This window comes from Homo sapiens, chromosome 16 (genome assembly GCF_000001405.40).
Source record: "Homo sapiens chromosome 16, GRCh38.p14 Primary Assembly".
NCBI lineage: Eukaryota > Metazoa > Chordata > Mammalia > Primates > Hominidae > Homo > Homo sapiens.
This window is the reverse complement of record NC_000016.10, coordinates 77,590,146-77,643,520: the sequence shown is the minus strand read 5'-3', so window position 1 is coordinate 77,643,520 and position 53,375 is coordinate 77,590,146. Positions and strand designations below refer to the sequence as shown.

Genomic DNA, 53,375 nt, shown 5'->3' with positions numbered 1-53,375 from the left:
CTGACTGCTAACCAACTGTTCTTGGTCATTATCGGTCTTCTTGGAGGTAAAGGAAAGGAGCTGTATTTTTCCCACTTTGATAAGTATTTTCTCTCCTTGTCAGCTCTTTAAGGCCAGATTGCCTAGACGCCCCCCATCCCTGCCACCCCCGCCCCACATCCCCCGCCCAACTGGGCTCCCTGCCTCTGTGAAAGCAGAGGCATCTCTCATAAGATTTCAAGCGTAAATGCTCCCCATCCACATGCCAGAAGTGTGTACAATTCAAATATAGGGAAAATCAAATATACCAAAATAGGGTTTCTTGAAAATCCTTCTGCTAAGAGTAACCAGAAAATGCTTACCTGCCTGCTTGATATCAACTAATAATTTAAGAAAAACACACATATGAAAGTTGCTTTTTATAATTTCAGAGTTTGGAAATTAAAGGGGGGGAAAAGTTGCCGAGAAAAATGTGTTAAGTTTACTGATCCTCAACTATCTGGAAAACAGTTTGAGATCCTCAGCCAAACATAAAAATCTCTGGCTAGGTTTTTATAACCCTGCTATCGACAGCTAATTTCTTGAGCAAATTTATTCACTGTTTTTTTTTTTTTTTTTAAATTGGTAGCGCGAGCCACCTCAGATGTGCATCCTGTTGAGAAATTCCTGAGTTCAACTTTCTTAAGCATTTCTGTTTCCTTCTTAGGTCTGAAAGAAAATTCTGGCAACATGACATAGTGTTTTTGTTTTTTTTGTTTTGTTTTGTTTTGTTTTGTTTTGTTTTGTTTTTTTTTGAGACAGAATTTTGCTCTTGTTGCCCAGGCTGGAGTGCAATGGTGTGATCTCGGCTCACTGCAACCTCTGCCTCCCATGTTCAAGCGATTCTCCTGCCTCAGCCTCCCTAGTAACTGGGATTATGGCACGCGCCACGTGCCCCCTCGCTCAGCTCATTTTGTATTTTTAGTAGAGGTAGGGTTTCACCATGTTGGCCAGGCTGGTCCTGAACTCCTGACCTCAAGTGATCCCACCTCGGCCTCCCAAAGTGCTGAGATTACAGGCAAGAGCCACCGCGCCAAGCCATGACATTTTTTGACTGTGACCTTTCACCAAAGGGCACACGGTGGAGAAGCCCTTCTTACCTTCTGAAGATAAGGCAAAACGTCTTGTCTCTAACACAGCCTTCTTTCTTTGTTTTTTTTTAGGGGTTAGAAGGAAGAAAAAGCTGAAACTCTGGATTTTGACAGTAGAATTCAGCTCTTTGTCTCAGGAGGAAATGTCTATGGCTGTTTAAAACTTGGAATCTTAAGCTAGAATCTGATTTCATTTATAAAAACCAAATCATTTATTTAGTGTCTGAACAGGGCCTTACATCTAGGTCACTGTTCTTAACTTGGATTGTAAGTAACTCTTTGTTTAGGTTTCCTCCCAAAGCAGGCCTTGAGACAAGGACTCGTGTGTGGTTAATTTATTAGGAAGTGGATCCAGAAAAAACAGGTGAGGAAGTAGAGTTAGGGGCAGGAAAAGGAGGAAAAGGAGGAAAGCCAATCAGTGAGGCACTCATGAGCAGACTTTCTGCAGTGGACAACCAGGACTCACTCCCACTGGAGACCCTCTGAGAATCTACGTAGGGCACAGCCACCATGAGGATGGGAAAACCAGTGCGTTTATGCACCAACTCTAATCGTTCCCCTTTCCCACAGCAAGTATCCAGGGAACCCGAGGAAATTCTGACAGTGACTGGAAATATAGGCATTGGAGGGGAAAGCTGCCAGCATGCTGGAGACAATCAGGGCCTGGGGAGCTTCCACGGGCCAAGGAGATGCACGAGGCGTTGGCAGACTGTGATTCAGTGCTTGTAGACAAATTATGTCCCCTCTAAACCCTCATTTCTCATCTTTAAAAGAAGGAATTGGAATTTCCAAACTGGGTCTCCTGAATGACAGATGCTCCTTACAAAAATTGTTTCTTGGTGAAATAACTGCATTCACAGCAACCTGGATAGAAGTGGAGACCATTATTCTAAGCAAAGTAACTCAGGAATGGAAAATAATACGTTGTATGTTCTCCCTCATAAGTGGGAGCTAAGCTATGAGGATGCAAAGGATTAAGAATGATATAATGGACTTTGGGGACTTAAGGAAAGGGCGGGAGGGGGATGAAGGATAAAAGACCACACATTCTGTACAGTGTATACTGCTCGGGTGATAGGTTCACCAGAATCTCAGAAATCACCCCTAAATAACAGTAATGTAACCAAATACCACCTGTTCCACAAAAACCCATTGAAATTTAAAAAAGGTTACTTGGTCAAATAGCTTTAGGAAGTATTAGATTTAACATTTTTTAAAACTGCAGGGCATCTTAGAGCCTCTAGCCAAGAGTGGGAGAGCAGGGATGGTGTATTTGACCATGGGATCCTCACTCTTGTTGTTTTTCCAGACAACACCTGTGAATGTCTTGAGGCTGTGGTGGTTTGTGGCATATGGTTTGGGACAAGCTACATTAGGTTACTCAACTCCAGCCCAGCTCTCTGGTTGACAGAGTCAATAATTGCAACTCTTTAACTTGGTTCAGAGGAGATGTGGAATGCATCAGACGGGTTCTAGGCTTTCAAATCCCATTTTCATCTCTTATCTGTTGGACTTGTGACTCCGCTTTCTTTTGATAAGAGCTTTCTGCAATGAGAAACAAAATTAAAAAACCAGTGTATCTAGGAGAAGGACCTGGGAAGCCACGTTGTGGGCTTGATAGAGATAACTGTAGGGTCAGAAGAAAGGGAGACTGGACTCTGGTCTCGGCTAGACTGAGGCATTCCCACCTGTGCTGTCAAAGGACTCTTTAGCAGCTTTCCTGTGGGTGTTTCCAATCCTTATCACACCTTAGAATTACCTGAGGTGCGTTTTTTTGTTTTTATTATTGAGACAGTTTCGCTCTGTCACCCAGGCTAGAGTGCAGTGGTGCTGTCTCAGCTCACTGCAAGCTCTGCTTCCCGTGTTCACGCTATTCTCCTTCCTCAGCCTCCTGAGTAACTGGGACTACAGGTGCCCGCCACCTGCGCCCGGCTAATTTTTTTGTATTTTTAGTAGAGACAGGGTTTCACCATGTTAGCCAGGATGGTCTCAATCTCCTGACCACCTGAGGAGCTTTTAAAATAAGACCTGTGCTTGAGACTTCCTCCCAAAAAGACAGTTTATTGTTTTTAGTGTTTCTGAATGTTGTCAGAGAATAGGACAGACCACAAATGACTTAAACTGTGATTTTATTTTTAAGGCTCCCAGGATGTGATATTTCCAAGGGAAGGGATAAGTTAGCTAGCATTGGTGGCTACTCTGTTAGAAAGTAGCTAGCATTGGTGGGAGACCCTGTGCATAGTCTCTTACTTAATACGTGCACTTGGTGAAAAAGGATATTTTGAAACTGATTTGCTCACAAAGACCCTGTATTAGATTCCTATTGATTGCAGCTGTAATAAATTGCCACAAATTTAGTGGCTTAAAACAAAATATATTTATTATTTTACAATTTTGGGGGTCAGAAGTCCAAAATGAGACTGACAGGGTGAAAATCAAGGTGTTGGCAGGGCTGCCTCCTCCTGGAGGCTCTAGGGGAGAATGTATTTATTTGCATTTTCGGTTTTTAGGGGCTGCCTGCATTCCTTAGCTGTGGCCCCTTCTTCCATCTTCAAAGCCAGCAGTGTCCAGCTGAGTTCTCATGCTGTCATCTCTCATTCTTTTCTGCCTGCCCCCTCCCCATTTAAGGGCTCTGGTGATAATACTGGATCCACCTGAAAAACCCAGGCTACAGTTCCATCTTAAGGTCAGCCGACTTGTAAGCCATCTGCGACGTTATTTCTCCTTTGCCATAAAACCTCACATATTTTCAGCTTGCAGGGATAAGAATGTGGACATTGCTGTGGGGGCTGTTATGCAGCCTGCCATAGACACTGAGACTAACGCTCTGTGTTTAAAGCTCAGATGATTCTCAAAGGCCAGACTTCAGGCCACAGCGCTATGCAAAAGATTTCTTCATTTGCTTCACGGTTACTTTCAGAAACATTTCTCAATTTATTTGTCAAAACACACCACAGTGGGGCTGTGGGCAAGTCTTTTAACCTTTGAATGTCATGATCTCAGTTTGCTTTTCTGCCTTCCTCACTGGGATGATGTTAGAATAGGATGTGTACGGAAACCTATTTCAGAAGCCATGCAAGACCAACCTCCTGTAAAGGATGATCATTAGCATAGATCCCACCCATAGGGAGCAAGAATATAGTTTTTTATGTTATTCATTCAATAGTCTACTAGGCCATGAGTTAATTGAAGGTATGGTAAGGGTTTTGTTTATGCCTGTCTTCCAGAGCCTAGCTAGTTTCAACACAAAGTGTTCGTCTTAGTCCATTTGGGCTACCACAACAAAATACCTTAGAATGGGTAATTTGTAAACAATAGAAATTTGTTTCTCACAGTTCTGAAGGCTTGGAAGTCTAAAATCAAGGCACTAGCAAACTTGGTATATGGTAAGGGCCTGTTCGTCATAGATGGCACCTTCTGTGTCCTCACATGGCAGAAGGGGCCAGGGAGCTCCCTTGAGCCTCCTTTATGAGGACACTGATCCCATTAATAAGGGTGGATCCCTCGTGACTTAATCTTCCTAAAGACCCCACCTCTTACTATCACGTCAGGTATTGGTTTCCAATGAACAGATTTTCGGGAGACATCAACATTCCACCAATAGCAGTGTTTGACATTGGTTGCTGAATTCTGCAATAAGTAAAAGTCTAGACAGAAGGGCATATATACTAGGATCTGAGAGAAATGCAATAATAAAATGTAGTTGCCTGCCTTGACGAATTAATGGTCTAGAAGGGGGAAACAGAAACATGTAAATGATAAAGAGTAGAAAATAGTGTCAGAAGCAGAAGGCAACAACTCTGGAGTTTCCAAGGATGGAGAATTTAACACAGAGTTGAAGAAGTCAGGCAATGCTTAATTGACATGGTGACACCAGATAACAGGGTCTGCAAATCCATGGCAATTGTACTGCTCCTCTTCACTTCCATTGCCATGGTAGACATAACTAATCAATCTTGTGTTCTTTCCCAGTAAGCCAGTGATTAGGATTTAGTGCAGATCTCCGGTCACCTGTTGCTAGAAATTGGCAAGCAAGGAGCTTAAGTCCAATTTATCCTACTGCATTCTAGGTAGGATTTCTCTACTGGTATTTTAGCAGATTAATTTTGCCTGAAACTCACTTACGGCAAAGTGTTATCTTAAGGTCCCCTTGGGCATCCACAGTAAAATAGCTCACTATTTTTAGATTTCCCTAGATGAACATTCCCAGCAGTACAGCGTTCTCTGGATGTCTCAGCACAATTTTTGTTCTGATTGAGAGCCAAGATTGGGAGGCTTTGTCTATACTCTCAGCTATGTGATTTAAGGGTCTGTTGCCAACCCTGCTGGTAAGGGATATGCACTTGAAAGCATGCTGACATGAGTAACCGCAGCCTAAAACAAGGACCCAGTTGTGTATCTGTTTATACATCATTGCTCAGTGCTGCGTCTTCAAATCTTTCACAGTACGGTGAGTTGCGTCTCTAAGTTTGCTTGGAGGACACCTTGTGTTTCCACCCTCGGCATGGCAAGAGATTCCCCAGACAGAAGCTTTAGGGACAAACAAAAAAGGCAGGAAAGGAGAACAGCCCAGAAGGGTGACAGAGTCTTATTCCCACTTCAGGAAAGGACTTATTCCTCACCAGGAGCAAGGACTTCTTTCTTTAAGCACAATTCACTTGGTCCTGAGCCCGTGACAGCATGAAGGATTAGATTACGCAGATTGATTTGGAAATGTCTATTTCTGTTCTTAAAACATGAAATGATAAAAAAATTTTCAGTAAAAGTGTACAGAAACATGTGGTCTCAAATAGTCACCTGGAAAAAAAAACAAATCCCTCTTTAGTTATGGGTGTTCAATCTCTTAAAAGTGGAAAGTGATTTTAAGCATTTTCACCATCATTACTGATAAGAATATTTGTGTATGTATATGATATTATATATGATACTGTGATCAGATTGATGGGTAGTTATCTGGGAGGAGAATCTATACTCTGAGTGAGAGGAGAACAACATTCTAGGCTGTTTCCCTATTCTCCCAAACCAAAGAGTACTCTGGGTTTTTTTCTAATCCATTTTTTCTGCTTATCCGCAGGAATTAGATCAACAACAGTCAAATGATTGCCTCACATTTATGGTCATCAACTAACTTTTGGGAACTTGGAGCTAGTGCTCCATATAAAGAAAATGTGGTGAGAACTCTTAGCTGGAAACTTCAGGCACTGATTTTGGCTAATTTAAACAGAGAAGAAGTTTTATTAAAAAGTGTATTGTTGAAAGAGCTGAAAACCAGGCCCAGATTTATACAGCCAGAAATAAAGATAAAAATCATACCCTAGAACTGGTCTGGGGCAGTGGGAGGAAACACTCAAAGCCTGAACACTTTGACTTGTACTCTAAGGCTCTAAGATGCCCTGCAGTTTTAAAAAATGTGAAAGAGATAGTCTGCTGCAACCTCAACTGCTGCCAGAGGTGGCCCTGATTCCTGGCACCTCTTTTTCCTGTTTTTGTTTTTTTGAGATGGGATCTCACTGTGTTGCCCAGACTGGAGTTCAGTGGCATGATCGTGGCTCACTGCAGCCTCAACCTTCCAGGATAAAGGGATCTTCCCACTTCAGCCTCCCAAGTAGCTGGGACCACAGGTGCATGCATACCGCCACAACTGGCTAATTTTTAAATTATTTATAGAGATGGGGTCTCACTATGTTGCCCAGGCTAGTGTTGAACTCCTGGCCTCAAGTGATCCTCCTTCCTTGGCCTCCCAGAGTGTAGGGATTACAGGTGTGAGCCGTTGCACCTGGGCCCTCTGGGTCCTGTTTGAAAGTCCATTGTGGGTGGGTCTGAATGACACCCTGGGTCCTGTGTTCACACCCTGGCTGCAAGGGAATCTGGGAAATCAAGATTCTGACATTCTCAGCATCTGTAGTAGAATACAGGTAGAGTTCTCCAAATGTAGAAGAAAGTTGAGATGCTGGGAAGCAAAGTTGAAAAGTGTTTGCCATAAGCAATTAAAGGCAGAGTAACCAGCAGGTGCAAACTCACAGCTGCACAGAACCTAATTCAAACACAGCCTGGGTCCTCCCAGAGTTTATAGTTCATTAAAGGACATGGGATACAGCACATGCTGCCTTGTATTAGAGTTATTGTTACACCAACTGGGTGAAATAAAGCTTTTTGGAGCCTAGGGAAATGAGATGTGAAACAGCTTTACAATGATTATGAAATTATGAAATGGAATGTTATATGATTGTGGCTATTAAAGCAACATCTGTATTTTAAAGACTGTAAGATGGGAGGAGGTTTATGGGTGTTAGATATACAAATGCCATCTTCTGTGGCACAAATCTGAGTACTGAGAAAGATTAGAAAAATTCTTTTCCTCCTATGTATTGAGAAAGCTGGAATTTGGAGAATGAAATATTTGTAAGGAAATGAGACTTCTGCTGTTATATGCATGGAGCTTGTGTTTCTAGATCGGTTTTGAGACAGAGTAAACTGTTGGGGCCCATTAAAGTACAGCCTTAGCCTATGGAGGCAAAGGAGATGAGTTTCATATGAATTTCATTCTTGTTGTCAGTCAACCAACGAAGAGATGGGTTTTAGGTGAACAATAAAGATGTGGGTCTCTCTGTTGGACTCAGTGTTTCCACTATGGTGTACAAGATTTAGTATAGCTAGGAATGGACTCTTAGATATTGAGAGTTAGAGAAAGATGAAAAATCAGGAATTATCTTCAGCCACATGGAGCCACAAGCAGGAAGTGCATAGGGTCATACTTGGTAAATCAGATTATCTACATTCACGGTCCTCTTTATTTTGGTGTTGATATCCCATTTAGCAAAGCTGAATGTGACCATTCTAGCATTGTCTTCATCATGCTAGGGTTATAAAGAAAAGACTCTTTCATCCACACTTAGGCTAAAGTTTGAAAAAATATTGAGTAATTACCCCTCCAACACTACCCAAGGCCGATGAGGCAGTGGCACCAGAAATGCTACAAGGAAAGTGCATCTTAGGGACAAAGTCAGAGCTGTACCTTCTAGCTCCCCTTCTGAATCAAAAGTGGGGGAACTTGAAGGTTCTCAATTTTATACTTGGTAAAGAAGAGAAAGGGGGATTTCTTAGCACCGTTTCCTAAAAGTCAGGGAATATGCATAAGTAAAGATGAGAAATCAATGAAACATAGCAGTTCCTCACCTCATGGGCAAAAAGTACTCAGTTGTACCAAATAAAGTTTGGGAAGAATAATGTTAAATGGGTTGCCCTGTGCTCTCTATAAAAGGAGAGTTTTAATGGTACTTTCTGAAAGAAGGACTTATTCTTTTTTAAAGATACTGTCCCAAATCACTGTGGCTTGTAATTAGTACTGGTGGCATCTGGCAGATCCCCTGGTTTGACCACTTTTGCAGGGTTTGATTTCACAGTTGTGGTTTTTATGCAGGACAACATTATTTGATCTAGCAATTTCCATGCAAATTAAAGGCTGAAAATGTGTGCTACATAGTGAGATACATTGTTCTACATTTTATGCGGACATCGATTTAAAGGAAGACTAAAACCCCAGTGGATGAGACTGTTGACTAGACATTTCTTAAAATAAATAACAGTTGATAAAACTGCAAGACTAATGTCTGAACACTGACCACAACCCAGACATATTACATAGCTTTTTCATAGGATCCTGAGTATACAGCTTCACAGGGAAGAAGTTATTCACAGGTTATGGATGAATTCTGGTAAAATCTTTTTGGTGGAAATCTTTAGAGAGATCTTGCGTTCTTCCTCCCTGCCCGCCTCTTCAGAATCGTCTCGCACCAACTTTTACCTTATTTTTTGTATTCCTTGATTTTTTTTGTCCTGTCCTTTTCCTCCACAGAACATTGGGACATGCTGTCCTCTGGGTCTGGAATAATTTCTCTGCATCCTTTGACCACACCCCTCACCTAGCTAATGCCAGTATGCCAGTTCCTCCTCCTGGTATGTGTCCCAGCAGGACTTAGAATGGCTGTTTCAATTATCCAGCAGGTTTCTATGTTACAAGCTCTTGGATAATCATGCTCCTCTCTTTCAGGGCACTCTTGTTGGTTTATAATATATCCTCAAGGAAATCACGGCCTCGTTCCATCCACCAGGTTCATCACACCCATTGAACTGTAGGCTCCAGGAGAACAGAGTCCTCACTGGGTTTTGCTCCGTGTACCCCCTGCCCCTGGCATGCTAAGCAGTGTAACTGTTAGTCCTCGGCTTTTGTTAGAGTAGCAAATGAGGTATGCTTACAGCAACATTCTCAGAGGCTCACAGAGAATTCAGTGGCAGAGCTGAAATTCAAACAAAGTCTCTTTGATTCCAAAGTCAGTAAGTATTGTTTTGTTTTGTTTTGTTTCCAACCTCCACCTCCTGGATTCCTGGGTTCAAGTAATTCTCCTGCCTTAGCCTCCCAAGTAGCTGGGACTGCAGGTGTGTGCCTCCATGCCTGGCTAATTTTTAAAAAATAAGTAGTGGTTTAAGAGTGTAGATTCTGGGGTGAGGACACCTGTGTTGAAATCCTGACTTTATCACTTCCTAGCTTTGTGATCTTGGGTAGGTTACTTAGCCTTCTATAACTTTGCTTCTTTATTTTAAAAATGTGATTAGTAACTACCTCAGAGTTTTTGTGCCAGGTACAGCATCATATCATTCTCCTGTCCCAGGATATATGTACCTAGTGATTGTATCACATGCTAAGAGAAGTAGATACCAAATGCTTGGAATGAGGAAGCATTTACTTAGCATTTGAGAGTAACAGACAAAGGAAAAACTAAGAAGGGTGACATTGAAACTTGGTCTTGATTTAGACTCAGAGAAGGGCATAAAAGACAACATAGAACCTCTGCTTCTGACATTCTGACAGATGGAATTGGAAGGGTGCCTGTTAAGGGCTGAATTGTGCCTCCTTGCCAACCTGTATGTTGATTTGTATGTTGAAGTCCTAACCCCAGTACCTCAAAATGTGACTGCACTTGGGGAAAAGGGAAAGGGTGATTGATTGATTCATTTTATTTATTATTTAAAGAAAGAGTCTCACTCATCACTCTGTTACTCAGGCCAGAGTATAGTGTCATGGTGCTGGCTCACTGCAGCCTCAAATTCCTAGCCTCAACTGATCCTCCTGCCTTGGCCTCCCACGTAGCTGGGACCAAAGGTGTGTGCCACCACACCTGGCTATTTTTTAATTTTTCTGTTGAGACAGAGTCTTACTATGTTGCCCAGGCTGGTCTCAAACCCCTGGCCTCAAATGATCTTCCCAAGTCAGCCTCCCAAAGTGCTTGGAATATAGGTGTGAGCCACCATTCACAGACAGGAAGGAATCTTTAAATACATATTTGTAGCTGGGCATGGTGGCTCAGGGCTGTATCCCAACACTTGGGAAGCCGAGGCAGGCAGATCACTTCAGGTCAGGAGTTTGAGATGTGTCTGGCCAACATGGTGAAACCCTGTCTCTACTAAAAATAAAAAAAATTAGCTGGGTGTGGTGGCACACAACTGTAGTCCAAGCTACATGGGAGGCTGAGGCAGGAGAATTGCTTGAACCCGGGAAGCGGAGGTTGCAGTAAGCGGAGATTGCTCCACTGCACTCCAGCCTGGGTGACAGTGCAAGACCCTGTCTCAAAGTAAATAAATACTTGCTATAGTCTGAATGTTTGTGCCCCCACCCCCAAATTCATATTTTGAAACCTGATCACCAATGTGATATTAGGAGGTATTAGATTATGAGGGTGCATCCCTAATGAATGGGGTTAGTGCCCTTATAAAACAGGCACCAGAGAGGTGCCTTGCCTTTTCACAGATAGAAGTTACTATCTGGGAACCAGAAAACAGGGCCTCACCAGACACTGAGTCTGCTAGTTCCTTGATCATGGACTGCCCAAACTCCAGAACTGTGAAAAATAAATTTCTGTTGTTTATAAGCTATCTAGCTTATGCTATTTTATTACAGCCACTTGAACAGATGAAGACAGTATTTAATTTAAAATGAGGTCACTCGGGTGGGCAGTAATCCAGTAAGACTGGAATCCTTCAAAGCAGAGGAGATTTCGACAGAGATATGCACAGAGGGAAGACCATGTGAAGACATAGGGTGAAGACAGCCATTGACAAACCAAGAGGAGGGCCTCAGAGGAAGTCAGTCCTAGTGACATCTTGATCTCTGACTTCTAGCCTCCAGAATTGTAAGAAAATAAGTTTCTGTGTGGCAGCTGTATTAGTCTGTTTTCATGCTGCTGATAAAGACGTACCGAAGACTGGGCAATTTATGAAACAAAGGGGTTTAATGGACTCACAGTTCCATGTGGCTGGGGAGGCCTCACAATCGTGGCAGAAGGAAAGGAGGGGCAAGTCATGTCTTACATGGATGGTGGCAGGCAAAGGGAGAGAGCTTGTGCATGGCAATTCCTGTTTATAAACCCATCAAGATCTCGTGAGACTTACTCACTATCACGAGAACAGCACGGGAAAGACCTGCCCCCGTGATTCCATTACCTCCCACTGAGTCCCTCCTACCACACATGGGAATTGTGGGAGCTACAGTTCAAGATGAGATTTGGGTGTGGACACAGTCAAACCATATCAGCAACCCCAGCAAACTATGTAGTGTTTCACATGAAGTCAAATATGTAGACATTCTAGATAAAATATAAACATGTATCCTCAAATGAAATACGCAGCCAAGATCAAAAGAAAGAGTAGATCTCCATATATTAGAAATAAAGATGGAATTCAAAGGCAAAATTTGAGGGTGTGAACTGATATTTTGCATCCCAGAAAGCATTGCTCAAATGGCAGGTGACTGAAGTTTTAATTCTTCCTTGAAGACTGATGCCTGCAAGGCGAGAATTTGGAACTGAGACCCTCGCACAAAACCAGGAAATGCTGCCTCAATGTTGAAGAGGAATTAGAAAAACTGCTCATTAGTCACAGAACCAACAAGGAGCTTGGCTCTATTTGTTGTTCTGGATAAGGGGAAAACCTTCCTAGGAGTGAACAAAGTAAGAAGTTTGGCCATGCTTGTGTGTTTAATCTGAATTTTCACTATCATGTCACTGGAATTAATGTAAAAACTAGTCCAAAAATAAAGATGGGAGAATTAAAATATATCAGTAATTGCAAATCAAATAAATTGATTTAATTTACATATTAAAAGGCAGTGATTCTCATACTGGGGAAAAATCTGTTTTACTTACAAGAGATAGTTGAATTCATAATGCAGAAAAACTGAAAGTTAAAAGGTGGAAAATATACATTAGGTAAAACTGATAGTCATATTAATGTCAGTTAGAATGAACTATAAGGTAAAATATATTATTAGGACTTATAGAATTCTAACAGAAGGAAATAACCAGAAAGATACTGGAAACTTGACCCTGAATGCACATATAAAAAGATAATCACAAAAATATGTAAAGCAAAAATGGACAGAATTGCAAGGAGAAATGGTCAAATGTAGAAGTATAGTAGGAAACTGAAACGTGTCTCCTGTGGATACCAATAGATTAATCAAATATCAGTGAGGCTACAAAATATATGATCAATACAGGGTACATATGGGACCCTGTTCCAGAAGTTAAAAAGTTCTCACTTTTTTAAAAAAGTACACATTGAAACTTTGTAAAAATCATACACCAGGTGACAGTAACTCACAGCACACATCAACGAATTGGTACTATACATACCAGCATACATTAATCTTGTCCACCATACATTAATCTTAGAAGTCAGTAATCAACCCCCCCCAGAAACCATGTTTGATGATTTTACTAATTCAAGCAGCCCCTTACTCACCTAAAAAATTTTAATGGCATTTGGAAAATACTCAGAATTCCAAATAACAATACAAACACTACATGTTAAAAACTTGAATCGGCTAAAACAGCGTGTTGACTGAAACTGATCTTATTAATAGATTCAAAATTAATAACCGAAGGATATGAGATTATTCACTTGCATGAGCCATCCGGTACTTCAGCTTCCCTGTCTTTGACCTCCTTGTCTCCAGTGATGTAATTTCTTCACCTACATCTGCTATCTTCACCCACTGTTGTATCTTAGCTCTTGTGATTTCCAAAATCTGTTTATTAAATCTTTCAAGTTTCTTGGTACCTCAGGGCCTTTTCACTTAGCCCTTTATCTGGAATACTCTTCCTCACTTGATTAAGGATTTTTCCCAAATGCATCTTTCTCAAAAATGCTTTTGCCGATCCTTTTATCTAAGTTCATCTCTGACCATCATTGTCTATCCTCTGACTGTGGAACTTATACACAGTATAATAAAAACTGGTGTAGTTAATTCATTTGTTTATTTTATCAGAAAATATTTGTAAGCACTTGTCACCTGCCATACTGAGTTCTGGATGATGAAGCTACCACTGTGAATATAGCAGACAACAACCATTGACTCACAGAGCCTGTGGTCCAGTTAGGATCACAAACTGAAACAGACATAAATGTGTGTTTGCATACATTATATATTAGTGCTTATATTAATGTATATATGCACGTATTAGTGTATATTAATGTGTGTATATATGTATATTAGTGCTACGTACATGTGAGTTCTGTGAGTCAATGGTTGTTGTTTGCCATGTTGACAGTGGTAGCATCATCATCCAGATCTGAGCCTGGCAGGTGGTAAGTGCTTACAAATATTTTCTGATAAAATAAATGAATGAATTAACTACAGCAGTCCTAACAACACTAAATATCTTATTTGAAGGGGAAATGCACTGTTAATAATCTCTGTCCTATAATTGAATGTCTCATTTGGAATGTCCTGTAAAAGTCAATCTTTTAAGTGCCACATGCGGTTATAAAATATATTTCTAGGACTTTATAACTTTATAAAACCATAACTGAACATGTAATTTTGAAGGAAATTTTACTGTGAAAGGACAATATTTTTATGTGAGTTGACATGTTATTTTCAACTTTTTCCCAAATGTATCCTTGAAAAAAACAGGCAGTAAGAAAGTACTTTTGGTGGAGCTGATTGGCAATTAATCATATTTGGCATTATTAAAAATAACAGCTTACTTTACCCAAGAAAACATATGTTTTCTATTATATAAACAATTTTATTATTTGACATTGTATGAACTTTTAGAAATTGGATTTGTAGCTTATGGTTCTTGAATGGCACCTCTTAAATTTTGAAATTGTTGAAAAATATTTCGTAGCTTAAAAATACCATGTATTGTGAAAACTAGACAGGAAAAAAAAATACTGTCTTTTCTGGCACCAAACGCTCTTTCAATCAGTTACTTGAATTTTTTCCTGTCATAGAAGAGACATATAAGCAGTAAAAAAATTAAATGTTTGCCTGGAAAGTGAGGGTTGGTAACATTTAACTAATCCTGCTCCAGTCTTGCTTTTTCGATGATAGTCCTGGGACCAATACACTCACTGTGGTTCAATATGTCTTATTCCAACAGGTTGGCTTGGGTCCCTGTCTGGTCATGCTGGGGAAGTCAAAAGTCAGGGATCAGCACAGGATTGCATGAACACCAGTGAATTGTTCCCCTATACATTTCTCCATTTCTTCTTCCTCCACTTCCCTATTGTATTCAGACCTGCTCTTTGGTCCTTTTTAGACGCCTCATGTTAAAAAAATCTCGCCATACCAATATAGTTTATTTTTTATCTGCTTATATGTTTATAATTTGCCAAAATTGAATGGACCTTGATGAGACCAAAAGCAGTTTTGTTTCTTCTCTTGACAGCTTCCGCAAATATTTTACAAGGATTGCATAAAGACTTTCCCTTAAATGATGTATCAGTTAGAATAGACCAGGTCGTGCTGCAGGAACAAACAACCGCCACATCCTGATGGAACCAAAGAGCAAAGGTTTATTTCTTGCTCACTCCACATGCCTATAATGGGTAGGTTGGGGGTTCTGTCTCACATTATTCTGAGTCCAGAGCATTCATTCACCTACCATGAAGAATGATGAAGGTCACTGTGGCAGAAGGAAAGAGAGTATGTTGAATCACATACTGTATCCTAAAGCTTGGCATATACCTTCAACTCCAACACTGTGGCCAAATCAAGTCACCTAGTCATACTTGCCTTAAGGTGGCTGGGCAAATGTCAATTCAGTGTCATTCTACTATGCTTGGAGGAAGAGAGAATTGAACAACTCTAATGATTCCACAATATACTACATTTAATTGGTTGGGAGGTGCCTTCTAGGGCATCTTCTTGGGAGGTGTTGGGTCTGTCCTCAACTAATCAAAGAAGACTGTGATAGCTCAGTGTTATTTGTAGTGGTAGAGACAAGACAGTTGAACTGTAGGGGCCAGGTTGTTTCTTTGCCAGAGTGGCCAGCAGTTCACAACTTCGCTACTTTAAACAGTCTCAACCAGGCGTAGTGGCTATGCCTGTAATCCCAGCACTTTGGGAGGCTGAGACGGGTGGATCACTTGAGGTCAGGAGTTCAAGACCAGCCTGGCCAGCATGGTGAAACCCCGTCTTCTACAAAAAGTACAAAAATTAGTCGGCATGGTGGCGGGTGCCTGTAATCCCACCTACTTGGGAGGCTGAGGCACGAGAATCATTTGAACCCGGGGGGCGGAAATTGCGGCGAGCTGGGAGCACACCACTGCACTCCAACCTGGGTTACAGAGTGAGACTCTGTCTCAAAAAAAAACAAACAAATGAAAACCCCCAAAAGCTCCATGGAGATCTCTAAAAATACAGTTGCTCAAGTACCATCTCTAGAGTTTTTTTCCCCAAAGTTCAACTTTGCTCTCTATCTCTAACTGTATCTGTAAGATAAGCTCCCCCAGGACAAAAGGAGAAGAATCTTGCAATAATTGTCTGGTTAAGCTAGTACAAGAGCGCTACTAAATCTGCTACAAATAGAAATTCTGATAACTAGTGAAGGGTTTTGTTTTATGGCAGAAAAAGAGAATCCATGGCTCGGATGAATCATCCCTCTTGGCCAGATATGGCATATAAGAGTTCATCTTATATAATAATACTGATTGGATGGGGTTGCTTAGAGCACTGTATGGAATGGGTGCTGAGGCTGCATTAGGGTTCAGTATCAAACATGTGCAGTGATTAACACTGTCTGCCATGGGTGCAAGAGGGGTGTATTAGACTTTTCTAATGCTGCTCATAAAGACATAGCTGAGACTGGGTAATTTATAAAAGAGGTTTAATGGACTCACAGTTGCACATGGTTGGGGAGGTCTCACAATCATGGTGGAAGGCAAAGGGGAAGGAAGACATGTCTTACATGGCAGCAGGCAAGAGAGCTTGTGCAGGGGAACTCTCATTTATAAAACCATCAGATCTTGTGAAACTTACGACCATGAGAACAGTATGGGGGAAGCTGCTCTGGTGACTCAATTATCTCCACCTGGCCCTGCCCTTGACACGTGGGGATTATTGAAATTCATGGTGAGATTTGGGGTAATGGTGGAACACAAGCCACATGTTTGTCTGTCTTATTCTAGTCACTTCTACCCCACCTCTCCCTTTTAGGGCATTACATTCTAATCTAACAATCTGATTACTACTTTTTCTTCATAGATTCCTTGCTATTTGTGTAGGTGTGACTTGAGAGACAGGGCTCCATTGTTTCAGTTACTCATTTATTCCTCTAGAATAAATTAAACCTAAAACCAAAAGCTAGACATTTTAATTTATATCAACTTTTTAGGAATCTGATTAAATTGAGTCAGTCCCAGAGATCATGGTCAACTTACTAATAATGTAAACGACTTAATGTTAAAATCTGAACTTGAGTGTGATCTTCCCAGAAGACGCTCTCTGTTGGAAAACTGGTCAGCTTTCCCGTCTGACATCACTATACTCGTTCTTTCTGATTTCAATAATTATCAACTGGATGGCATCAGAGATGGAACCAATGTGGAATAACTCATGTGTCCAGAATAAAAGAAGAAACACATGAAAACTTCGAGGGAAAATAAAAGCCAATGTTAAGATAAGTGATACTCTGCTAATTCATCAAGAGTGAGCGGAGTATCTCTAAGGTGAATAAAGAATGGAAGCCTGGAGTATTCCAAAGAGCTGCTTGATTTTTTTTTTTTTCTTTTTTACCATCAGTGTATTATTTAGGGACTGAGAAAATACATGCCTTCTTGGCTCCAGTGTAGACGTTCAGGCTTCTTTCTCCACTTTTAAAGATAAGATGAGGCTGAGATCTTTTTTGTAATGTGATCATTGATCATTGAAAATAAGTACTAGACAGGTGTTGCAGTTACAGACACTCTTATATGCTGTTGAGAGATGGGATGCACGTCGAGAAATTAGAACATTTCAATATGCCTTCAGGACTATAAAAAAACTATTTCACCTTTTCATATTCTTCATGACTAGAAATAATTTTTATAATCCCATAAATCTTCAAGGCCAGAGTGTATACCAGTAACTTTGACATAAACATATTTCTAGGGTGTAATGATATTTATCTAATGGGACTGAGTCTCTGGCCAGCTGCCTGTGTGTACTAGACAGGGAAGCCTTTTCCAAATCCTTAGATTTAACCCATTTTTCTCCTAAATGGTGAACAGCATAATTTATAAAAGATAAGCAGTTCCACTCACAATTTATTATTGTTCTAGACAAGGTCTCAATCTGTTGCCCAAGCTAAAGTACGGCAGCATGATCGCAGTTCAGTGCAGTGGTGAACTCCTGGGTTCAAGTAATCTTCCTGCCCTGCCTCCTGAGCAGCTGAGATTACAGGTGCATGCCATCATGCCCAACTAATTTTTTTTTTTTTGAAATGGGGTCTTAATATGTTGCTCAGGCTGGTCTCAAACTCCTGGCTTTAACCTCCTGCCTTGGCCTTCCGAAGTGCTGAGATTACAGGCTGAAGCACCACCCCCAGCCTAAGGGAATGGCTTTTTACTCAAGTTCCAGCCCCATTTTCCCTGGCCTGTTATACAGGCCTCCTAGAGTTCTCAGTGTCCTGCTATATTTACCAAAAGGAAGTCATTATAGCTTCCAATGCCCTGGCTAGTTTTTTTTTTTTTTTTGCAGATATAGGTTGCAGGGGATAGGGGGTGGGGTCTTACTGTGTTGCCCAGGCTGGTCTTGAACTCCTGGCCTCAAGTGATCCTCCCACCTCGGCCTCCCAAAGTACTGGGATTATAGGTGTGAGCCATCACGCCCTGGTTCCACTGGTAATTTTAGTTCGTATCTTATGTAATATAGTTAAATAGGAAATCTTAAAGGCCATATGATCTATACAGATTTAGAATATTAGAGATCAATTGATTTATCATAGACATTCTCAACATGGATAATACTGCTAGCAAGGGGGTAAAAATTGGTTCTTGGGAGTGGCTAAAAAAAATAAATATTAACTATTACAATGGTTTGTGGCTCTCCGAAGGGCTATGGCACATAAAAAGATCTACAGCATATCTGTGGCATTAAAATTTCATGGAGAGGAGGAATGCTTAGCAAAAAATGTAAAAGAAAAACTCACTTGGAAGACAATAAGTTTGAGAGATACTGCTCTGTCTCTCCAGTTTTAGAGATAATCGTTTTAAAAATCAGTAACATTTGTTGTATGTCTCTCCTGTACCAGGTACTGCTTTTCAAGTATAGTAGTAAGATTGTCTCAATTCCCCTGACGACCCTGAAGGATAGGTGCTTTTGTGTAATTTTACATTTGGATGAGACAATGCAGCATAGAGGCAAAGAGAGACATAAAGAAGTCAAAGCATTTGGGCTGGTTGCGGTGGCTCATGCCTGTAATCTCAGCACTCTGGGAGGTTGAGGTGGGCAGATCACCTGAGGTCAGGAGCTCGAAACCAGCCTGGCCAACATGGTTGAAACCTCGTCTCTACTAAAAATACAAAAATAAGCCAGGCATGCTGGCCTGTAATCCCAGCTACTTGGAAGGCTGAGGCAGGAGTATCGCTTGAACCCAGGAGGCCGAGGTTGCCGTGAGCCGAGGTCGCGCCATTGCTCTCCAGACTGGGTGACAGTGAGATCCTGACAAAATAATAATACAGATGTCAAAGCATTTGACTAGTCTTTCAACTGGTAAGAAGCAGAGCTGAAATTTTAACCCACACTGTTTTCAGTTTCTTAACCACTTCCCGGCTTTGTACGGCAGCTGCCTGTGATACAGGTAAGAAGAAAGAAGCCCAGAGAAGGCTCTTTGCTTTCTTATCTCTACCACACGTTAATCCTGGATTTAAGACACCTGCTGTCCATCGCCTCACGACTTTAGCATTTTGTCTAATACAGTTTCTCTGCCACTAGGGCTCTTCCCTGTAGTGTCTTCATTTTGGTGATGAAACCATTGACAAAACTGTGAAATATAATGGGAGCTGACCCTACTTACAACTAACTGATCTTCAACAAGGCAGACAAAAATATACACTGGGGGAGGACACCCTATTTGATAAATGGTGCTGGGAAAATTGGTTGGCCACATGCAGAAGAATGAAACGATCTTTATCTCTCACCACATAGAAAAATTAATTCAACGTAGATTAAAGCTTAAATCTAAGAAACCATAAAAATTCTAGAATAAAACCTAGAAAACACTCTTCTGGACATTGGCCTAGGTAAAGAATGTATGGCAAAGCAAATGTAACAGAAGCAAAAATAGAGCTGGGTGCGGTGGCTCATGCCTGTAATCCCAGCACTTTGGGAGGCCGAGGCGGGCAGATCACAAGGTCAGGAATTTGCGACCATCCTGGTCAATATGGTGAAACCCCGTCTCTCCTAAAACTGTAAAAATTAGCCGGGCGTGGTGGCAGGTGCCCTGTAGTCCCAGGTACTTGGGAGGCTGAGGCAGGAGAATCGCTTGAACCTGGGAGGCGTAGGTTGCAGTGAGCCGAGATCACGCCACTGCACTCCAGCCTGGGCGACAGAGCGAGGCTCTGTCTCAGGGGGAAGAAAAAAAAAAGGCAAAAATAAATGAGAGCTAACTAAAAAGCTTCTGCACACGAAAAGAAATAGAGTAAACAGCCAACCTAAAGAATAAGAAAATATTTGCAGACTGTATCTCCAGTAAAGTGCTCATATCCAGAATCTACAGGAAACTCAAATCAGCAAGAAAAAAAAAATCCCATTAAAAAGGGGACAAGTGACATTTACAGACATTTCTCAAAAGAAGATACACAAATGGCCAATAAACATATTAAAAATGTTCAGCATCACTAATCAGGGAAACGCAAATTAAAACCGCAATATGATGCCAACTTTACCCCAGCCAGAATGGCCATTATTAAAAAGTAAAAAAAAAAAACAAAACCAAACAAACAGTAGATGTTGGTGTACATGTGGTAAAAAGGGAATCCTTATATATTGCTGGTGGGAATGTAAATTAATACAACCACCATAGAAAACAGTATAGAGATTTCACAAAGAACTAAAAGGAGATCTACCATTTGATCCAGCGATCATACTACTGGGAGTCTACTCAAAAGAAAATAAGTCATTATATAAAAAAAGACACCTGTGCATGCATGTTTATCACAGGCCAATTCACAATTGCAAAGATGTGGAATCAACCTAAGTGCCCATCAGCCAATGAGTGGATAAAGAAAATGTGGCATATACCATGGAATACTACTCAGCCATAGAAAAAGAATGAAATAATGTCTTGTGCAGCAACTTGGTTGGGAGGTCATTATCCTAAGTGAAGTAACTGAGGAATAGAAAACCAAATACCACATATTCTCACTTACAAGCGGGAGCTAAGCGGCATATAGAGGGGTATAATGAACATTGGAGACTGAGAAAGGGGAAGGTTGGGAGGGAAATAAAGGATGAAAAACCACCTATTGAGTACAATGTGCACTGTTCAGGTGACAGGTACACTAAAAGCCCAGCACCGGTATACAATTCGTCTGTGTAACCAAAAATGCCTTGTACCCCTAAAGGTAGTGAAATAATTAGAAATGAATCAATCATAAAAAATAAAGAGGGATGACTTTGCTTTGAAAGGAAATATACCCAGTGTCTTAAGTCCTGATTTGAGTTTCTGAGTATCTCTTTTGCTGTTATTGCCAACTTATGGGTTTTATTTCTTGGGGGAGTGACAGTATCTCCCTTTACCCCAATCTAGTTTTTTTAAATTTTATTTTTTACATCAACATTAAAATTGACTTTTTTTTGGTGTAAACTTCTGTGAGTTTTAACACATGTGTAGATGCATGTAACCATGACCACAATCAGGATCTGAAACAGTTCTTTGTTCCCCTTAAATTATCTAATGCTGCTGCTTTGTAGTAATATCTCCTCCTCCATCCTTAACCCCTGGAAACCACTGATCTGTCCTCCATTACTGTAGTTTTGCTTTGCTCCAGAATGTTATATAAAAGAATCCTACATTATGCAACCTTTTGGAAACTGTTTTTTTTTTCCAATCAGCATAATGCCTTTGAGATTCACTCAAGTTGTTACACTGTATCAATAGTTTGTTCTTTTTTGTTGCTGAATAGTATTCCACGGTATGAATCTATGGATCTCTTTATCCATTTAAGTATATTTAAGTTGTTTGAGGTTTTTGGCTATCACAGATAAAGCTTCTATAAACATTTGTGTACAGCTTTATTGAGGGAACTTCAAGTTTTCAGTTTGCAAAGATAAATACCTAGAAGTAGGATTGCTGGATCGTATGATAAATGTATGTTTAAATTTTTCAGAAACGACTGTGTTTAAGAACTTTTTGTGTAACCCCATGTAACAAAGTTTTTCTTCTTTTTTTTCTAAAAGTTTTAGAGTTTTATGTTTTGCAAAGGAGATCTCTGATCTATTTTGAGTTAATTTTTGCATAAGATGTGAAGTTTAGGTCAAGGTTTACTTTGTGCATATGGATGTCCGTTTGTTCCAATACTATTTGTTGGAAAAAATTTTTTCTCCAATGTGTTTTTTACCTTTGTCAAAAATCAGTTGGCCATATTTGTGTGGGTCTGTTTCTGGACTTTAGAAACAATTCCATTGTTCTATATGTCCAACTCTTTTCTGATTAGTGTCTGATTTCTGACATTGTCTTGATCATTAAAATTTTATAATGTCTTAAAATCAGAAAGTATGACTCCACCAACTTTATTCTTCACAATAGTTTTGATGGTTCTGTTCCCTTTGTTTTTGTTTATCATATACAATTTAAATTAAGTTTGTGCATAGCTACTAAATCTCTTTTTGATATTCTTGTTAGAAGTGCATTAAATCTACGTATCCATTTTGTGGAGGGGGATAGAACTGACATTTTAACAATACAAAAACTTCCAGTCTATGAATAGGGTACATTTCTCTATATAGGTGTTCTTTGATTATTTCATCAATATTTTGACATTTTCAGTATAGACATTCTGTACACTTACCCTTTTTATAATCATATAATGTTGCCTTTTATTTCTGGTAATTTTTTTCTGAAATCTTTTTCTGATTTTAATAGAGTCTCTTCAGGTATTTTTTGACTAGCATTTGCATGATATTTTTCTCATCCTTTTACCATAACCTAGAAATATCATTATATTTAAAGTGGGTAGATATCTTGTAGAGAATACATCCTTAGGTTTTATTTTTAAAAACTTTCTCTGACAATATCTGTTAAATAGTGTGATTAGACTGCATGTTTATGTGGTGGATTATTTTGGGCTTAGGTGTACCATTTTATCATTTTCAATTTGTTCTGTTTTTCATTTTTTTTGGTTTTACTCTTCTACTTATTTTTGGATTATTTGATTTTAATGCTGTAAATTATCTGTTGAGATTTTTTACTCTATTGCTTTATATAGTTTTTTTTTTATGTTTTAAGAGATGAGGTCTCAGTCAGTTGCCCAAGTTGGAGTATAGTAGCCATCATGGCTCATCACAGGCTTGAACTCCTGGGCTCCAGTGATCCTCCCACCTCAGCTTCTCAAACTACTAGGGTTACAGGTGTGAACCACCTCTCCTGGCCCATATCGTTGTTTTTTGTTTGTTTGTTTGTGTGTTTTTAAGTAGTTACTGCTCTAGGGATTATAATATACATACTTGTTACTTTCTACTCAATATTTTCAACTTTGAGTAGACTGGAGAAATCTAACTACAATATAGGTACTTTTACCTTTCCTCCTTTATGTTATAATTACTATATGTATTATATCTATATACATTGAAAATCCCATGAGTCAGTGTTAAAATGATTGCTTTAAACCATCATACATATTTGGCAAAATAATGAGAAGAATATGATGTTTACCCCAATATTTATCACTTCTTGTGCTCTTCCTTAATTCTTGATGTTCCTCGTCTCCTCCCCTGCCCCTTATTTCACCTTAATTTCTGAAGGACATTTTTATGAATAATAGAATTTAGGGTTGATGATTCTTTTGCAGAAATTTAAAAATGCTCTTGTTCCTTCTGGTAGCCTTAGTTTCTGTGGAGAAATCCACAGTGATTGGAATTGTTGTTCCCCTTTATGTTATGTGTCTTTTTCTTCTGGCTGCTTTCAAGATTTTTCCTTCATCTTTAGTTTTCAAATTGTATTATGAGAAATCTGGGGATTAATTTCTTTGAGGTTATTATGTTTAGTGTTTGCCGAGGACAGAACGGAAAGTGTGGTGGCCGTTTGCCTTCGATTGTGGCAACCATGCCCTCAGGTCAGAGGATTCACTTGCCCCAGTTTTAACACCTGCCTAGCCTCTGCTGCAATGAGGCAGGATTGCCTGGGGGCTGGGACAGAAACTTTTTTTTTTTTTTTTTTTTTTTAAATTGAGACTTCCTAAACTGTCTCTGATCTTTTGAGCCCCCTTTCCTGGTCTTTGGGCCTGAAAAGTCAAGTCGTCTTCTGAAGCCCTTTCTGGCTACACTAGTGTATACTTCTGGGTTTTGGGCTGAATATGAATCCAAGCTAAGTGATATTGAAGAGGAAAAAGTGGAAAACAACACCAGTTTGGTGGTTCTTCAAATTCTGCTTTTCCCAGTCTACCCACTATCATTATTTTTGGAGTCCTCAGATAACTGCTCCATGCTTTCTGTCTAGGGTTTTTATTTGCATTCAGTGAGAGAGACAGGGTGAAAGAAACTGACTCTGTCTTGCCCCAGATTGGTCCCAATCAGTTTAAATATTCATTCTTGGCTTATGATTCCCTGGCAGGCATACAGGGATCTGTACCCTTAATTACTTAAGTCCCTTACTTTTTTTTTTTTTTTTTTTTTTTGAGAGAGAGAGGTTTTCACTCCATCGCCCTGGCTGGAGTGCAGTGGTGTGATCTTGGCTCACTGCAACCTCCACCTCCCAGGCTCAAGTGATTCTTATACCTCAGCCTCCGGAATAGCTGTGATTATAGGCATGTGGGCACCACGCCTGGCTAATTTTTGGATTTTTAGTAGAGACAGCATTTCACTATCTTGGCCAGGCGGGTTTTGAACTCCTGACCTCAAGTGATCTGGCTGCCTGGGCCTCCCAAAGTGGTTCCTTACTGTTTGATATGATTCAGGTCTCTCAAGTTGTAGAAACGTCTACCTTCTTTCTGCTGTAGGTACCTGGAAGTTCTGGAAAGAATTTTAATGGAGAGAGAACTAAGATTTATTGAGTTAGTCCTTGGTGCAAATAACTTTATGCACACTGCCACATTTTATCCTCATAATAGTCCTTTTTCGTATGTATTATTTCCCCATTTAGCTAAACAAAGTCATATAGCTGGGTAAGTGGCACATCCAAACTCAGGTTTATTTTTTGAATTTTAAAACCTGGGTTCTCCTCATCATGCTGAGGATAGACTAATTTTGTTTTCAAATGTGGGTATTATTGGAAATTGCCCAATATATTTTTGAACCCATTGATATTTGAAAATGCAATAAACATTTTGGTTTTGTGTTCTTTGAAAAAGTGCTCACTTGCTTGGTCTGGCAGCACTCAGAGTCCAACTGTCCCTTGATTCTCTTTTAAGACCGTTTTTAGGTGTTGCAATTTCCATAATCACCACCTGATCCTCTAGTAGAATATTGACCTGAGAAGTTCAGACTTCCAGTTTATCAAGAAAGAAGACAGCAATATTTAATTTAGAATGTTTAGCTTGGACAGAACATTAGTCTCATAAATGCGAATTTGTGAGTAGTCACCGGGGTCTGCATGGATAAGTGGATTGACCTTCGGCAAGTCTGTGGCTTAGTAGCCAGGTGGGCTGCCCATGTTGTCAGGAAATCCCTGAAGTCATGCATTCCACGTGGTGGGAGAAGTAGACTCACTGTCCTTACTGCATGCTGAGATTGTCCTGGTGGCAGTTACATGTATTCTTTGGCAAATGGCCATTTCCGCAGCCCCAAACCAACAACAGTTCAATGGTTGAAGCCATGTCTTAGAAGGAGTGATTCTGCAATTCTTTGGCAGCCTCCCCAGAGTTAGTGATATGGAGGAGCTTTATGAAGATTGAGGGAAAAGATAGGGAGGTTAGCAGGTCAGACTGTAATTGTTAGCTTTAAAAAAATAAAACAGATGAGGCTGAACTTAAAGAGGTACCCTGAGGTCTGCAAACTACCTAAAATATATAGGATTATTTTTCTCTGCATTTTCTAGGAAGTAGGATACTTCTTTAAATTGGTCAAGGACCCAACAAAGTTAAGAGTCTCTGATCCATTATGTAAACACGTGCAGATCTACAAAGTCAGTGTCTGTGCTATGCACAGAGGGACTCATGAATAATAACAGATAATGTGTGAAATGGCCAGCTGAGAGCCTCCTCCACTGAGGGAGTGGTCATGTCATCCATGCAAGGCACTGTTAAAATATTAGTTGGTTTTTGTGGCTGTATCCTTGTTATGCCGTGGTTTCACTGATTTCAGCTCAACAGTGATGATCTGAAGAATGAAGACAGTATTTTAAAAAATGCGTGGTCCTTAGGGAAGTTGGATGAAGGATCTATTGAATCTCTATTACTACTTTTGTAAATGTTCAGTAATTCTAAAATAATTCGCATACATTACACACACACACACACACTCACACACTTTCTTTGCAATAAGATGAACTATTGAAGAAGACAAGTTCTTCTTCAATGAACTTGAAGAATGGCATGAATGGATGAGGTTGACCTTGGAAATTTTGATAGCAAGGTTAGGCAAACAGGGCCGTGTTAAGGAGCATACACTCTGGGGTTAAAAATTCCTAGGTGTGATTCCTAGACCTTGTATTTACCTGCTGTGTGAACTTTGCAATTTTGCACATGCTCATTTTACAGTTGAGAATACTGAGGCTCGCAGAGTTTAATAACTGAAACCTACCTCATATGGTTGTTATGGGAGTTAAACGAGATCATTCAAGTAAAAACACCTGGTACATAGAAAGCACTCAATGAGTGTTATCTGTTAATAAAACAATTATTATCAAAGTGGAGACAAGAGATTTTAGAAGTCATGAGTGCACTGGTAACATCAGCAAATTCTAAGTCCTGACAGCTGATGATCTTTCTATGTGTCAGGATGTTTTAGGCACTGCAGCTACATAAAGAGGTAGTGGTCAGTGCGGTATAGTTGAGAGAGTCAACTGATGTAGGATTCAGGAAAACAAGCTGGGCTGACAGGGGCAGTACTGGGAAATTGCTGAATCTCAGAGACATAATGTAGAAGGTCAGGTGAATCAATTATGAGACTCCTAGAAGTGTTCTATTATTAATAATAAACCCTGACCATCTCATAAGTCTAATTTGTTGGGAGTATCCCTTTGGAAATCAGGTAGGGATGAATTTTATTTTTATGAGATGGATTTTTAGTTCATAGTCACTTTAAAGTAAAACTGTTTCTTCCCATTTTTATTCAGGGGCTTTGAGATCTTTTTGTAACAGGGACATGATTTGCCATCTTAGTGAATTGTTAAGGCCTTGGCTTTGAGAAAATTTGCTCTCCCCCTTCCCTGAGTGTGCGCACCATGACCTGTGAAGGCTCAAGACTGACTTTCAAAATGTAACTCCATTAGTCCATGTGTGACAGTCAGAAACAAGTCCAAATATTATGAAAATGATAGTCGTGATCTGCAATCATTTTCCTTCATTCTAACTCGAGACGGAGCATGTTATTTCCCCCTTGAACTTAACCATAATTTAAACATGATATGTTATCATTTTAATGTCTGTGGTGTTACTCAAGAATTCAGTGATGAAAAACTAGGACACATGAAAAATGGCTTATGGTAAAAGCCTATATTAAGAACATGCTCAGAAAGAGGTTAAACTAATTGCAATGAGGGGAAAAATGGATTAGGAGAGACTTGACTTGTGTCCCTACTTAGAGTTACAGCCTCTGAACATATTTCTTCATTGGATATGAAATGATGTTACAAAGGAGATTGCCTGAATAATGAATGTAGTATATAAAGCTGGCAAACATTAGTATATAAAGCTGGCAAGCATTAGTTAGATAATGCTGATGATAATTGCTATGAGATGTGTACGTAGTCACACATCTTGACTTACTGTTTTCGCGGATGGTGACATTTCAGTTTTAAGTGGTCCATACACATGCTTACTGAGGTAGTTAATGCTAGAGTTTGTAGGATAAGGCAGCAATCCACTAGAAATAGGAAAAGCATAGCTGGGAATAATATTTTTGAGACTACAAAGGAAATACTAGTTTTGAATATCCAGATTCTAGAAATCTGGGGTCATAAAAAATAATTGATTAAAATGCCATCTTTCTCATGATCGTTATTTTTAAAAATAATCATTTTTACTTTACCTTATTATAGAAGTTTTGCTCACTTAGAAAATCTAGAAAATATAAAAGGAAATAAAAGGCACTCATATATTACATAAAAATAAGAACTGTTAACATTGTTTACATTTATGTCAAGTCAAACAGAAATGTTTATTTCTATGTAATTATTGCTAGGATGAATATACAATTTTGTATCTTGCCTCATATCCATGGTGAATATAATTCCAATATCACTAAAACTTTGCTGAAATACTATTTTTAAAAAATAGTTGGAAGTCTGCATAAGGAAAGTAGCTCCCACGTGCCAGAAACAGAAAGGTCCTTAAGGAGGTGCTCTGGGATTCGGCACACACCTGTCATCTGCTAGACACTGGACACTGTTGGTTGGCATCCCTGTCCTGATAAATGGCCGAGTGGTAGGTATTAAGGAGAGAGGTCTCATGGCTTCTCATCTAGCATTGATGTTGAATCTTATTTCTGCCATACGCTGAATGACACTGTTTCGCCTCTGCTATATTTGGATGTTTGCATCACCCAAATCTTATGTTGAAATGTGACCTCCAATGTTGAAGGTGGGTCCTAATGGGAAGTATTTGTGTGATGAAGGCAGATCCCTCATGAATGACGTTGTATTGTGCTGTCCTCAAGATGAGTGATTTCTTGTTCCGTTAGTTCCCGTGATAACCAATGATTAAAACAAGCCTGGCACCTTCCTCCTCCTCCTCCTTTCTCTCTCATCATGGGATGCTGGCTCCCCTTGCCTTCCACCATAAGTGGAAGTAGCTTGAGGCTTCACCAGAAGCAGATGGTGGTCTCATGCTTCTTGTATAGTCTACATAACCGTGAGCCAAATAAAACCTCTTTTATAAAAAAATTACCCAACCTCAAGTATTGCTTTGTAGTAACATAAATGGACTAAGACACCCTCTCTGAACCTCAGCTCCTTATTTTCCATTTAATGACTGTTAAGATATTTTCAGCTCTAGGACGCTGTCCTTAGTACCTTGGCATATAGGTTCATATTTTTATTCTTTTGACACTTTTGATTAACTTGTCGTTTTCCAGACACTGGCATGTTTTCTCTTGTAAGGTTTATAGTCACCCAGTGAAATATGAATTACTATGGTCATGCCAGAGACAAGACAGGTGAAGCTCAGAGGGTTGAAGGAGTAAGTGGTAGGACTGAGCTTTGACTCTGCCTAGCCATGGCTGTCCCGTAAACAGGCTGTTTCAGAGGAACTGAACGTTCATCACCGAGAGCTAGTCACTCATTGGTCAGTCCATGTATTAGGTCATTCTTGAGTTACTATAAAGAAATACCTGAGACCGAGTAATTTATGAAGAAAAGCGGTTTAATTGGCTCACAATTCTGCAGGCTGCACAAGAAGCATGGCACCAGCATCTGCTTCTGTGAGCCCTCAGGAAGCTTACAATCATGATAGAAGGCAACGGGGAACCAGCGTGTCACATGGTAAGAGGAGGAGCAAGAGAGCATGTGGGGAAAGGTCTCAGACTTTTAAACAACCAGATCGCAGGTAAACTAACTGAGCAAGAACTCAATTATTACCAAGCGGGTGGTGCTAAACCATTCATGAGGGATCTGACCCCATGATCCAATCACCTCCCACCAGGCCCCACCTCCAACGCTGGGAATCACATTTCAACATAAGATTTGGAGCAGACAAACATCCAAACCACATCAGTCCACTAGTTTGTTAGTTACTCATTTATCCACTGACTGGCTGACTGGTTACGGTAGACATAACAATGTCTACCTCCCAAAGATATTAATATTTTACTCCATCAACATGTGACATGGCAAGGAGAAATTAAGGCTGCAGATGGAATTAAGGTTGCTAATCAGTAACACTTAATATAAATGGATGATACAAGTGGGCCAATATAATCACAAGAATCTTTAAAAGTGGAAGCAGGAGAAGAGTCAGTGTCCAGGTGAGGTGATGTTAGAAGTTCTCCCCTAGCCATTGCTGGCCTCGGAGATGCCAGGAGGTCAAGAGCTAAGGAATGTGGGCAGCCTGTAAATCTAGAGTAGGTAAGGAAACAGATCCTCCCTTAGGGCCTCCAAAAAGAATTGCAGCCCTGCCAGTACCTTGATTTTTGTCCAGCGAGTCTGATGTTAGAACTCCAGAACTGCAATAAATTTGTGTTATTTTAAGCCACTATGTTTGTGGTGATTTGTTATGGCAGCCCTGAGAAACTAATACACAGCGTGGGTTCCAAGGGTAAGAACTCTGGAGTGTTCCTGTAGTGATGCCCAGGGGCTCTGTCTTATTGGGGGTTGGAGCAGCAGCAAATTCTAAGAGGTGATCATGCTTGGAAGTAGGTGGACAACAGCTTGAAGGTTTGATGTGGTTGCCTGTTTCAGAACAGGACCCAGAAGTTGTCAAAGGCCTGGTTGCGACCAGGCCCTAGAGCATGATTAGATCAGGCCTCCAGGAATGAGTCAGGCAGATTGGAAGGAGTCTGCAACAGTAGGTTCCAATGGAAACATAATCAGTCTATGCTAGTCAGTCTTCAGTGGATGTGATACACACTTTTTCTGTCCTCCAAAGTTCAGACTTAAAAAAAGAAACAACTGAAACGTTGCTCAAGAAACATTTATTGATTATTGATGATGGTTGTGGTTATTCATTTAATTTTTAAGAGAGTATTTTTTGACCATATTGTTTTAAATGGTACATGAGAATGTATCACAGAAAAAACACCCCCAGATCTGACACATTCATGGGAATAGTGAAACTTAACAGCAGTCCTAGTGTTTTGTTCGTTATGTATAATATTTTAGAAGAATCTTTTCAAATGGGAATTTTATTGGTCTGTTGGCTCAGGGAAAAGAAAAAGACAATTGAAATACACATTATTTCAAGATGATGGAAACAGAAAATAATTCTCCACAAGAAAACATCACCCAAAGGCAAGAAGCCAAAAGAACAATAGTGGTGGTTAATATACTAATATAATAAATCTAAGCCCAAATCCTTCCTCTTACATTTAAACAAAAAGGCAATAACAATTCTATTTTGTAAGAATATCCCTGGGAATTACACGTGAAAATATTTTCTCTAGGCAGTATTTGGATTTTCATGCTCTGTAATCTATTTGCGAAACAATTTAATATCTGGTAACATCTGCATGGTCATCATGATCTGTATTTCATACTCAGAACATGTGGCAGCATACAAAAGCACATTGCCACTGTTAAGCAGTTTCAAAATTTATTGACTATATTTATAACTTTATACTTTTCCCAAAGGAACAAAATCCAATAAAATAAAAATAAGAAATGGGGGCAAGGAAAGGAGGAGGAAATCCATATGCTAACTCTCTGGGTTAATATATTTACTGTGACTGAGCTTCCAATTTGGCTCTGAGCATCCTACCTCCCCTGACCCAAAAAAGAATTTAAAATTCACAAAGCTCCCAGTAGCAGAAAATTAGAATAAAAATACTTTTATCAGGGATTTTCCCCCATCACTACATATTTTTTCTTCTTATTTTTAATTGAGACAGAGTCTCGCTCTGTCACCCAGGCTGGAGTACAGTGGCAAGATCTTGGCTCACTGCAGCCTCCACTTCTTGGACTCAAGCCTCCCACCTCAGCCTGCTGAGTAACTGGGACTACAGATGCATGCCACCATGCCTGGCTAATTTTTGTATTTTTTTTCTAGAGACATGGTTTTGTCATGGTTCCCAGGCTGGTCTCGAACTCCCAGGCTGGTCTCTGAGCTCAAATGTCCACCCTCTTCAGCCTTCCAAAGTGCTGGGATTACAGGTGTGAGCCACCACATTCTTTTCTTGTATTTTAAGTCATTAAAAAAAAAGTTTCTCTATTGTAGCCACTTCCAAAATAGAGAACCCATGACTATGTCTTAAAGTTGTAGTTTTCAAACTCCAGTTTGCCTGGTAGTCTCCTAGAGGACCTATTAAAACAGATTTCTAGGTCCTATCCGTAGAGTGTCTGAATCATTGTAGCCTGGGAATTTGTATTTCTGGCACATTCCCTGGTGATACTGATGCTGCTGGTCTATGGACCATGATTTGAGAACCACTGCTCTAAAGGAAATTTATGAAGTGATATCACAGAGGAGATATTGAGTAATCTATGGGAAAATTCCTTTAAAAGACGTCCATAGCATATGCAGCAACTATTGCAATGTGAATGCTTCTTCAGAACATTATTAGCAAAAGTCAAGGGCACAGATCCGACTTGTGCTGACATGCTTAGTAATATGGGAAAATTTTGCAGTATAATTAGTCAGCATGATCCTACTATGTAGACTTCTGATATAATACCCTCTTTGTATGTGTGTGTATGTTTACTCAATGGTGGTATTATTTAATATTTTAACTGCTTTTTTGAGGTAAGACTGACATACAAGAAGCCTATACATGTTTAATGCTTCCTACTTTATTTCAAGGAAAGTATTTAGAATTCATAAGGGAATAGGTAATATTTGAATAACATATCACTAAATGTAGATTACTTTTAAAGAAATCTTGTTCTTTATAAATTGGGCTTTTAATTGAAACTGTGATTTAAGACCTCATGCTTCTCTTAATTCGAAAGAAATGTATGGGCCGGGTGGGGTGGTTCATGCCTGTAATCCCGTACCTTGGGAGGCCGAGGCAGGCGGATCACTTGAGGTCAGGAGTTTGAGACCAGCCCGGCCAACATGGTGAAATTCCATCTCTACTAAAAATACAAAAATTAGCCAGGTGTGGTAGTGGGCACCTGTAATCCCAGCTACTTGGGAGGCTGAGGCAGGAGAATTGCTTGAACCCGGGAGGCAGAGGTTGCAGTGAGCCAAGATCACACCACTGTACTCCAGCCTGAATGACAGAGTGAGACTCCATCTCAAAAAAAAAAAAAAAAAGTATGCGTTGACTGCTGAGTGTACACACATGAATGTAAGAATTTGCTTCCTCTACCTCCAAAAATCCCATTGAAATGCTATAGATGAAATGAAGGCTTACTTGTCTAAGAATGAGAGAGGGAACTTCCAGTGGGCCAGTGGAGGTCATGAATATCTGGAGGTGAAAATGAAGATGGAGTCATAGTGACTTCACTTTTTAAACATTTTTATTTTGAAATAATTACTGAGTCATAGGAAATTACCCAAAAAATATACACGGAGTCCATACGGGTTCCATGAAGGCAGTCGCCTTTCATCCAGCATTCTTCAACGGTCACATCTTGTATCACTCTACTACAATATCAAAGGCAAGAAATTGACGTTGGTACCATCACAGAACTTCAGCCATCAGTTTTACCTGATTTATGTGCACTTGGGTATGTGTGTGTAGACATTTGGTTTTATTACATGTACGTGTGTATTTGTATAACCACCACCACAGTCGAGACACAGGACTATTAATATTTCGTCACCATGAAGATCTCCCTTGTGCTACCCATTACAGTCACACACACCCTATGTCACCCCCCATCCCTAACTCCTGGCAACCACTTATCTGTTCTCCACCTATGATTTTGTCATTTCAAGAACGTTATGTCAATGGGATCATCCAGTGTGTAAACTTTTGCCATTAGCTTTTTTCAGTCAACACATTTCCCTTGAAATCCATCCAAGTTGTTAAGCACATCAATATTTGCTCTTTTTTATTGCTGTGTAGTATTCCTTGGCATAAATGTAAAATGTTTTGTTTAATCAATCACCTATTGAAAGACCTTTGGAGGAAGGGGCTGGGAACACCCTGAGGGCAAGGCAGCAATGACAAGATTAAATTTGAGAATTACTCTTTCCCAGAGTCTCAGAATGTATCTGCCTTTGGTTCAGAAGATTACAAAGGGTGAGGGTTGGAAGAGATGCAGGAATCAGGGTGAGTATTGGGAGACCTCTCTAGGACTTTTTTGTGTGTGGGTGTGATATGGTATGGGGTGCCAGGAGCCCATGGTGAAGCACACTATAATCAGACATTTGGGGAGGGGAGCAGTCAGTCTGTTCACTTGCTCTGGACTGGTCCATCCTAAAGTGAAGCCAGCTTGTTCATAGGCCCCAGCTAGAAACTCAGTTCCTGGTCTATCCCCTTATTCAAGGAAGAAGTTTGTTGGGGGCATGGAGCCCACTCAAAGGAAACAGAAGCTTACCTCAGTGACCTATGTTAATTGTTAAAACCTGTATTTATGAATATATACAGACAGTCCAGACCACCAGACATGTGAGGGAAATCAATTCTAAAGGAGGACCAAGATGAACAAACAGAACATTGACTCTGGAAGACAGAAATTAATCAAGGAACAAAAGAGGATTTTAGCAAAGCCTAATTGTATTAGTGATTCTGGCCATTTTTTAAAAGGACAAGCTGCAATGAAAGAGAAGAACTCAAAAATAGAGTTTTTTTAATTAATGTTTCTAAACAGGAGGCAGTTGTGTTCCCCAGTGGACTTTTAACAATGTCTAGAAGACACTTTTGGCTGTGACCAGTGGGGTTGGGGGTGCAAATGGCATAGTGGGCAGACGCCGGGGATGCTGCTCAACATCCTACAATGCACAGGACAGCCCCCAAAACAAAGAATTATGTGTCCTAAAATGTCAATATTGCCAAGATTGAGAACTCCTGCTCTAAATTAAAACTATTATTTCCATAATGAAAGAACTGTTCTTTAACATTTAGAAGAGATACATTACGTCTCTCAGTATGGAAAGCCAAAGATGTAGAGAAAACATGGGAGAACATTTGAAAGACAGAGTATTAATATACGTACTTGGGCCCAATCTCCAACTCCTAGGAGTCCTTCCAAGAGAAAAGAGACAATGGGAATGAGAAAATAATCAGATAATAGAGGACAGTTTTCAGTGCCGAGTTAAGATACCAGGTACAAAGCAGGTGAAAGAAAAACCCACTGCTAGTCTGGAGTTAGTTCAAAATAAACTCTTAACAGTTTCCAGTTTGTTTTTCCATTTTCTCTTTATTGTAATTAACTCTATGAAGAACATCCTGGTAGCCAGATCTTGAGAGCAGACGGCTTGGTTATGGGTCATATAACTCTTACTGATTTAATGTCCTCTTGTTGTTCATGCCTCAGACTTTGGAAGGAATTCATACCCAAACCCTGCTCCATTTTTTACAGTTCTCCCCACCCAGTGTTGTCATGGACAGAAGATTTCATGATCATCTAGGCAGAAGTTGTTTAATTTACAGATGAAGAAGCCAAGTTCCACAAAATACAACTTACTAATCCAAGGCCATGGTGTCAGGAAGTCTGCTTCTCAGATGATGGGCGTTTCAAACAGGGCCCATGCCACTGCAAGCCCACTGTGTGCTGGAGTTTTTTGTCTGAGTCTCGTCTCTATTAATGGGTAGTGCTCAAATTCATAAAGCCTTCATGATTTTTTTTCTGTGCTCTCTCAATAGTCCTTTGTTTATAACTCGACGTGGCCTTGTAGTTTCCCTGAGCACTATCATTATTTATGTACATTGCAATCTTGCGGAGGGTAACTTCTCACCTTTACATAGTACAATTTCACAAAGCAAATAAAGTTGGCCCTCTGTACCTGTGGGTTCTGCATCCATGGATTCAGCCAACACTGATCAAACATACTTGGGGACAAACCCAATAAAAAAATAACAATACAACAATAAAAAATAATACAAATAAAATAATACAGTGTAACAACTATTTACATACCATTTACATTGTATTAGGTATTATAAGTAATCTAGAGATGATTTAAAGACTATTGGCGAGCTGGATGCAGTGGCTCATTCCTGTAATCCCAGCCTCCTGGGAGGCCAAGGCAGATGGATCATTTGAGGCCAGGAGTTTGAGACCAGCCTGGCCAATATGGCAAAACAGTGTCTTTACTGAAAATACAAAAATTAGCCAGGTGTGTTGGTGGGCGCCTGTAATCCCTGCTACTTAGGATGCTGAAGCAGGAGAATTGCTTGAGCCCAGGAGGCAGAGGTTGCAGTGAGCTGAGATCAGGCCACTGCACTCCAGCCTGGGCGATAGAGTGAGACTGTCTCTAAATAAATAAATAAAGGAAAATGAGCGTAGGTTATATGATAACACTGTGCCATTTTATATTAGGGACTTGAGCATCTGCTGATTTTGGTAGCTGGGGAGGGCATCCTGGAACCAATCCCCCTAGGATACCAAGGGATGACATCAGTGTCATCTAGTTAACTGGAACTAACTTAATGTTAACTTCTTCATTAAACAGATATTTAACGAATACCTACTATGTACCAGGTACTATTTAAGAGATATGAACAAGATAGATAAGGTCCTTGCTTTTGTAGAGTTTATATTTTGTCGGGAGACAGACCATAAACAAATAGACATAATATTAGGTAGTTAATGAACACAGAGAGAAAATTAAATCTGGGTGAAGTGTGATTAGCTTGCTGTTTCAAACAGGGCAGGTAGGAAAGGCACTACATCTAGAAATGTCATTTTCAGAGAGAAAATCCATGGTCGTCTTATCACATTTCAGCCACCTTATCACTGAAGATGTAGAAACACGTAATCATTTTTTATTACTTTATCCCTTTTAGTGTTCCTTTTGGGAAAGGTAACTGGAGTCAGAGAATTCCAAGACCTTTTTCAGGACTGGAAAGCGATAAGAGACACTCTGCAGAGCAGCAGAGGTTCTTATCAGAAACGCTATGAACCTCAGAAAGTACCGAGAATTTCACATCAAAACTGCAATGCTTGTGAACGTATCTCCATAAACTTGTTCCTTCAGCCCCACTGTGGTAGGGTGTGTCTGTATGCCCATGAGTGTGCATTTATCTTTTAAGCAAGTGTTTGAGGTTGTACATGAGTGTTAGCTCACTGATTCTTGTCCTTCCCAGCCCATTTTTTACCCCATAACCTCAGCTGATGAGGTCATGGGAAAAGAAGTGGTGCAGAGTACGGAGCAAAGGCCAGTGATGCAGGTCCCCGATGCTCTCCAGGGCTCTTGTGGTGTTCTCATTTTTTAACAAACTGAGATGCAGGTATTCATGTCTTTCCTTTTCCTCCCCTTTCCTTATCCTGTAGTATTTTCCCCTCCATGTGGATATTGTTACTCAAATTTAGCCAAAATTACATTCCATTCAAGAGTTCCTTCTGAAGATTCAAGAGATTCCCACGTCTAGATTGGAGTTTCTTAGAGTTCTCTGCCTGGATATGGATTCCCCCATCATATTCCATGAGACAGCCCAACCTGAGTGTCTTCCAGACCTGAGGTACAGAAACCCAAGTCAGCTTTTCCATTTTATACCCATCTGTCTCTCTCTCACATACTCACCAAAACCTCATCCTGGGCTCCTTACAGCCCGGATACTTGAAGGCAGCCCAATGCTTGCCTTTGTCGTAGAGCTGCAGTCATCTCCTTATTAGTCCCAGGCTCAGGGCCCAACCCGGGAGCAGAGATTCTATTTGAGTTGAGTTGTGCAGACAGATCGCAAAACTTCTTTTCAACAACTCCTCCCTACACTTCCTTTCTCACCTTGGGTTCTTCTTACTCATTCCCAGACATTCAGATTTATTTGCTAATTCATTCATTCTTTGTATTGATTTCTTAGGGCAGCCAAAACAAACTACCACAAACTTGGTGGCTTAAAACTAACAGTTCTGGAGGCCAGAGGCCCAAAATCGAGGTGTTGCCAGGGTTTGCTCCTCTGCAAACCCTGAGGGAGAATCTGTCCCATGCCTCTCTCCTGGCTACTGGTGACTGCAGGCTCTTCTCCATGTTCCTTGGCTTGTAGACTCACCACTCCAATCTCTGTCTCTGTCTTCAAGTCACCTTTCTTCCTTTGTGTCATAAGTCTTTCCCTGCCTTTTTCTTGTAAATATGCCTGTTATTGAATTTAGACACCACCCTAAATCCAGGCCAATCTTACTGAGAGATCCTTAATGATATCTGAAAAGACCTTTTTCTCATAAGGTCATATATTCACTAGTTCCAGGGGTCAGGAAATGAATGTATCTTTGGGGGTGGGGGACACCATTCAATCCACCACATTCATCAACATATATTTATTCCATCACTTCTAGACTATTTTGCTTAGGCTCGAGGAAAATCTCTGTGGATGGAACAATATTCCTGCTTTCACAGAGTGTACAGACCTTGATAGGAGCCAGTGTTTCTCTGGTAATCCCAATGAAAAAGGATGACAGTGACACAAATTGGGACCTTCATGAGAACTGGACATTTGGTCTCCTTGAATGTGCTCCTTTGTGCAGAAAAAACCGAGATTGTGTCACAGCACTCCAGCCTGGACAACAGAGTAAGACTCCATCTCAAAAAACAAACTATAAACTAATTTCCTCCCAAAGTTAGTTCAGCCTACACCCAGGAGTGAACAAGGACAGCTTGGAAGTTAGAGTAAAGATGGAGTTGGTTAGGTCAGATCTCTTTCACTGCCTCAGTTACATTTTGCAATGGTGGTTTGCTCTCATGAGCTAGGCCAAGGCTAGACTTCACCAGATGCTGCATCCGTGTTCAACACTTTGCCCTCCCTAATCTTTGTTTCAAAGAGTGCTCCCTCAGTTAATCACATGCTTCTAAATCCTTGTCTTAGGTTCTGCTTCTAGGGAACCTGACCCTTACGTATGTACATATGCATGAACATGCATACATACATGTACATATGTATGTACTTACAATGACTTTTTAATTTTCAGCTGGAAGTGATGTTTATTGGATCAGTAGTGATGCAGGGGATGGCAGAGGGAGAAAAACTATGATGCAGGGACCATGGCAGCCTCAACAGGCCCCTAAAGCTGCTCTGGAGCTAAGAAGGCCGGGCCTTTATGTTCTTACATTGATCAGTCATTAGGTACAGGCCTCCTGGGAAGGGGCATGACCTTGGGTGAGGCTGCTTTTGGATGTGGAGGTGACCCCTGAAGAGACTGACAGCCAGATGCCTTCTGCTGACTGTACTACCAGTAACTGAGCTAACAAGCCCTTCATGGAAAGGTATTTTGGGCCACATTTTACCATACATCTCAGAGAGAACAGGAAAGGTGGCATCTCTGCCATGCTACATCATATGGGGGTTGTGAGGATCAAAGCAAATAGAACATAGAGGACTTCTGCAAAAGAACCTGGCTTATGGTAAGCCTCCAGTCAATCTTGTTTGTGGTGTTAGCATTTCACAAAATTATTTTAAATATCTCTTTATTTTGCAGGTAATAAAATAGAAGCCTCTGAAGCTAAATAAAATACTTGACCAAGTTCACATAATAAGTTAATGTCAAAGCTATGAATAAAAACCTTTTGTTCTGAAATCAAATCTTACCTTTGTTCCAAACTAGCTTCGCTGTAGCATACAGTATTCGTGGTTTACTAATTCATGTTGTTTGGGGTGGTGTGGGGAAGCTGTAGCTTACTTTTTTAATCCTGCAAGGTCTATTGTAAGAAAATCTCACTCTGATTTCAAGGAGAAAGATGAACTTAGGTAACTTAACTAGAAGATGGGTCAGTGTTTTAAATAAACTTTGTAAAATGAAAAATGTGCAGGCTAAGAGATGCTATCTTCAAGGTCAAACGTCTCTCAACCTTCAATGCATGGAAATTGTGGCATGGGGCTGTTGGAAATTTTACACATTCGTAAATATTGACAGGCTGACAAAGAATTTTAATTTTGAGATGTCTGACTCTGATTATTTCTAAGACATAAACACCTTTCAATTCTCCCCTTAGGCCAAAGATCAAACTTTGGTTGTCGTCTATTAGATAAGGAATCTGACTGTTAGATGTAGTCCAGATTTATACACATTTCTGCCCGGGGAAGCCAACCATTCAGTTGTCAAAGAAATGAGAAAGCTGGCTCTTGCCTGGGACCTCCTTGTTTGTTCTGCTGTGTAATTCTCAACCAAACCCTGAGGGAGCAACTTACATGCTCTGCCTAGGAATCTCCCACTTTGGGTGGAGGTAGGTAGGGTTCTTCTGGGTAACTCTTTTCAAATGCAAAACTTCAGCAGCTTCTCGCTGCACTTAGAACAAATTCCAGACTTGTAACTATGGTCTGCAAGGGCTTATGCAGTCTTTTTCCTCCTCTTTTGCCTTCCTAGCAGGCTCCTTGCTCATTACTCCAGCTGCAATGATCTTTCAGTTCTTCCAAGTCTTCCAGTTGTAGGGATTTTGCTCAAGATCTTCCATCTTCTTGAGATATCCTTCCCCGGACTTGCTTTTTGTCTCAACTGAAAGCTCATCTCCTCCTCGAGGCATTCCTGATCACTCTGGGTCAGCAGTGTTAGTCTATGTCACAGTGAAACTGCCTTTGCAAAAATTATATCAGTGAGAAAATTATGATGGTTAAAGAGATCTGATCTAACTCACACCCCTCTTGCCTTTATCTTTCAAGCTGTCTTAATTATTCCCGGGCTTAGATGAAGCTAACTTTGGAAGACATTTAGGTTATAGTTAAATGATAATAGGCTTCCCCCAAAATACAACCACCTTTGTAAAGCTAATGAAATGCCACCAGGCTAGAGGAAGGACAGGAACCTGAATTCTGCTAAGGTGTAGACATAAACAATTGCCACCCATTATTCTGGAGGTCCTGCAGATAATGTCACTATTGTAAAACACATGATTGGCCTTTTAAGATATCTTTTCAGGTGTTTTTTACATGTCTGATACACATGGCTCTAAGTGGACCCAACTACCCTTCCCTCACTCCTCTTGTGGCCCCACTCAGAAGCAACTCTCTGAGGGAGACACCTTCAACCCCCTGTGATTTTATTTTTACCCCACCTGATCATCAGCAAGCACCCATTACCTGAACACCCCCACCCCTTCGTACAAACTGCTTTGTAAAACCCCTAAACTATGAGCCTGACGTGAAACTGATTTGAGTAATAACTCCATCTCCCATGTGGCATGGTTGGCCTTGCGTCAATTAAACTCTTTACTGCAATGCTGTGGTCTTTATTTGTGCAGCAGACAGGAAGACTCTGCCAGGCAGTTACAACAGTGCTTGCTCTGCTTCATATTTTCCTTCAGGAGTTTTATCCTAAAATGTAAATATTGATCAGCTTTTTAAATTGTCTTGGAAGTAGGGGCCATGCCCGTCTTGTTTCCATCCTCTATTTCCTTCTCTGCTGTTTACTTTTGGGTTATTTAAACATTTTAAAAAAATCTACTGTGTTTTAACCATATATTTTTGTCTGGTTTTTAAGTAGTTGCCCTGAGGTTTATAATTACATATTTAGCTTTTTAACTGTCTACTGAAATTCAACATTTTACCATTTCCAGTGGAATATCAACACTCCTATAAGCATCTCTTTACTTCCCTTTAGGTTATAATTTTTCATCCAGTACATCTATGTATATTGAAAACCCCAGTAAACGGTGTTTAATTTTTGCTTTCCATCTTTTTTCTCAAGCGAAGAATGGTCTATTTACTCTTTCATTTGCTCTTTATTGCTGATGTTTAAAATTTCTATCTGGTATCATTTTCCTTCCTCTTGAGGAGCTTGCTTTAGCAATTTGGTGAGGGCAGATCTGTTGTAAACGATTTTTCTTAGTTTTTCTTCATCTGAGCATGTCCTTATTTCAACTTTATTTCTGAAGGATATTTTTTCTGGATGTAGAGTTTGTGTTGACAGTTCTTTCATTTCAACACTTTAAGAATAGTGTGCAACTACCCTCTGGGCCCATAGTTTTGAAACAGGATTTTTCTCGGCCCCTTTGTTGGGCTCACAGCAGGGACATCCCATCAACTCGACCCATCACGCTCAGCCCCTTGCGGGAGGGAGCACATGAGCTCATGAGTACAGGATTCATCCAGCCACTCTGAGTGCCAACACAGGAGCAAATTCCTTGTCAGCCCACGGCCAGATCAGATGTGTTACCTCCAGGGGAACATGGCGGTGCCCAGGCAGAGGTGCCGGTGACCCCAAAGCAGCAGCGTTAGTGTGCTCTTTAGCTCTTTTAGTTCCACTGTCCACAGCCTGATGGACAGCAGTGTGTTAACAGCTCGGTCAGCCCCTTGCCCTGTTATATGAGGTGCTGCCCTCCACCAGCGAGGCCAAAGGGCCAGTGCTACAGCCTTTCAGAGTACCTGAGCTCAGTGTGTCCCAAGCTCTAGTCCAGAGTCCAAGAAGAATGAGGTCATGTTGATGATTAAAAGGTGATGAGAATGTAAGATTTTATTGAGCAATGAAATGGCTCTCATGAGAGAGAGGAGTTTGTGGGGGAGGGGGGTGGTTGTTCCCCACCCCTGCAGTCAGGTGATTCCTCCCTCTCTGTGTTTCTGGGTCAGAGGCTTATTATTATTATTATTATTTTTCGACAGGGCCTTGCTCTGTCATCCAGGCTGGAGTACAGTGGTGCCATCTTGGCTCACAGCAACCTCTGCTTCCCAGGTTTAAGCAATTCTCCTGCCTCAGCCTCTGGAGCAGCTGGGACTACAGGTGTGTACCATCACGCCCGACTAATATTTTTATATTTTTAGTAGAGATGGGGTTTTGCCATGTTGGCCAACCTGGTCTTGAATTCCTGACCTCAAGTGATCCACCCACCTTGGCCTGCCAAAGTGCTGGGTCAAGGGCTTTTTATGGACTCAGAATGGGGAGTGCATGCTGAGTGGTTTGTATGCAAAAGATTAAAATGAAGACACCACTCAAAGGTGGGCACAACAGTGTAGAAAACCAATTAGGAAAGGGTAGGAAAACGTAAAATAGGTAAAGGGTGGGGATCGACCAGAGGAAAGTATGCCAAATGGGAAGACAAGTTCTCAATCTGGTCTGAGGATTTAACCTGTAGCTTGGCTTTCAGGCTTTAAATTGTCTTTGCCTTGGAGGTGGGGTTTCAACAGGGATCTGCCCCTTTCTGCCTAGGCATTGAGCTGCCTCCTGTAACTATCAGTTTCTAGTGACAAATCTGCAGTAATTTCAATTGCTGTGTCTCTATGGATAATGACTTTATTCTTTTTCCTTAGTTTTTAACTGAGTAAGATGTGTCTTGGTGTGGATTTATTTTGGTTTGTCCTGTTTGGGAATTACTCAGCTTCTTGAATCTGTAGGTTTATGTCTTTCACCAAATTTGGGAAGTTTTCAACTTGTAATCTTCAAATATTTTTTCAGTACTGTATTCTTTCTATTTCCGGGATTTCAGTCACATGAATGTTAAAACATTTATTATCACGTAGATCCATGAGGCTCTATTAAAGTTTTTCAATCTTTTTCTTTCTTTTTAGATTGGGTAAGTTTTTTTGCTCTATCTTCAAGTTCACTGACTCTTTCTTCTGTTATCTTCATTCTATTAAGCCCATTCAGTGAGGGTTTTTTTTTTTTTTAAATCGCAGTTGTGCTTTTCAGTTCTAAGATACTGACTTGATTCTTCTGTATATCCTCTATGTCTTTGCTGAGACTTTCTCTCTTTCCTTTGGTTTCAAAAGCATTTAGAGTTGCTTGCTCAACCAACTGTATTTTTATACTATATTTTAAAGGCTTTCTCAGATAATTTCAACATTTGTATTATATTTGTGTTGATGTCCATTGATTATCTCTTACCATTTGAGTTTAGCCTTTCTTGATTTTTCATTTGTTGGAGTAATTTTAGATTGTATCCTGAACATTTTAAATGTAGTGATAATAGACTCTGGGTCTTTCTAAAATCCTGTGAAGGATGTTGATATTTTTCTTTTAGCAGTCAGTTGGGCTGTCTGAGGCCAGGCCCCAAGTTCTACCTGACATTCTATGGGTTATGATTCCAACATTTGTCCAGTTTTCAAACACTTTTCAGTGCTATTTGGATCTGCCCTGCATGTGCTCCATCTAGTGGCCAGTCTGGATCCTGGAAGGTAGTTTGTTCATTGAACAATGTATCTATGTAGTAGGCTGAGTAGGATCAGATCTGTACATGCACTGTAAGAGAATGAGCCCAAATGTTCATAAACACATTTATGGGTTTGTTTTCTTGAGTTCTACTTTATTTCATGCCTTTAATATTTTCTGTTTCCTGGAAGTTCCTCTTTTTGGCCTTCTGATTACAAAACTAGAAATCGATTATCCCACTCTGGTGGGTTGGTTGCCAGTGGTGGGGATACAGAGAGAAAAATGGAGGTTTTCCCTCAATCTCTTGGGATCACAAGTCCAGAAAACAGAAATTTCTCTCCCATAGAGTTTTGGCTTCTGTGAGTGCCTGTTATTGGAGCTCTTCTGCCACCCTCGCAAAATTGATTTTTATGAAAAAACAATCTTAGTAATAATAACAAAGGAGAGTAGAAAATTTGAGGAGGTCATAAATATGTTGATGGCCTTGATGGTGGTGATGGTTTCATGGGTGTTTACTTTCCCCAAACTCATTAAGATGTTTACACTGAAATGTACAGCTTTTTATGTGTCAGCTAAAAAATAGAAAAAAGAGAAAACCAAATGGGGATTTCTATAGTTTCTTTTGGAGGTAGGAGTTCCCTTCTCAGGTCCTCATGGCTTCTCCTACAGTTTTCTCATCTGTCTCTGCACTGTTGCCCACTACCAGGTCTGGTGTTTAAGTTCAGGCCAAGATATACTAGAGGAAAGAAGATTGAAAAACCCACCTGTGGTTCAGCAGCATTTCAAATTCTGGTCTTCTCCCCCAATCTGTGTGCTGCCATTTCCTTCTCAGAGTCCTCAAATAGCTGCTTTGTGTGTTGTGTCCATGTTTTATTGCTCTATTCAATGGGAGAGGCAGAATCGAGTGTGTTTCTTCATGTTACCTGGAAACAGAAATCCTTAGTTATTGATTTAGGTGAGACACAAAACCTTCTGCTATTTGTGCTGATTCTGTAACCCAAATAGCTGCCTTGTTTTATTCGTGGGGAGCCACTGGAGTTCTAATCCTGGTGCTGGAGTGAGTTGGTCAAGTTAGTTAATGTCTCTGAGGCGTTGTGTACATTGTGAATACTGTAGTATTACCTGCCCAACTTGTCCCCTTCCCATGATTATTGTGATGATAAAAAAAGATGTTGGATGTGACAATACTTTGAAAAGTATAAAGTGGGCTGGGTGGAGTGGCTTACACCTGTAATCCCAGCACTTTGGGAGGCCGAGGTGGGCCTATCATTTGAGGCCAGGAGTTTGTGACCAGCCTGGTCAGCATGGTGAAACCCCATCTCTACTAAAAATACAAAAATGTGTTGGGTGTGGTAACAGGTGCCTGTAATCCCAGGTACTCAGGAGGCTGAGGCAGGAGAATCGCTTCAACCTGGGAGGCAGATGTTGCAGTGAGATGAGATCAAGCCACTGCACTCCAACCTGGGCAACAGAATGAGATTCATCTCAAAAAAAAAAAAGTATAAAGTGGTATATAGAAAATAAATTATCTCCTGCGACCTGCAGAAAGTGATTGATAGGTGTATTCCTGGAATAGGGATGGAGGATCGAGCAGCTGTCTGTCTGTGTTGGGCTGGGAGCACCTCTAGGACTCCCTCATCCCCCGTGTACTCTGTACACAGGCCACCATCCTTCCTCCCTGAACCTCTCTTCTCTCTCAGGTTTCTGGGCACTGTAAGAAGCATTGTTGCTAATTAAAGACTAACAGACCAGAAATCAGGGGATGAAACTCATGATTCTGTCACTGATAATCTCTTCACTTTTCCTCACGGTGTTCCAGTTTCCTCATCTTTAAAATAAAAAGAATCAAAAGTCAACGATTTTCAAGCTCTGTTTTATGGAGTCTTTGTCAACCAGCACTCCCTTAGTAGCGGTGAATGCTTGGGGTGGGGGTCAGGTTGGAGATGGGAGGGCTGAGATGACAGTTTGATTTTCATCTGCTTTCGAGACAGGGTCTTGCTCTGTCAGCCTGATCATGGCTCACTGCAGCTTCAACCTCCCAGGGCTAAATCAGTCCTTCTACCTCAGCCTCCCGAGTAGCTAGGACAACAGGCATGTGCTACCATACCCAGCTAATTTTTGTATTTTTTTGTAGAGATGGGGTTTTGCCATGTCACCCAGGCTGGTCTTGAACTCCTGGACTCAAATGATCCTCCTGTGTCAGCCTCCCAGAGTGCTGCGATTACAGGTGTGAGCCACCATGCCCTACTGAAACATCAGTTCTTCAAGTCTCCAACCCATCTCGTACTGGAGCAGTTCTGCTATTCTCAGGTTTCTCACAGATTTTTCACTTGACAAAAAGGTCCTGTGGCTAAAATATGTTTCAGAACTCTGAGTAGTCCTCAAAGGTAACTATCTCGGGATCCCATACTTTTCCAAGACATCAATTCCCATCCTGTCTTTCTGGTTGTTTCTTTCTCTTTAACACCAACTTCTTTGTCTCCTGTCTTTATGTGTGGACATTCCTTAAGTCTTGGTCCCAGGATTGCAATCTTCTTTGCATAACACCTCTCCCTTGGTGAGCTCATCTAATGTTATAGCTTCAGCTGTCCAACAGGGGACTCCCAGTGTCCAATCTCTTTCCTGAGCTTCAGCCAAATATTTTTAACCATCCTCTAAGTCCCTCCATCTAGTAATATATCAATAGATTCAATTCAGCATGTCTTAAACCAGACTCATATATCATCTGGTCTCTGCCATTCCTAAATTAATACTTTTCTTTAACTTCTCTTTTTCTCAGTGGTCATATCATAAGTTCTTCCAACAACTGAGTTTACAATTTTAGGGTGGTTTTTTATGATGCATTGCCTCTTTGACAATATCCATATAACCTCAAAAGTCTGTTAATCATGCTTCTTCAGTATCCCTCTGAAAGAATTTTTATTTCTGCTGATGTCATTGAGTTCATATTTTATTCTCCTGTATTCTCCTCTTATTCCAAATGTGCAAGATGGCTCCCTAAAGTGATCTTCCTGTCCCCACCGTTCTTTCCCCTGATCACATCATGCTCGGACCAATATCTGAAAGCAAGAATCTTTGTAAGTCATTACGTTGTTAAATGACATCTCTATTGGGTGTAGAATAAAGCCCTGAAGATTCAGACTGCAGCCAGTGTCTTTGCCTTCTTTTACCTTACCTCACCTGCCTCCAATAAATGTATTTCCTCTACACAGATTAGTCCTCTAATTATTTCGCAGACACACCAGGAGTCTTTATTTTCCATTCTTCTTTATGATGATTTTATGAGGCTTACTGCATTCCTCAAAGACAAATTTTCATCCACTCCCTTATGGCATTATCCTGACATCCCAGTCATGGAGATTTTACCTTTTCTTTCAAAGCATTTACTTTGACATAACTTATGTAAACTTATGTTTAGTATCTTTGTGCATGTCTTGCCTCCCAGCCACACTGTAACTTTATCAAAATCAGGAAATGAGTCTTTAATATTCTTGTACCACATCAGAAGGCTTGGGAAACAGGAAATGCTTGGGAATTGAGGAATTGAATCTGTAATATTCTTGTGCCACACCAGAATGCTTGGAAATGCATCAAATTTGTAGAGATAAAATGATTCATAATCTCTTTCATAAGAGCAATTACCATGAATTATCCTAAGTATACTTGTTTACTTTTCTTTCTCTGTGGTTTCACCCATATTGGCCAGAATATGCTTCATGAATTAAACAGGAAGTATTGAACATAAAGTTTTATAAACCAATCCAAAAATTTGATAGCAAGGAACTATTGCAACTTGGGGTAAAATCTTTATAGGCTTCCTTTTTATCTATTTCTTAACAGCACACGTTTTGTGTATTGAAAATCCTGTCTCAGTTACATCCATATAATTATATTCATTAATGGATTAATGCAATGTTGATTGACTGTTTCTTTCAGATTCGTCTTAAATGGTAAGCAAAACTCTTAAGAGACTGGGATTCCTAATGGCATAACTAGCTTCTCAAAGTTTCAGTATATATCATTGGATCTCAAAAGTACTCTTTGATTGACATTATGAAAATATTTACAATAAAAAAATGAAAAATAACTATAATAAGAAAAAGTAGGGGAGTAACTAAGTAATGTCTGGCATATCCACATCACATAACACGGTATTTTTAAATCTTAGCTAAAATTTGTTAAATCATACTGAGTTTTTAATGACACAGATGCATGCCAGCTTTTTGCTGTTGTGCAACTTTTCCATCATTACAGATTGTTGCACTTGACAATGCTGATCTTGGAAATTATTTGAAAGAAATCTGAAAACAATTCCTTTTTCTCAAAAGTATGCCACTGTGTCTTCCCCATTTATATGTGACATCAGTAAGCAAAATGGCAAATTGCATTACACCCTTGTTCAGCACTCTCAAGCTTGGATTATATAGTGACACTGCTACTTCTTTCATTGCTCTGCTATTTCTGTAACAGTTATCACTGACAAAGAATGTTATTTACTTCAGAAGTTACTTCCTATCTTTGATAAATATCAATTGTTTTTCTCAAGGATATCAGTTATGGAGATAACCATAGCCAATAAAAACCACTGCTCTGTATGAAATGCTCACTGTATGCTAGAAAATACGTGGCTGGTATCAAGTGCACATGCGGTGTCACAAAAATAACAGTTTCAACTTTTGCATAGAATGAGTAATGGCAATTCTCCTCCCAACACACTGTACTCTACCTAGACTCTTTAGTGGTGTGCAATTCATCAGGACTTTTGAGGCACATGGCAGAAGGCAGCATTTCATTTTGATTGCTGGATGTAGTTTCCAATGAAAATTAAAGATTAATGATGTGAGTATGTAAAAGTCAATAAGAAGAAAAGGCCAGGACTCTAAAACATTTGTAAACAGTGTAAAGCTTTGTACCAATCAAATGGCTGCAGACAGGGAAAGCTAATACCGACGCAATAAAAACCGAGCGCTAACCTTTCATTGTGTCTGGTGCTGAGCTTCTAGCATTTGATGAATGGCTACCTTGTGCCAGTGGGTCATTTGGGAGTGTCTGGGTCTTTCATGTGGTTGAGACAGCTGTGGGCAATCTGTGGATATGGATCACCCTGCTGAGAGACGCAGCTACGTGTGAAGGCAACACTGCACTTAGGAGGAGTCAAAAAATAGATTAATATCAAGTACCAATTTACAACGTGGATGAAATCTTTGTGGGATTTTCAACTCAACAGAAATTGTCTCATTGGCTTTTGATGTCTCCTTGAAATGAGATCATTTTGTCTCCAAGCTGGTATTTACATGTGGGTAATTAGGTTTCCTATTCATCACTTCCATCATCCTCATAAGTTGTATGAGATAGGTGTTGCTTTTGCTGCCTCATCTTCTTACAAAGGCTCAAAGAAGCTCAGTAACTTGTCTAAAGTGGCAGAGCTAATAAATTGCTGAGCTGGGACCTGAACCCAGGTCTGTCTGATTCCATAGCTTGAGCTGTCATGCAATGGAAGGTGAACTGTAGCATTTGGTGAATGTAAAACTTCCTGTTTGCTTATATTAAAGGCTATTGCTATTTTTTTTTTAATTAGGGGAGACTGGGTGGGGGGAAGGGTAGAGTGTGTCTCAATTCCGAAATTCAAAAAGGGCCACATAGGAATCTCTATTCCTCTTGCCCTTTTGGCATAATATCCCCAGTTGTAGCAGGAACCAGTAGAATGGGTTTCCCTTCATTGTTTTTGAGAAGGAAATGCCTGTTGAACTTTGACAACAATGTTAACGATTGCCAGAGACCCTCAATTTATTATTCATCTCTCAGGAATCCTATGGAAATTTCCTTTGAATACTCTTTCCTCATCAATATTAATAATCGCATGATGTCGTGCATGCTTTGTGTTCGTCAAAATGCCATTGTGCATGTGACCTCATTCCATCTTTAATATTTTATTGGAAGCTTTCTACATGTTAAGCACTGTGTTAGATGCAGGAGATATCAAAAGATGTATAGCACAACTTCTTCCTCAAGAGTTGAGTCTGAACTCTAACCTGATGTCATGAAGTAGACCAGATACCTTCCCCATTTTATACACTATTATTTTCCACAGCATAACCTTCTGTCCTCACCTTCTACAAGTTCCTTGTCATATTTTTTACTCTATCAGTGTTATTTTTTTCAGGTTGGTTTGTTTGTTTATTTGTTTTTAAACAGATAGTCTTGCTCTGTTGCCCAGGCTATTGTGCAGGGGTGCAATCATAGCCTACTGCGGCCTCCAACTCCTGGGCTCAAGCAATCCTCCTGAGTAGCTGGGACTACAGGTGCATGCCATCACGCTCAGGTAATTTTAAAACTATCTTTTGTAGAAATGCTGTATTGTCCCAGCTGGTCTGAAACTCCTGGCCTCAAGTGATCTTCCAATATTCTTATATTTACTCCTCCTTAAATATTAATGAGCAACTAAACATTCTCACATTCATCTCCAAGGTTTTTCTCATGCTTCATCTCTTCTTGACCTACTTTTCTGTATGTCCATATTGGACCCATCCATAAACCAAGGTAGAGTCTCCTCTCCTCCTTGACAGCTATTCAGGAATCAGGCAACCTCTCCCCTCTTTCAATTTTCACTTCAGTTATTGTCACCATCTTACATTTGATACTTGGAATATAGTGTACTTTGATATAAACACATTTTTCTTCTGTATGTAATTGGTCTCATGGCCTATCTATAAATACAGAAAGATCATCGATAGGTATTCTAAATAAATAAAAGTACTGTGCAATATGCATGATATTTGCTAAAAAGAATACTAGGAATAATGTGGAGCTTGTAAATTGGAGATCGCTGCCAGATTTAATACCAAAATATGTATTGTTGAGCTAGTAAAATACTGGCATACATAGTTTTTCAAAAGTTTTAATTGATTGTCAGTATCTAAGTACTGGAAGATCTGACATAGCATTCTAAATTTCTGGCTTCATTTGAAAACTCAGAGGCAATGTTTGGCCTACTTTTTGCATGGTAACTGTAAGCTGAGGCCAAGAAGCAACTGCCATTGCCTCCTCAATGTTTGGGTGGATGAGAGTCAGTTTCCCATTTATCACCATTCTCATTCTAATTATTTCTCACAACAGTGTTAAAAGGAAAGTGAAGGCTGGGCATGGTGGCTCACACCTGTAGTCCCAGCACTTTGGGAGGCTGAGGTGAGCAGGTCACTTGAGGCCAGGAGTTCAAGACCAGCCTGGCCAACATGGTGAAACCCTATCTCTACTAAAAATAAAAACTAGCCAGGCATGGGGGTGCATGCCTGTAATCCCAGCTACTCAGGAGGCTGAGGCAGAAGTTTCACTTGAACCCAGGAGACGGAGGTTGCAGTGAGCTGAAATCGCACCACTGCACTCCAGCTTGGGTGACAGAGTGAGACCTGTCTCCAAAAAAAAAAAAAAAAAAAAAAAAAGGAAAGAAAAGATAAGAAAGTGATGTATTTCCTGTTACCTATGGCTTTGTCTCAGGGAACAAAAAGTTAGCATGAAAGGGCTGGTTTTCAAGAAAAATGAGAGGAAGCATTATTATTGTTTGGGGACTGAAGTGGAAAATAGAACTGTGAGTTAATAGTTTGTTTAATAAGAAAACAAAACAAAACATAAGTGGCTATGATGGGATAAACCTGGCCCATTGTAATTTTTGTCATCCTAGCCCTTGCAGACATTTGTGTTTGCTTTTGACCCTTGGATCAGGGAAAGGTCAAGGACCTAAAGGTGGGCTGGGCCGAAGTCCTGGCTCTGGCCTTCACTAGTGTTTGACCTGGGTGGGTTAGGGCTAACCACACTTTTCCTCTCTCTAAAATGGGAATAATGATATCTGCTACATGGTGATAAATTGAGCTTAAAATGAGATGCATAACAGGGGACTTTTGTCTGTTTTTGGTAACCCTAGTGCCTGCAACAGTGCCACAGTGCCGTGTGCATGCTTGGGGCTTAATAGACATATATTGAATAGACAATAACATCTGTAAAGCACAATGAACTTTGCTCATAGGAGGCCATTAGCGAATTTGAGCATGTTGTTAAGGAGCTAATCATACTTGTTAAGTGTAGAGACTATTTGGTCTTTTTTTTTCCCAGCACCTAGGCCGCCGTAGAGCCGGTCATTAATATTTATTTGCAGAATGAATAATGTCTGATTGTCCGTCATTTGGTAATCTTTCTTAAAGAGAGTGGCACTGGGGACATCTGGCTGCTATTTTGGTGTGGGTTTTTTTACCTCCTTGAGATACAAGGATTGTCTTGTTGTTCCATGTGGCGTAGGCCTAATATTTTTCTTTCTTTTTACGGTTTGGTATATGGCTAGCGGAGGGTGGTATCTTCTTAAGAAAGTTTATTTCACTTTCTGAAGGTGTTTTTCATTTTCCCAGCTGCCCTTCACTTCCCCCTACATGCCGTTTGCACAACTTCCCAGCTGGCAGATGTGAAGTGGATAACCTTGTAGCAGTCACCAGCATCTTTAACAATGAAGGGTCACAGGGAGCAGGTTAACACTCAGCGTTGTGGGGTTTATTATTACATCCAAGCTCCAGTATGGTTTTACCAGAGAGCCAGTCTTTTTTTTTTTTTTTTTTTTTTGAGACGGAGTGTCTCTCTTGTTGCCCAGGCTGGAGTGCAGTGGTGCAATCTCAGCTCACTGCAACTTCCACCTCCTGGGTTCAAGCAATTTTCCTGCCTCAGCCTTGTGAGTAGCTGGGGTTATAGGTGCCTGCCACCATACCTGGCTAATTTTTGTACTTTTAGTAGAGACACGGTTTCTCCATGTTGGCCAGGCTGGTCTTGAACTTCACAGGTGATCAGCCTGCCTCGGCCTCCCAAAATGCTGGGATTACAGGTGTGAGCCCCTGTGCCCGGCCACCAGAGAGCCAGTCTTGGGCGGTGCAGCCAGGCCGGCCATTATTTTGCAATCTTGGCTATTCTCTGGTGTCTTTTCCTACTCGACATTAAGGAGTGGTTTTTCAAATAAAGGTTTCATTGACAAGTTTGTAAAAAGGAAAACAAAAATGAGTTAAAAGTCTGCCTCAGCGTCGCATGCTTAGGACAAAGCCCATATTGACTTACGTAACTTTTAGAGGCTTTGTAGTTAGCTTTCCAGCTCTCTCACGTTCATTTCGTGCTTTGACTTTGATCTTCAGAGCTTGGGGCTCAGTGGAGGTTAGCGAAATGGGGCATATTGGGTGCCATGCATTGTGTTGGAAACTTTCACAAATGCTGACTTGTTTATTCATAGAAGTTGCCAGCATCATAATGGCCCATGACAACTTATGCAAAACAACTTTGGGTTCTCCTCTGCACCACGGTTGCAATTCAGTTTCATTGTCTCCCCGGGAAATACACTCCAGACTCTTGGGGATTGTATGATAGGCTCATTGGAATAATTGATTTCTTAAAGATGAGTAGTTATTCTATTGTTTTTATATATCATCCTCAAAGTATGTGGTAATTGTGGTGGCGTTTGTACAGTTTGTATGGTCAGGAATGTTTGTGAGGCATTAATTGAATATTTCTTATGAATATTGACTGTGCAAGGTCTCCTGAAGGCAAAGAAAAACAGTAATGTGAACGCATAGTAGGTAGTCAATGAATGTTTATTAGCTAAGACATTCTTTTTTTAATTGATTGATACATACTTTTAAATAATGTGTTTTCTTTACTGTAACACTAATGTATGTTGCTTGTGAATCACCTGGCATATATAAAATATGTGTTTATTAAATAAACAACGATTCATTGGATACTTACTGTGTTCCAGGCTGTGTTCTGGGCATCAGGGATACAACCATGAACAACAGACAGAGTCTGTTGTGGAGTTGTGGGGTTGACATTCTTATGGCGG

General features: G+C 40.3%; 1 long non-coding RNA gene across 1 annotated transcript; it reads right to left on the bottom strand.

The window, feature by feature from the left end:
- Positions 1-32,842: 32,842 nt before the first annotated feature.
- Positions 32,843-52,636, bottom strand: LINC02131 (long intergenic non-protein coding RNA 2131). The gene is made up of 3 exons (NR_184319.1): positions 52,601-52,636; positions 44,278-44,436; positions 32,843-32,984 (listed from the first exon to the last, which is right to left on the bottom strand). It is a non-coding gene; the product is annotated as a long intergenic non-protein coding RNA 2131 (long non-coding RNA).
- Positions 52,637-53,375: the final 739 nt, after the last annotated feature.